The 55,185-nt window shown below is 47.9% G+C and overlaps 2 protein-coding genes and 1 long non-coding RNA gene across 4 annotated transcripts; 1 reads left to right on the forward strand and 2 right to left on the reverse strand.

Annotated features, from left to right (window-relative positions):
- The first annotated feature begins 9,498 nt into the window (after window positions 1-9,498).
- LOC119959772 (zinc finger protein 420-like) lies at window positions 9,499-38,291 on the forward strand. The gene is made up of 3 exons (XM_038787858.1): window positions 9,499-9,924; window positions 14,023-15,059; window positions 37,207-38,291. The coding sequence occupies exons 2-3, from the start codon at window positions 14,133-14,135 to the stop codon at window positions 37,933-37,935; spliced, it is 1,656 nt and encodes a 551-aa protein (XP_038643786.1). The 5' UTR covers window positions 9,499-9,924; window positions 14,023-14,132; the 3' UTR covers window positions 37,936-38,291.
- On the reverse strand, window positions 22,503-28,500 carry LOC119959775. Of its 2 annotated transcripts, none has more exons than XR_005459277.1 (3): window positions 28,444-28,500; window positions 26,040-26,984; window positions 22,503-22,674 (listed from the first exon to the last, which is right to left on the reverse strand). It is a non-coding gene; the product is annotated as an uncharacterized LOC119959775 (long non-coding RNA). The 2 variants fall into 2 exon arrangements; XR_005459278.1 differs by having other exon boundaries at window positions 22,503-22,702.
- Window positions 38,292-49,392: 11,101 nt separating the features above from the next.
- Window positions 49,393-53,245, reverse strand: LOC119959773 (zinc finger protein 135-like). The gene is made up of 2 exons (XM_038787859.1): window positions 53,180-53,245; window positions 49,393-50,840 (listed from the first exon to the last, which is right to left on the reverse strand). Exon 2 carries the CDS (start codon window positions 50,738-50,740, stop codon window positions 49,535-49,537), a length of 1,206 nt encoding a protein of 401 aa, XP_038643787.1. The 5' UTR covers window positions 50,741-50,840; window positions 53,180-53,245; the 3' UTR covers window positions 49,393-49,534.
- Window positions 53,246-55,185: the final 1,940 nt, after the last annotated feature.

Below are 55,185 nucleotides of genomic sequence, written 5' to 3' on the forward strand. Positions count from 1 at the left end.
CCTGGCGCTGTGAAGCAACTGTGCTAACCACTGTGCTACCGTGTCCACAGCATTTTCTAATTGAAGATGTTAATCAGAGGAAGCGTTCAGACACTGAATTGTAGCGTTTATATAAAAGACCAATATAGGAGTGGAGGAAAAATTTATAATTTTATTGTCCACGGGTTCCTTTGGAAGTTCTTGAATTGAGGGATAAGATCACAGACGATGCTTTTAAAATGGACACTGTTATTACAAAAAGCAGCGATATATCTGGAATATTAAACACCAGTCAGTTCACATTAGAAGGAAGAAAGTAAATATTGTCAGACTGTCAATCCTGGACGTGATTAACAGCAGAACCCCAACACCGCAGTCACTTATTTACCTGCTGGTGTGTTACCAGGTGTTGTGACCGAGTGAATCCATTCCCACACACTGGGCAGGTGAACGGCCTCTCCCCAGTGTGAATTCGCTGGTGTGTCAACAGGTTACACGAGTGACTGAATCCATTCCGACAGACTGAGCATATGAATGCCTTCTCGCTAGTGACTTTGCTGATGTCTCTGCATGCTGTTTAACTGAGTGAATCTCTTCCCACGCACGGAGCAGTTTATCGGTCACTCCCCAGTGTGAACTCACTGATACATCAGCAGAGTAGTTGACTGAGTGAATCCCTTCCCAGACACGGAGCAGGTTAACGGTCTCTCCCCAGTATGAATTCGCTGGTGTGTAGTGAGGTTAGATGAACACCTGAACCTCTTTTCACAGGAAATTCAGCTGAAAGATCTCCTCAGTGTGAGCTCACTGATGTGACTGGAGGAGAATGACTGTGAAACACGGAACACATGAACGGCCTTTTACTGGTGTGACTGTGTCGATGGTTTTCCAGCTGGAGTCTCGGTGCTTTTCCAGTCACACTGATGTTTCAAATCTTTTCCCACAGACAGAACAGACAAACATTTCTCCTTCCACATTGCAAGGTCGATGATATCTAAGACCTGATGAGAAGCATGATTCTTAAAGATCTTAAAATCCCCCCTTTCTGATACCCTGTAAAAGGAGTTTACAGAAGTTCCCACTGTCAGTAAAGGGCAGAAATTCTCGTTTCTGTTGGGTATTTTTTTCCCCTCTCTTGGTTCCCCAAAGGTTTAACTCTGTCTCCCAAACTCTCCTTCAATCATTTTCTCCGCTGGTCACTGGGTTGTTGAAGTTCCACCCAGTCTGTTCCCTCACCAAGATGGTCACACACTTGCCCTGCTCTCTGAACAGTGCCAGCTTTATAAGGTCATATGAAACGGCAACAGCATGGGCCATTCAGCCCCTCATGGCTGATCTGATTCTGCCCTTCATTCCACTTCTCTCCCCGTCCCCATAACCTATGACTGCCCAGTGGATCAAATCTCAGAGCTACTAACTCAGCCGGTGACCCAGTCTTCCCTCCTCTCTGGGGAAGTGAATTCTGTTTTAAAATGCTGCTCAGACCAGTGTGTTCCTGAAGCCCCGCCCACTCCCTCTTTCCTCACAAAGCCCCGCCCACTCCCTCTTTCCTCACAAAGGTGTGGCCACTCCCTCTTTCCTCACAAAGGTGTGGCCACTCCCTCTTTCCTCACAAAGGTGTGGCCACTCCCTCTTTCCTCACAAAGGTGTGGCCACTCCCTCTTTCCTCACAAAGGTGTGGCCACTCCCTCTTTCCTCACAAAGGTGTGGCCACTCATGCAAACTACTTCCTGCCAAGATGGCCGCTGGTTGGCTGGGTAACCTGGGCCTGTCACCGGGGAGGAAGCCCTGCCTCATGATCAGTCCTGACTCCCATCACAGGATGGTGGCCGGTGAACCCTGTTGCCCCGGGCCTGTCATCATCGGCAGGCAGGATAAACATGGGGCTTGAGGACTCCATGGAGGCAGCCACTCTCTCCATGACACGGTCTCTGGAAACTCCGACAGCCTCCAATTCTTCAAACATATGAAATAGGAGCAGGAATGGGCTACTCGGCCCCTCGGGTCTGCTCCGCCAGTCAATAAGATAATGACTGATCTAATTGTAACCTCAACCCCACATTCCTGCCCACACCTGGATAACCTTTCATCTCCATGTTGATCAAGAACATATCTAACTCTATCTTAAAGATATTCAAAAATTCTGCTTTAATGTCTTTTGAAGACGAGGGTTCCAGAGACTCTCAACCCACGGAGAGAAATAAAATCTCCTCAGCTCCGTCTTTAATGAGAGACTCCTTTGTTTTAAATAGTGACAGCGAGTTCTAGATTCTCCGACAAGAAACATCCTCTCCACACCCACCTTGTAAAACCCCTCAGAATCTGAAAGGATCGCCCAATTCACCATTTACTCTTCTAAACACCAGTAGATATAAACCTAACTTCTCCAACCTTTCCTCAGAAGGCAACCAGAAGGGACAATTTAGCGTGGCCAATCCACCTAACCTGCACATCTTTGGGTTGTGGGGGTGAGACCCACGCAGACACGGGGAGAATGTGCAAACTCCACACGAACAGTGACCCAGGGCTGGGATTCAAACCCAGCTCCTCAGTGCCATAGTCCCAGTGCAAGCCATTGCGCTACATGCCACCTGATCAAACGTTTAATAACCTGTGAACAGCTTGGGACATTTTATGATGTTAAAGTTTCAGACTATAAACTTAAAGCTGCTGTTTCACTTTCAGTCAGGAACAGGTCCTAGTTTTACACCAATCTCGGATCTGACAGCACGTTTCCATCATTCTCCAATGTCCTTCCTGACTCTGAACACAGTGGTAAAGGAGCTTCTGTTCTGTGTCTAGGAGCTCTGAACCCTAGAGAGAGCGGCTGGGACACATTTCTTACATACCTCAGGATTAACCCACACATTCAGTCCTCAATCTGGTTACAGCAGCAATAACACAAGAATCCAATCACTGCAGTCACCTGTGAACCCGTTGATGTGTCAGCAGGTTAGACGACTGAGTGAATCCCTTCCCACACACTGGGCAGGTGAACGGTCTCTCCCCAGTGTGAGAGCGTTGGTGTGTCAGCAGGTGGGATGAAGCAGTGAATCTCTTCCCACACTCGGAGCAGGTGAACGGCCTCTCCCCAGTGTGAGTGCGTTGGTGTTTCAGCAGGTGGGATGAACAAGTGAATCCCTTCCCACACACAGAGCACGAGAACGGCCTCTCTCCACTGTGAACTCGCTGGTGTGTCAGCAATGCGGCTGATCGAGTGAATTCCTTCCCACACAGGGAGCAGGTGAATGGCCTCTTTCCACTGTGAGTGCGCCGATGTCTCAGCAGATTGTCGCTGCTTTTAAAGCTCTCCTCACAATCAGGACATTTATAAGTTCTCATATCGGAGTGAATACGCTGGTGTCTCAGCAGGTTGGATGAATTAATGAAGCCCTTCCCACAAATGGAGCAGGTGAACGGCCTCTCCCCAGTGTGAATTCGCTGGTGTACAGTCAGTTCAGATGATTTCCTGAACCCAGTCCCGCAGTGAGAGCACTTGAATGGTCTCTCGTCAGTGTGAACACGTTGATGGGACATCAGGTCCCCAGAACTTTTATAGCACTTCCCGCAGCCTGGGCATTTAAAAGGTTTCAGGTCAGTGTGAACTCACTGGTGTTGCAGCAGGTTGGATGACTCTCTGAATCCCTTCCCACACATGGAACAGGTGAACGGCCTTATCCCAGTGTGACTGCGTCGATGAATTTCCAGCTGGGATGGCCAATTGAATCCCCTCCCACAGTCCGCACATTTCCATCGTTTCTCCATGGTGCCAGAGTCCTTGTGTCTCTCCAGGTTGAAAGATCAGTTAAATCGTTGTCCACACAAAATACATGTTTCTCCCGCTGTGAATATTTTTCAAGCTGGGCAACTGGTTAAAACTCTTTCCACAGTCCACCTACTGGAACACTCTCACTCGGGTGTGTGTGTCTCGGGGCTTTTCCAGTCACACTGATGTTTGAAATCTTTTCCCAGACAGCGCTGTTTAGCACAACGCTAAATTGCTGGCTTTGAAAGCAGACCAAGCAGGCCAGCAGCACGGTTCGATTCCCGTAACAGCCTCCCCGGACAGGCGCCGGAATGTGGCGACTAGGGGCTTTTCACAGTGACTTCATTTGAAGCCTACTCGTGACAATAAGCGATTTTCATTTTTTCATTTCAACAAACATTTCTCCTTCCATATAAAAAACGTGATGCATCAAATAGCTCTGTCAGATCTTGAATCCTCTTCTAATATCCTGTAAAAGGAGTTGACAAATGTCATTATTGTAAGTCCCGGATAGAAATTCAAAACAGAAATTCCAGTTTCAGTGGAACATTTCTGTTCCCCATCCCTCTTCCTAATGCAGAATGCAGTTAAGTTTATTTCCTCCACTCCCAGTTTTCCCTCTCCCACTTCTCTGACTGGGTTTACTTCTCCAGCTTCTGTTTGCAGACTGAGAATAAAATCAATGAGTCCATCATTTTCTCTCCAGGTCACTGGGGCCTGAAGCCCACCAACCCAACATCCCTTCACTAAGATGGCCACACATGTACCCTGCTGGCTGGACAAGACTTCCCAAGCTCAGGGCAGTACGGTGATGCAGTGGTTAGCACTGCTGCTCCAAGGCACCGAAGACCCGGTTTCGCTCCCGGCCCCGGGTCACTGTCCATGTGGAGTTTGAACATTCTCTCCGTGTCTGCGTGCGTCCACCCTACAACTGATGGCGGCCGGTTTCCAGGGTAAATTTCCTGCCGAGCCACCTCAGAACTTATTCACGGTCCCAAGGGATTGCCAATGAAATAGGAAGTCAGGACTGATCAGGGAGGTTTCCTTTCTTCCAATTAAGGGGTGGCACGGTAGCACAGCGGTAAGCACTGTTTCTTCACAGTGCTGAGGTCCCAGGTTCGATTCCTGGCTTGGGTTACTGTCTGTGTGGAATCTGCACGTTCTCTCCGTGTCTGTGTGGGTTTCCGCTTGGTGCTCCGGTTTCCTCCCAAAAGACAGGGCAGCACGGTAGCATAGTGGTTAGCATAAATGCTTCACAGCTCCAGGGTCCCAGGTTCGGTTCCCGGCTGGGTCACTGTCTGTGCGGAGTCTGCACGTCCTCCCCGTGTGTGCGTGGGTTTCCTCCGGGTGCTCCGGTTTCCTCCCACAGTCCAAAGATGTGCGGGTTAGGTGGATTGGCCATGCTAAATTGCCCATAGTGTCCTAAAAAGTAAGGTTAATGTGGGGGGGGGGGTTACGGGTATAGGGTGGATACGTGGATTTGAGTAGGGTGATCATTGCTCGGCACAACATCGAGGGCCGAAGGGCCTGTTCTGTGCTGTACTGTTCTATGTTCTATGTACGTGCTGTTAGGTGAATTGGACATTCTGAATTCTCTTTCTGTGTACCCGAACAGGCACCGGAATGTGGTGACTAGGGGCTTTTCACAGTAACTTCATTGCAATGCAAATGTAAGACTACTTGTGACAATAAAGATTATTAAAAGAAAACCAGAATCAGTCCAACCACAGACATTAAGCTACAGCGTGCAGATGTCTGACGTGTCTGTTCAGCCCACCCAGCTACCTTCATTTAATAACCCTTAATAATCTCGTCTCACAAACTTAAATCAATCTCAGTTTTAAAACTTTCTACTGACAATCTGAATAGAATTCCAGGTTTCACAATATTTTCTATGAAGTGATTTCTGACATTGCTCCTGAACAGCCCAGTCTCAGGTAAACAACTAAATCTCACTGACTTGGACATTTAAATAATGACAATTATTTTACTCTGAACAGGTTATGTAACAAAATTTCAAAAACATAATAATTTGAGTAAAACCCTGCGGAAGCTGGAAATGTGAAGTGAAAACAGAAAGTTGTGGAAATGTGAAGTGAAAACAGAAAGTTGTGGAATTTCTCAGCAGGTTTGGCAGCTTCTGTGAAGAGAGAGAAAGAGAGTTAACATTTCCAATGCAATCTGATTCTTCTTCAGAAATGAGAGTTTGCAGCATTGTGATTCCATTTGACAAACATAATGAATGTGAACTTTGTGGTTCTTACAGATACCTGGCTGTAAATCTGATTCCAGACCTTCCTCTGAACACTTTGCAACCTCAGCTCCAGCTCATTGTCCTTCACTGAAGACCCGGATAGAAAATCCTGCCATAAGATGGCGGCGCCCGCTGGGTGACCCGGGGCCTGTCACCGGGGAGAAAGTCCCGCCCACTCCGTCTTCCTGTACTAAGATGGCCGCCCCAGCGCTCCGCTCCCCGAACAAAAGACCTGTCTTCCATTCCAAAGATGGCGGCGGTCGCCGGTTGCCCCGCGGCCTGTCACCGGGCACTCCCTCTTCCCATACTAAGATGGCCGCCCCAGCGCTCCGCTCCAGGAAAATAAGAACCGCCTCCCTTTCCCAAGATGGCGGCCGGTAAAGCCAGTCCTGGACTGCACTCTTCCTTATTGGTCAGTAGCCACCGTCAATCACTCCCCAGCCATTGTGAGTTGGAGCATGCGTAGTCTGGATATGAAGCTGGATTTAGGCGGGTGAGTGGAGGCCCCAAACCCCCCAATAAGACCCATCGGTTTTATTGTCAGTCTGCAAACAGGAGCTGGAGAACTGAACCCAGGCAGAGGAGGGGAGGGGGAGGGGAGGGGAGGGGGAGGGGGAGGGGGAGGGGGAAAACTGGGAGTGGAGGAAAGAAATGGTGCAGATGGTGAGATGGGTTTGAATTTCAGTCCAGGGAGGAGGGAGAGTGTGTGGGACGGGGATTTACAGCTTTGGGGGAACAAGAGAGGAAAAAATGTTCCAGAAAAACTAGAATTGTCTGTTCAGAATTTCTATCCTGGACTGACAGTGATGGCTTTTATAAACTACTTTTACAGGGGGTTCGAAGCGGAAGATTGGCTGTCAGAAAACTCAAACCAAATATCAAGATCTGACAGAGTCACTCAATTCTTTCGAATCTGAATATCACAGTCTTTGAATGTGGAAGGAGTAATGTTTGTCTGTTCAGTTTGTGGGAAAAGATTTTAAACATCAGTGTGATTGGAAAAGCACAGAGACGCACATACACAGTAAGTGTTCCATGAACTGACCGTGGAAAGAGCTTTAACCAGTTACATAGACAGAAAAACCATCACACCATTGACTGTGGGGAGAAACCGTCCATGTGTTGTGTGTCTGGACAAGAGTTCAACTTGTCATTCAACCTGGAGAGACACAAGGACCGGCACCATGGAGAAACCGTGGAAATGTGGGGACTGTTGGAAGGGATTCAGTTACCCTTCTGAACTGGAAATGCATCGACGCAGTCACACTGGGGAGAGGCCGTTCACCTGCTCCACCTGTGGGAAGGGATTCACTCAGTCATCCAGCCTGCTGACACACCAGTATGTTCACACAGAACAGACACCTTTCAAATGTTCTGAATGTAAGAAGAGATTTAAAAGCAAAAAGTATCTGTTGAGACACCAACACATTCACAGTGAGGAGAAGCCATTCACCTGCTCCTTGTGTGGAAAGGGATTCACTGCTACATCTAACCTTCAGAAACACCAGCGAGTTCACACTGATAAAAGACCTTTTAAATGTCCAGACTGTGGGAAGTGCTTTAAAACTTCCGGGGAAGTGACCTGTCATCAACGTGTTCACACTGACGAGAGACCATTCAGGTGCTCTCACTGCGGGACTGGCTTCAGGCGATCATCTGAACTTACTGTACATCAGCGAATTCACACTGGGGAGAGACCGTTTACCTGCTCTGTGTGTGGGAAGGGATTCATTCAGTCATATCACCTACTGAAACACCAACAAATTCACTCTGATCTAAAACCTTTTAAATGTTTTGTCTGTAAGCAGAGCTTTAAAAGCAGCAATGGTCTAGTAATGCATCAGCGGATTCACAGTGGGGAGAGACCATTCACCTGCTCTGTGTGTGGGAAGGGCTTCACTCAGTCATATAACCTGCTGAAACACCAACAAATTCACTCTGATATAAAACCTCTTCAATGTTTTGCCTGTGAGCAGAGCTTTAGAAGCAGCAGTAGTCTAATGAAACACCAGCAAATTCACACTGGAGAGAGATTGTTCATCTGCCCCGAGTGTGGGAATGGATTCACTGATTTACAGCTTATGCTGAAACACCAGCGACTTGATAAGTGTCTGCAGGGATTGGATTCGGCTGTTTTTGCTGCTGTCAATCAGATCCAGGACTGAATGTGTGGGTTAATACTGAGGTGTGTAAGAAACGCGCCACAGTCACTCTCTTCCATGGTTCAGAGCTCGTAGATACAGACAGAAGGCCCCTTTACAATTGTGTTTAGAGGCAACAAGATTAATGATGAATGCTGGAAACTTCAGATTTTAGTCCGGGAGTCAAGAGTTTACCCAAAAAGGGGGTCCATGTCATTGATAATTTTGAAGAGTTTATAAAGAAACAACAGGTTAGATATGGTACACCACCTAAATTGGCAGAAAATACATGTGACCCATAACAGTTGTAAGGCTCCTTCCTGTTTATTCCCTTATTTTCACTATCTCTTATTTTGTCGTTATTATTTTTGATCCATGGATGATTAATGGACACGTATCTTTAAATCAAGTAGGATTAATGGACACGCATCTTTAAATTAAGCAGAATTAATGGACACATATGTTTACATCAAGCAGGATTAATGGACATGTATCTTTACATCAAGCAGGATTAATGGACGTGTATCTTTACGTCAAGCAGGATTAATGGACATGTATCTTTACGTCAAGCAGGATTAATGGACATGTATCTTTACGTCAAGCAGGATTAATGGACATGTATCTTTACATCAAGCAGGATTAATGGACGTGTATCTTTACGTCAAGCAGGATTAATGGACATGTATCTTTACGTCAAGCAGGATTAATGGACACATATCTTTACATCAAGCAGGATTAATGGACGTGTATCTTTACGTCAAGCAGGATTAATGGACATGTATCTTTACGTCAAGCAGGATTAATGGACATGTATCTTTACGTCAAGCAGGATTAATGGACATGTATCTTTACGTCAAGCAGGATTTAAAAAAAAAATAATTTTTATTCAAGTTTTTCAATAACAAATTTTCTCCCCACAATTTAAAACAAACAAGGCGTGTTTCCACACCAACTCAAGAAAAGAACTCACCCCCCCCAAAATAAATAATAACAAAAAACCAACAGCAATACAAGAAAGAAGAAAATAACAACATAGTAAACCCACCGCCGCAAAAACAAACCCCCTAACCATCCCCAAACCCCCCCCCCCCCCCCCAAAGTTGCTGCTGAGACCGACCACTCTCTACCCCTTCACCAGGAAATCGAGAAAGGGCTGCCACCGCCGAAAGGACCCCTGTACCGACCCCCTCGGGGCAAACTTCATCCTCTCCAACTTGATGAACCCGGCCATGTCGTTGATCCAGGCCTCCGAACTCAGGGGCCGCATATCCCTCCACTGTAACAGAATCTTGCGCCGGGCTACTAGAGACGCAAAGGCCAGAATGCCGGCCTCTCTCGCCTCCTGCACTCCCGGCTCCGAAGCTACCCCAAAGATTACGTCAAGCAGGATTAATGGACATGCATCTTTAAATCAAGCAGGATTAATGGACAAGTGTCTTTAAGTTAAGCGGTAGAATTCAGAAGTTACTGGAGAGAATACTAGTTCCTGCTGGTTTGAATGCTGATCTCCGGGGCTGGAAGTGACAGTCTCCTTGGAATGGATTACTGATCCCGGATCAGGAGGATGGTGATATCCGGAGCTGGAGGTGACGATCTCCTCGGAATGGATTACTGATCCCGGATCAGGAGGATGGTGATATCCGGAGCTGGAAGTGACCGTCTCCTCGGAATGGATTACTGATCCCGGATCAGGAGGATGGTGATATCCGGAGCTGGAGGTGACGATCTCCTCGGAATGGATTACTGATCCCGGATCAGGAGGATGGTGATATCCAGGGCTGGAGGTGACAGTGTCCTCGGGATAATTTACTGATAAAAATTAGAGTGCCTATTTTTTTTTACAATTAAGGGGCTATTTAGCCTGCCCAAACTACCTATCCTGCACGTCTTTGAGTTGTGGGGGTCAAACCAACACAGACATGGGGAGAATGTGCAAACTCCACATGGACAGTGACCCAGAACCAGGATTTATTTATCTATTTATTAGAAAGGAACAGATATTCAATGTAATCCTTCCTATTTCCATCAGAAGCCATGAAGTTATGGAATGAAGAACCTCTTATATGAGGAGCGGTTGAGGTCTCTGGGTCTGTGCTCGATGGAGTTCAGAAGGATGATGGGGGATAGAATTCTAATAGTGCAGAAGGAGGCCATTCAGCCCATTGAGTCTTTATGGACCCTCTGAAAGAGCACCCTATCTTGGCCCATGCCTCCATCCCATCCCCCGAACCCTACTTCACCTAACATTTCACAGTAACTTAATTGAAGCCTACTTGTGACAATAAGCGATTATTATTATTATTATTATTATTATTAAGTGCCAATTTAGCAGGGCCAATCTACCTAACCTACACCTCTTTGGACTATGGAAGGACACAGGAGCACCCGGAGGAAACCCACGCAGACACTGGGACAAAGTGCAAACGTCACAGACAGCCACCCAAAACTGGAATTGAACCTGTGTCGCTTTGAGGCAACAGTGCTAACCCCTCTGCCACCATGCCATTCTCATTGAAACTTACAGAATAGTGAGAGGCCTGGATAGAGTGGACATGGAGAGGATGTTGCCACTAGTAGGAGAAACTAGAACCCGAGGGCACAGCCTCTGGCTGAAGGGATGAACCTATCAAACTGAGATTAGGGGAATTTCTTCAGCCAGAGGGTGGTGAATATTCTCACTCTCTCTTTCTCACTCTCTCTCTTTCTCACTCTCTCTCTCTCTCTTTCTCACCCTCTCAGGGTAGCACAATAGTTAGCACTGTTGTTTCACAGCGCTAGGGACCCGGGATTGATTCCCGGCTTGGGTCACTGACTGTGTGGAGTCTACTCGTTCTCCCTGTGTCTGCGTGGGTTTCTTCCGGTTGCTTCGATTTCCTTCCACAAGTCCCTAAAGACATGTTTGTTAGGTGAAGTGGACATTCTTAATTCTCCCTCAGTGTACCCGAACAGGCGCCGGAGTGTGGCGACTAGGGGATTTTCACAGTAACTTTACTGCAATGTTAATGTAAGCCTACTTGTACCACTAATAAATATTATTATTATGTGGTACTCTTTGCCACAGAAGGCTGTGGAGGCTAAATCACTGGGTGTCTTTAAGACAGAGATAGACAGGTTCTTGTTCATAAGGGGATTGGGGGTTTTGGGGAGGAGGCAGGAGAATGGGGATGAGAAAAATGTAAGCCATGACTGAATGGCAGAGCAGACTTGATGGGCTGAATGGCCTAATTCTGCTCCTATATCTTGTGGTCATTTTGTGGCTCATTGCTTGCTCGGGTCTATGTTTAACCTTTACTCAGCTGCAGGTTTACATATGGGTCCTCAGATCCTCCCCACCCTCCTCACATTTATCTTGTTCCAGGCTCTGTGCTCGAGCCAAGTCCTTGGCAGAGAAAACAGGCCGACACTGTCCTGTGTTTGTCAACCCAGGAAGCTTTCTTCACGAGAGAGAGAGAGAGAGAGGGAGCTATTCCGAACAGAGGCAATATATTTAAGATTTTATAAGGTTCTTGGACAAGGACGTCTTACAGATCTCCCAACCTGGAGAAGGGAATATCCTTATTGACTGTTCACAACTGATTTCTGACTAATCCAGCTATTTCTAAGCTGTGAGCTTGTTTTCCTAATTTCTTGATTATAAACTGTAGATAACAAACTAAAGCCACCAGAATGATCACAATCAGCAACACAAACCCTTGAGCTGTCATCACAAATAAAAGTAAAACATTTCCAGTAAAATGTGACAACCATTGACTCAGATTCATCCTCCCCACCTGCAGATTATCCCTCACAATTCTAAATTATTGACATGCTGCAAATATATCATAAAATGTATTGTAAATATCAATTGAACAACATTTCATGCACGGACTTAAAAAATTTCTCCAGCTTGTCTGAATCTAGATTGGGCAGCACGGTAGCACAGTGGGTAGCACTGTAGCTTCACAGCGCCAGGGTCCCAGATTTTCTCAGTGACCCTCAGTCACCATCATTGAGACTAACTTTAAATTCCAGATTTTATTAATTGAATGGATTGGAGCCGATGTCCCCAGAACATTTTCCTGTCTCTCTGGGTGACTAATGCAGTGACATTGTCACTGGGTCAGTGTCTCCCCCCTGGTCTCTATGAGGTTGTTTGGGGAGAGAAGCCAGAAGTGACGGATAGTCACTGACCTCTCACCTGGTACCTCACAATGTCCAGGGAATGATTGACAGCATCTCTGGGCCAATAGCGAAGGGGGAGGCGGGTCCTCCAACCAATCCGAGTGAACGAGGGCCGGGCTGGGCTCGGTCGTGTGAGGCATGCGCAGTGATTAGAGCCATGCGCAGTGTGATTAATGGCGGCGCAGAGACGGTGCTTTGTCGGTTCGATAATCCACAGAGGTGGGTTCGATAATCCGCAGAGGTGGGTGTGGCGGAACCGGGGGGAGCTATGGATCAGGCGGGGGGTAGGAGAAGCTTTGTAAACATGTTATATGAACCACAAACCTATGAAAAACAACTTACTGATATCCAGGATGCTCCCCCGCCCTTTGCACAGAGCAGACCGCAGCTTTCCTCAGTTACGCACCCGGGTTAATGTCAGCCATCTTTGTCGGGGGGGGGGCCCACTGGTCGCATGGCGGCGCATGCGCAGTGTAGAATCGCCATCTTTGTTAGGGGCACTATTTTAAAAATTTACCCAGTAACAAAGAGAACAAATTGATCATTAAAGTGCTTCACTCTTTCACCTCCAATTTCTTATCGATGACGCCGAACAACGATTTCAGGCCAATGACAATCATTTGTATTCATATTCTGTCTTTAACAGAATAAATCTGTCTATAAAATCAAAAGGAAAGGATGATGGTTTCTCTAGCAGATAAAGTAAAGACTAAAGTGAAGCTGGGCTCTGTAACTGAGGGGGAAATAGGTGGTCTTGGTGATTATGTGGATATGTGGTCAAAAGCTGACCTTCAGCCTCAGACAGTTAACAAGTAGAGGGATGGAGTAGGTGGTTAGAGAGTGAAGTTTGTGGTGGTGACTGGAGAGAATGGCTTCAGCCTTCCCAATGTTTAAAGGCTGGAAATTTCTGCTCCTGCAGCACTTGATGTCAGACAAGCCAGGACAGTGTGTGTGAGTTGGAGATTACATAGAATTTACAGTGCAGAAGGAGGCCATTCGGCCCATCGAGTCTGCACCGGCTCCTGGAAAGAGCACCCTACCCAAGGTTAACAACTCCACCCTATCCCCATAACCCAGTAACCCCACCCAACACTCAGGGCAATTTTGGACACTAAGGGCAATTTATCATGGCCAATCCACCTAACCTGCACATCTTTGGACTGTGGGAGGAAACCGGAGCACCCGGAGGAAACTCACGTACACACGGGGAGGATGTGCAGACTCCACACACACAGTGACCCAAGCCGGAATCGAACCTGGGACCCTGGAGCTGTGAAGCGATTGTGCTATCCACAATGCTACCGTGCTGCCCCAATGAACTAGGTGGTGATGATTTTCACTTGCACCTACTTTTCGAGTCCATCCAGACAGTGGAGGTTGATGGGTTAAAAAATTCTCTCAGAGTTCTGGTCAAGCTGTAGTTGTAGAAAATTTGTCTCTTTTACCATCTGTTTCTTGCACCCCTCTCTCTCTCTGTCTCCCTCTCATCCCCTCCCATCGATGCTAGATTATGTGTAATCCCAGATTGGGTGGCAGGATTCATTCCGTGAACAACATTAGTAGATCAGCCTGATTTTTATGACAATCCAGTAATTTTCAGTCACTTTCCTCGTGCCGACCTCACAAATTACCAGATTTATTCAGCAGAATTTTACAGCTTGCCTTTGTGTTTCGGTGGGATCTCTCTCACTTCCTTTTTCTTTTTGAAATCTATATCACAGAATATTAGAAAGGGGAGGATTTGCAGTCGGGAAACTGAAACTAAAGATCACATCAGGATCTCATGGACGCGCCCAATCTATTGTAACCTGAATATCATCGGATTTTGAAGATGGAAGAAAATAGCACCATTCACAGTGAGGAGAAACCGTACACGTGTTCTGTGTGTGGACGAGGGTTCAATCGATCATCTGGCCTGTCAAAACATAAATGTAGTCATGATGGGGCGAAGCCGTGGAAATGTGGGGACTGTGGGAAAGGATTCAGTTACCCATCAGAGCTGGAAATTCATCAGCGTGGTCACACCGGGGAGAGGCCATTCACCTGCTCGGACTGTGGGAGGCGATTTACTAAGTCATCCATCCTGCTGACACACCAGCGCACACACAGTGGGGAGAAGCCATTCACCTGCTCTGACTGCGGGAAGAGATTCACTCAGTCATCCACTCTGCTGAAACATCAGCGAATACACACTGGGGAGAAACCATTCACCTGTTCTGTGTGTGGCATGGGATTCACTCAGTCATCCACCCTGCTGACACACCAGCGAATACACACCAGGGAGAAGCCATTTACCTGCTCTGATTGTGGGAAGAGATTCGCTCACCAATCCACCCTGCTGACGCACCAGCAGGTTCACACTAAACAGAGACCATTCATCTGCTTCGAGTGTGGGAAGGGATTCATTAATTCATCGCACCTGATGATGCACCAAAGAGTTCACACTGACGAGAGACCTTTTAAATGTCTGGACTGCGGGAAGTGTTTTAAAACTTCGCAGGAACTGGTCTCCCATCAACAGGTTCACACTGATGAGAAACCGTTCAGGTGCTCTCACTGCGGGACTGGGTTCAGACGATCATCTCACCTCACTGTACACCAGCGCACTCACACAGGAGAGACACCGTACGCCTGCTCCAAGTGTGGGAAGAGGTTCACTCAGTCATCCGCTCTGCTAAGACACCAGCGAATTCACACGGAGAGAGACCGTTCATCTGCTCTGATTGTGGGAAGAGATTCATTCAATCATCCAACCTACTGACACACCAACACGTTCACACTGCAGAGAGACAGTTTACCTATTCCTAGTGTGGGAAGGGATTTACTCGTCATCTGCACTGCTGAGACACCAGTGAGTTCACTGGTAACTACAATGATTGGATTTCGTTGTTACTCACATTGAGAATGAGCCCTGTTCATTGAGGTCTGTTTCTGCAGATGTTAATACACTTCAGACCAGTCATAAAGACTAATATTCTGGACAAAAATAAATTATGCCATCTTTGTGTTAAACATGCTGTATGGTGTATTTTTAATATCTGAAGGGTTCTCCGTTTGAACGGCTCTAACCCTCCGATCTCCTCCATCCCCACCAACAACAAGTGTGAGGAGCTGATGGAGCTTCTTTCTCACTGAGATTGAGACAATCTGATCAGCTGCCTCTGCTGCTTCCTCCCTCTCACAAACCCACCGGACCAAACTGTCAGTGAAGCTCCCCCTTGTCCAAGATCTGAACTCACATCTTTCTCCAGTTTCTCTCCTGTCCCCCATCAAACCCTCTCATTGCCCATCCTGTCCATGAGACCTGCCCAAACCCTCTCATTGCCCATCCTGTCCATGAGACCTGCCCAAACCCTCTCATTGCCCATCCTGTCCATGAGACCTGCCGCTATCAAACCCTCTCATTGCCCATCCTGTCCCATGAGACCTGCCCAAACCCTCTCATTGTCCATCCTGTCCATGAGACCTGCCGGTATCAAGCCCTGTCATTGCTCATCCTGTCCATGAGACCTGCCACTATCAAACCCTGTCATTGCCCATCCTGTCCATGAGACCTGCCGCTATCAAACCCTCTCATTGCCCATCCTGTCCATGAGACCTGCCCAAACCCTCTCATTGCCCATCCTGTCCATGAGACCTGCCCAAACCCTCCCATTGTCCATCCTGTCCATGAGACCTGCCGCTATCAAACCCTCTCATTGCTCATCCTGTCCATGAGACCTGGCGCTATCAAACCCTCTCATTGCCCATCCTGTCCATGAGACCTGCCCAAACCCTCTCATTGCTCATCCTGTCCATGAGACCTGCCCAAACCCTCTCATTGCCCATCCTGTCCATGAGACCTGCCCAAACCCTCCCATTGTCCATCCTGTCCATGAGACCTGCCCAAACCCTCTCATTGCTCATCCTGTCCATGAGACCTGCCTCTATCAAACCCTCTCATTGCTCATCCTGTCCATGAGACCTCCCGCTATTTCCCTTTGCCCTGATCACCTGACTCCCCACGTTATCTGATATCGTTAATGGTTCTGTCCCTTCCAGCGTTAAATTCACTCGCATCATCCAACCTAAAAACAAAACCCTTGATCCGATCATCCTGGCAACCTACTGCTCCATCTCCAATCTCCCTTTCCTTTCCCAAAGTCCGTGCACTCGGTGTTCCCCAAGGATCTATCCTCGGCCCTTCCTATTTCCCATCTACCCGCTGCCACTGGGTGACATCATCCAAAAGCACCGTGTTAGTTTTCACATGGACACTGACAACACCCAGCTCTACCTCACCCCATCCCTCTCCATTCCGCCACCGTCACTAAATTATCAAACTGCAGCCAGTTTGCGCACAATAAGATTCCGCAAACAGCAATCAGATCAGTGACCCATTAATCCAGTTGTTCGGAAACAAAAAGTAATTTTATGAGATATATATTTGTATTAGAAATAAGGAATTGTATTAGAAATAAGGTATAATTTTAGGTGGGTTGAATTTCATGTTTCTGTGCCTGGAACGAACCTAAAGTTAAACTCATGCTGGAAAAGGGTGTTTGTGTGAATGGGGGTTGGTTAAGTTCCAATTATGTTTCTATTGTGAAAGAGAGAGCTACGGGATGAAGAATAAATACAGTTGCTCAGCAACTAGAGGCCCTGGTAAGGAAAAAAGTTTTCCTTTGTTCTTTAGTTTCAGTTGAAAGCAAAAACAGTTTGATAGGAAGATAGAGAGGGAACATCTCTCTCAGCTTTGCTGTCTTTCATTGTCTGAAAGTCACACAATAGAGTAATGGTTAAGAAAGCCAGTGCCAGAAATCTCAAGGACAGTTACTTAAGGAAACCAGAGAAATGAAAACGTATTTCCAGGGAGCCTGAAGTTATCGGAACTGTTGAAGAAAATAATAGTCAGCACTTCGAGTTTTTGCGAAAGGTCCTTTATTTAACACGAAGTTCGTGGGGGGATTAGATAGACCAAAGTCATTCCGAATGTCCCCCCTCTACAGAGGTAAGGTAAGCAATTTATATGTTACAGTAAGGAATATCTCGGACAAAATGCATTCTTTAGATAAGCAGAAGGACAGAAAAAACGAGCAGGCCTTGAGTTCCTCGCCTAAGAAAAATAATAATTGTCTTCTGTCAGCAAAACAGTGTGCAGCTGTGTGCTTATTTACATTGTATGTCCTTCTGACTGTTTCATACAGAACCTCTTGACTAAAAAATAAGGCAAAAGATCCATCATGCTTTGCCAAGTGCCTATTTCCATGAAATATAGTCAAGCAGCTGGTTAAAATGATACAGAGTATTAAGGCAGCTAATCTGCCAACTAAAGTCCCTTCTACAGGAACAAAAAGGAACTGGGAGCAGAACAGAAGTCACAGAACTGTAAAGGAACTGGCTACTGCAATGTCAGAAAGACACGTTAAATGGTTCTAAGGGTTGTGATATCTTACTGCAGTTTGTGAGACATTAATTGAAATAATTGTGGAGTAATTAGTGACTGGATGTCGAGGTTGTATGTGTGTAAAAGCAGACAAGACAAATAAATCCAAAAAGGGTTTGGTGTAAAACCTAGAATTGAGTCACTGATTTAGTGGAGCGGAGGCCCTGTTCAAAAGAGTCCGATGGACAATATGGAGTGGATTTGAGAATGTAAATTGCTAACAGAAAGAATGATAATGACTGAATATTTTAAAAAGAGTGTTTTGGGGATTAGAGTTTGGAAATGTTTACATGACAATCAGCTGGGGAGATTTGAGGAGACATCCACTGACATTCACTTGGGATTTCTGGGTGGGGGTGTGTATTTGACCACAGGCATCTTGTGTGTGTCAAAGAGACTTTGATGTGTCGATGAGACCATTGTAGCTTCAAATGTACTTTGTCACCCGATTTAATTTTAAAACCTGTGTATACTTGTAAGGAATGGGGGGAGGATAAAGGGGGGAGGATATTATAATCCATGTTTTCAAGTTTAATAAATGGCTTTTTAAACTAATTAGCGGTCATCTGACTCTTCTTCCACGTTGGTTTTTTTTTTAAAAAGTAAAAGTTACGGTCTTTTGAGCTAGGGTTCCATTCTGGGATCTTACCGCCCAGTTCCACCATCAACTGAGATTGGAACACTTGTGTTTTGGTAATGTCAGTTAAAACACGAATCTTGGTCCCATTGGACCAGGAGATCTCCCCTGTGGACAGTGTGTGGAGCTGCTGAGCTCTCCTGAGCTGAGAGTGGAGCTGATTGAGCCGTCGGGCCTGCAGTGAACCTGGGAGACCCGCTGTCTGGGATCTTTCCTCTTCATTCAGACTCCCAGCTGAAGCTGTAACTGAAAATGAAAATCGCTTATTGTCACGAGTAGGCTTCAATGAAGTTACTGTGAAAAGCCCCTAGTCGCCACATTCCGGCGCCTGTCCGGGGAGGCTGATACGGGAATCGAACCATCTGCTTTAAAAGCCAGCGATTTAGCCCAGTGAGCTAAATCAGCCCCTGCAGTAAAATAGTTAACTTTGGATATCAATCCCAATTAGCACAGGGCTAAATCGCTGGCTTTGAAAGCAAACCAAGTCAGGTCAACAGCACGGTTCAATTCCCGTACCAGCCTCCCCGAACAGGCGCGGGAATGTGGCGACTCGGGGCTTTCCCCAGTTACTTCATTTGAAGCCTACTTGTGACAATAAGCATTTTTCATTTCAATTTAATCTTTGGTTCAAACGCTGCAGATTTAAATCAGCTATAAAAGAGAAAGAAAGTTATTGTGTTAATTTCACACCCTCAGAACATCCCAAAGTGATTGACAGTCAATGATGAATTTTGGAGGGAGGAATGAGGAGAGACAGTAAAAACTAAACGGTGCAATTTTAAACAGAGTGTGGGTGGGGGGGGGGGGGGGGGGGGGTGATAAATGTACACAATTGGTTGATTAAGCTGTTTAAAAATAAGCTAATGGGGTTCTCCTGTTTATTAATGTAGACATGGTGTACAAATGCAAGGAAGCTAGCGTGAATCTTTGTAAATTACTGATTACCCAGCAGTGTGGGAAATTACCCAGGTATGTCCTGTATAAAAGAGCAGGTCAAACCCAGCCCATTACTGACCCATCAGTCTTCTCCCAATCATCAGTAAAGTGACGGAGGGGTCATCAACAGTGCTATCAAGTGGAACTTGCTCAGCAACAACCTGCTCTTGGGTCACTGTTTGTGAGGAGTCTACACGTTGAGTCTCTGTTTCAAGTTATTTGATTTGATTTGTTGTCACATGTACCGAATTACAGTGAAAAGTATTTTTCTGCGGCTGAGGGAATGTAGACAGTAGGTAAAAAAAGAATAATCAACAGAGAACATTGACAAATGGTACAGCGACAGTGATTGGTTATACTGCGGAATAAGGCCCAAACAGAGCAAATATATGAGCAAGAGCAGCATAGGGCATCGTGAATAGTGTTCTTACAGGGAACAGATTAGTCTGAGGGAGAGTCATTGAGGAGACTTGTCGCTGTGAGGAAGAAGCTTCCTCACACAAGTCCCGAAATTTGGACATTCTGAGTGGTTTCTGGGAGATTTGAGAGGCTGCTTTCTGCTAAGGGGTCAAGTGCAGAGTGAAAGGGCCCTGGAAAACCGTGCAATGGAAAGTTTTGGGTTGGTGTTCACATCCCCGGGTCAGTGTGCGGTGCCCTCCCCACGGGAGAGGCAGGCTGGCCCACCCTGCACCCCCTACTCGAGCCCCAGGCTCCAGCGCGGCCTCTGCACCTGCTGCTGAGGTTGAGCTTGTGGGTCCAGCGCGCGTGGCTAGTGAGCGCCGCCCCCGCAGCCATGACAACGCCAGCGACCCCTCAAATCTGATCCGGGGAATAATCTGCGCGCTTCTGTCAACAAACCACACCCGCTGCAATGAGCATGCGCTGCAGTCCGGACATCCTCGGCGAAATGCATGCTCCGCCGTCATCCATCTTTGTTAGGGGCAACTCGGCTCCGATTCACCCTCTGGCCTAATGGAGCAGCTCTGCCCCGCACAAAGATGGACGTCACTCAATATCAGAGACATTTATAATATTGCTTCCTTTTCCCCTCACTCCGTTTTACAATAAAATCTAATTGATCAGATTACACTTATCATTCTGCAACCAAAACCATAAGAACTAAATGTTAATGGGTTTCTCCAGAGATGCTGCCAGACCTGCTTAGTTTATCCAGCATTTTGTGTTTTTATCACAGATTTCCAGCATCCACAGTATTTTACTTCTATTCCCTTCCAATTTCTGCCTTGCATGTAATTGGGTATCATGAGTGAAGCTACCACCAGGTTCAGGGCTAAACCTTACAGCTAAGCTGCAATGGGCAATGTGATATTGAGGCTTCCTACAGATGTTGATTAGATTCACAATATCACTGATGTAACCGAGTGATTCCAATGAAATGATGACAGCGATCTCATTGACCTGAGAGACAGTTTGATCTTTAATTAATTTAAGAGAAAGAATACAGGTGTTGAATATAGATGAAGATGTCCAACTTATTTCGCTCATTGTCATTAATTAGACTGAGCTTGGTGACGGGGTGGATTCTGATTAAACTTCCACTGAGGATACAAAAAGGGGAAGATTTGTTCTTGTTATTCTCCATCAGTGGCACATCAAACAGAGCAGAAAAATATAAGGGCAGTGAATGAAATCTGACTTCTCTCTTCAGAGCTGATGAGAGCTGTCTGTGGACACATTGTTTAGATGGTATTGTCTGTTAAATTCTAGAACTCCACATAACTCCCTCCACAGCCCACTGCTGTGTTCACCTTGTCACACTGCGGCAGTGTTCTTGTCTAAGGTTCCCTCTGGTTCCTGTCACTGTGTCTCTCAGCCTGCAGTAATACACCGCGCTGTCAGACAGCCGCACCTCACTGATTGTTCCTCACTCTTCCCCCACACATATCAAACTGTCGATTGATGCAGAAAATCGAGTCCCCACACCCTCTGCTCTGAAATTAGGGATGTAAAACAAGAAGTTGGGGGCTTTATCCTAGACCTGATGGTACAGCTATTAGGAATATATGAGTTAGCTGTGGTCAAAAAGCTGTAATTACTGGTCACCAAATCTCCTTCACACTGTGTCATGTAACCGGCTCCTGTGAGACACAGGCATTAAAACTGATCTATTTTCATGTTCTGCTGTATCTGGACCATTAACTGGAAATTTTTACTGAACCTTGGGGAAGTGTCCAGGTCACTCTCCCCCTCCCTGATGCCTCACAATGTCAGCAGCTCAGACTCCAGCTCAATACCCCTGAGCCCAGGTTCTGCAAGTTGCAGACACTCCCGAAGATATGATTGTCGAGGATTGTAACGTTCTCCAAAACCTCCCACATGCTGCAATCCCGACACATCACCTGTCCTGTGATCAAAATCTAGCCCTAATAAAGGATGCGATTACCAACAACACCCAACTCCTGCAGTCACACATGAACCTGCTGGTGTCTCAGCGGGTTGGATGATCGATTGAATCCCTTCCCACACTCGGGGCAGGTGAACGGCTTCTCCCCACTGTGAGTGCGTTGGTGTGTCTGGAGATTGGATGATTGAGTGAATTGTTTCCCACACACAGAGCAGGTGAATATCCTTTCCCCAGTGTGAATTCGCTGGTGTTGAATAAGGTGAGACGATTGTCTGAATCTCTTCTCACAATGAGAGCAACTGAATGGTCCCTTGTCAGTGTGAACAAGCTGGTGTTTAATTAGATCTGAAGAGGTTTTAAAGCAATCCCCACAGTAAAAGCATTTAAAAGGTCTCTCATCACTGTGAACTCTCTGATGTGACGCCAGGCTGGATGACTTTGTGAATCCCTTCCCACACATGGAGCAGGTGAACGGTCTCTCCCCAGTGTGACAGCGCCAATGGCTCTCCAGCTGGGATGGGTAATTGAATCCTTTCCCACAGTCCCCACATTTATAAGGTTTCGCCATGGTGCCAGTGTCATTGTGTCTCTCCAGGTTGGATGGTCAGTTGCAATCTTGCTCAGACATAGAACATGTGCACTGTCTCTCCTCACTGTGAATGGTGTGATGTTTCTTCAGGCTGTGTAACTGGTAAAAGCTCTTTCCACAGTCAGTTCACTGGAACACTCACTCGGGTGTGTGTTGTGTGGGTCTCGGAGCTTTTCCAGTCACACTGATGTTTCCACAGTCAGTTCACTGGAACACTCTCACTCGGGTGTATGTTGTGTGGGTCTCAGTGCTTTTCCAGTCACACTGATATTTGAAATCTTTTCCCACAGACAGAACAGACAAACATTTCTCCTTCCACATTCAAAGGCTGATGATATTCAGGTCCTGATGAATCAAGTGACTGTCAGATCTTGACATGATGTTTAGTTTGCGTTACTCATCTGCAAATCCTCTTCATGCTCTGTAAAAGGAGATTATCAAAGTCATCACTGTAAGTAGAGGATAAAAATGCAGAACAGTTAATCATCGTTTCTATGGAACATGTTTTTCCTCTTATTCTACAACAGCTATACAGATTCCCGTCCAACACACTCCCCCCCCCCCCCACTGGGCTGAAATCCAAATAAAGTGTTGGATATTGTTTTCTGTATCCTTTGTACAAATTTAGACAAATAGAGATAGAAACATGTTGGATAATTCATTTCATCCATGAATGCTGATAAAATATTATACAATCAATCGGCTGGATATATGTTCCCAGCAAGTTGCAAAACTGTGTTTGGATTTCACTGGAAAACTCTTGAACCTTCGTCCCCGCTGCCACTATCTCTTGTCACAACCACACAAAAATAAATGTTATTTGGAATTCAAGACAAAGGACTCTACTCCACAAATAAGATATAGAACAAATAGACGGCAAGACCTACTTTATAAATGACCTACTTTATGAAACTCATAGACAGTATGTAAATGATTGAGAATTTAATGAACTCAAGTTGACAACATATGATCTGTGGGCTTAATACAAAAGTCAGATTGCAAAGGTTTGGAGGGTTTGCAGTCGGGCAAGGCCCCGGGACTGGACGGATATCCTGTAGAATTTTATAGCAAATTCTCAGAGCTGTTGAGCCCGCTATTGCTGAGAACCTTCAACGAGGCTAAGGAAAGGGGAACCCTTCCCCCGACGATGTTCCGGGCCTTGATCTCGCTCATCCTTAACCGAGATAAGGACCCATTGCAGTGTGGCTCCTGCAGGCCGATATCGCTCCTTAATGTAGACACCAAACTGTTGGCCAACACCCTGGCCACTAGAATTGAGGACTGTGTCCCGGGGGTGATTAATGAGGACCAGACGGGGTTTGTCAAGGGCAGGCAGCTGATCACGAATGTGCGGAGGCTCTTGAATGTGATCCTGATGCCAGCGGAAGGAGGGGATGCAGAAGTGGTGGCTGCAATGGATGCGGGAAAAGCCGTTGATCGGTGGAGTGGGAGTACCTGTGGGAAGTGTTTGGCAGATTTGGATTTGGTGAGGAATTCATAGGGTGGGTCAGATTACTGTATCATGCCCCTGTAGCGAGTGTGTCCAGGAACTGGCTGCGGTCGGAATACTATAGGCTGCATCGTGGAACGAGGCAGGGGTGCCCCCTGTCCCTCCTGCTGTTTGCCCTGGCAATCGAGCCATTGGCCATGACACTGAGGATGTCTAGAAACTGGAGGGTGCTGGTTCGGGGAGGGGAGGAGCATCATGTTTCACTGTACCCGGATGACCTGCTCCTGTATATTTCAGATCCGGTAGAGGGGTAGGGGAGGTCATGCAGATACTAAAAGATTTCGGGGATTTCTCGCGGTATAAATTAAATGTCGGGAAAAGCGAGCTTTTTGTGATCCATGCGACAGGCCAGGAAAAGAGACTGGGAGAGCTCCCGCTCAAGATAGTGGAGAGGAGCTTTCGCTACTTGGGCATACAGATGGCTAAGAGTTGGGATGCCCTGCACAAGCTCAACCTAACGTGGCTTGTGGATCAGATGGAGGGGGGCTTTAAGAGGTGGGACATGTTGCCACTTTCCCTGGCAGGCAGCGTGCAGTCCATGAAGATGACGGTCCTCCCCAGGTTCTTGTTCGTCTTCCAGTGCCTTCCCATCCTCAAATCCTTCTTCAAGCGGGTGAACAGGATTATCACGGGATTGGTGTGGGGAAACAAAACCCCGCGAGTTAAAAGAATGTTCTTCGAGCACAGTCGGGGGGGCTGGGGGGGGGTCAAAAGAGGCTGGAATCCTGACCTTTGCCTCCTTGGTAGCCCGGAGAAGGCTGTTATTAATGTGGAGGGACACAAAACCCCCAAGTGTTGAGACTTGGGTTAGTGACATGGTGGGGTTTCTAGGTTTGGAGAGGATAACGTTTGCCTTGCGAGGGTCTCTGCAGGGTTTCTCCGGGCGGTGGCAACCGTTCCTTGACTTTCTCACGGAACGTTAGATGGAGGTCAGCAGCAGCAGAAAACCAGAGGGGGAGGTGGGGAACTGTATGGGTTGTGGATAGATTTTTGTTAAGTTGTTCATTCTTTTTTTGTTTTTTGTTGCCTTCTTTTAGTAGTGGCTTTGTTAAAATTCTGAATAAAAACAAGTTTTTTAAAAATGCGCTTTGCTGAGAATCTTTAATTTATATTCTGCTGGTTAAGGAGTCCTGCTCTTTGTAACCTATTGTAATTATTTGTCTGATGAAATAATGTGCAATCCCGTCATTATTTTATACTTTTATTTAATGGCTATTTATAACTATGTGATGAATTCTAATTACTTATTATATTTGTATCGTCATCACAATTCAGACATTAACCTTTCTCTCTCTCTCTCTCGTTTTGATTTCTGGTTCTCGTCCTGTCCAATGTGACCCTGAGCTGATGTTTCACAGGGAGACATTTGTTAATAGTTTCCCAGAGATCAGAGTCCTCATTGATTTGAGTGCAAAGTGTCAGCTCTTATTTATTATCCCCCCTCCCCCATCCTGTGATGTGAACCACCCTCCAGTGTGTGAAGCAGGATGGTGCCCATTAACCTGGGTCTGTTCCCGGGAGGGAGGGAGAAGCTCCGCAGCTGCAAACCAGGGAGCTGACAATTATCCTGATGAGTTTGTGGATCCACAAAGTGTTTCCAAATCCTCCCCATCCATCCGCCAACTCCAGCACACCTTCGACCAGCTGCAGATGTGACAAATAAACACCTGTCCATGGTCATGACCGACACAGCACATGCTTCAAAAACTGGGCGACACTGCACCTGTGCACTCGTCTCCTGTGGTGTAGATAGGGGACATCCACCATGTGGGGAATGCTGGGTAAAAACCCCACCATTGTGATTCACAATTCAGTTTCTTGTGATTACTCAGCAGTAAGGCAGTGGCGAGTGACCTTAGAACAAATCATTACAGTGAGGTATTTGACATGTAACAACCTACAAGGTTACAGACTAACAGCTAGAAAGTGGGGTTGGGCTGGTACCGATATGATGGGCCAACTCGCCTCCTTTGGTCCTAGAAATTAAATTTTCTGTTTCCATTGTCCAACAAATTGAAGACTGAAATAGACTGAATTTTGGTCTCTCAGAGAATCAAGGGTGCTGGTGAACAGACAGGAGGGAGGAATTGAGGCTCATTCAGCCATGATTGTATTGAATAACAGAGTAGGTGAGACAGGTTGTCTGGCCTGATCCTGCTCCTAACCCTTGTCTGCTTACAACAGCGCTGTCTGATTTCATGATCACCAATTTAGTTACAGGAGTTACTAACAGCAACAGAAACAAACAAATTATGTGATTAACAGCAGAATCTAACCTCCACAGTCAGTTGTGAACTCGCTGGTGTGTCAACAAGTGAGATGATCGAGCAAATCTCTTCTCACATACAGAGCAGGTGAACGGCGTCCCCCCAGTGTGAACTTGCTGGTGTCTCAGCAGGTTAGAAGACTGAGTAAAGCCCTTCCCACACACAGAGCAGGTGAATATCTTCTCCCTTGTGTGAACCTGTTGGTGCCTCATCAGGTTGGATGATGAAATGAATCCCTTCCCACACACAGAGCAGGTGTATGGCCTCTCCCCGCTGTGAACTCGCTGGTGTTGAATGAGGTGAGGCGACTGTCTGAATCTCTTCTCACACTGAGAACAACCGAATGGTCTCTCGTCCATGTGAATAAACTGGTGTTTAATCAGATCCGGTGAGATTTTAAAGCATTTTTCACAATCAGAACATTTAAAAGGTCTCTCATCAGTGTGAACTCGCAGGTGTAACTGAAGGCTGGACATCAGAGTGAATCCATTCCCACACACGGAGCAGGTGAACGGTCTCTCCCCAGTGTGACTGCGTCGATGAGCTTCCAGCTGGGATGGGCAAAGGAATCCCTTCCCACAGTCCCCACATTTCCACGGTTTCTTTGTAGTGCGAATGAGTTTGTGTCTCTCCAGATTGGATGATCAGTTGAAGCCTCGTCCACACACAGAATATATGTACGGTTTATTCCCGCTGTGAATGGTGTGATTTTCGTTCAGGCTGTGTCACTGCTTAAAGGTCAACTGGAACACACTCACTCGGGTATGTGTATGTCTCAGTGCTTTTCCAGTCACACTGATGTCTGAAATCATTTCCCGCAGACAAAACAGATAAATATTTCTGCTTTGACATTTAAAGCTTGATGATATTCAGCTCCGAGTGAATTAAGTGATGATCAGATCTTAATGTGATGCTTGGTTTGAGTTCCCCATCCACACGTTATCTCCTAATATCCTATAAACAGAGTTTACAAAAGTCATTGCTGTCAGTGCAGGATAGAAATTTACAACAGACAATTCTAGTTTCTATGCAACATTCATTCTTTTCTTGTTTTCTCAAACATGTTGTTCAATCAAAATAAAATAAACCAAAATCAGAAACAAAGTCCCAACAAGAGCAAAAGAATCTTCCTGAATAAACCAGAATGTTATTACCAATGTCTCTGAGACATTCTGTACTCCGAGGAACCCACTGATTGTGGAAGGTGTCAATTGTACTGGTGGACACCGCATGCTCCCTCACCAGAGCCACCCAGACACAGGCAGGCCCATGGAAGAGAGGCCGGCAGCCTCTTATGGGGGGCGGCAGTAGAGTGACCTTATTCAATGGTGGAGCAGGCTCAATGGACTGATTTTTATTTTATTTAGAACATAGAACATAGAACAGTACAGCACAGAACAGGCCCTTCGGCCCTCAATGTTGTGCCGAGCAATGATCACCCTACTCAAACCCATGTATCCACCCTATACCTGTAACCCAACAACCATGCTACCGTGCTGCCCCATACTTATTGCCCATCCCTAATTGCCCTGGAGGAGGCAGTTAAGAGTCAACTACATTGCTGTGGCTCTGGAGTCACATGTAGGCCAGACCGGGTAAGGACGGCAGATTTCCTTCCCTCAAGGACATTAGTGAATGAGTTGAGTTTTTAATGACAATCATGGTCATCATTAGACTATTAATTCCAGATGCTTATTGAATTCAAATTTCAACATCTGCAGTGGCAGGATTCAAACCTGGGTTTCACCAGAAGCATTACTCTGGATTTTTGGTTTAGGAGTCCAGTGACAATACCACTATGTGGTACTGGTGTAGTGGTGTTGCCGTAGTGGCTGACTCCTGCTCCTATTTCTTATATTTAACCAGTGTAATCCCCCTCACCAAATGGGACCTGATCATCCAAATTCTATAAATTGCTGTTTTAACCAGGCCCAAGAGCAAGTCCAGGGAAAGATCCTCTGACTTACCCAGTCCCTCCACACTGGGCAGCCAAAGATTAGGAGCCTGGGGCTGAAATGTATCTAAAACTTGAGAAGTAGCTTTTGCAGGTAACTAACTATCGAGACTGCAACCTTCCACACTGAATGTATACATGGCCCATGGAATTCTCTGGGCTGCAAGCAGCACCTGCAGCCTGATGCACTGCCGGACACTAGGACCCGGTTGGAAACAGAGGCGCTGAAGCCCCGCCCACAATCTTTCGATGGCCCAGATAACAGAAGCGCATGCGCACTCTCCACCTGAAACAAGATGGCGGCCGTTAGTCTGGGTCGTCTCCGGGGAAAAGACCCGGAGCTGCAAATGTGGGACACGCAGGTTCGGATTCGGGGCTTTATGCCTTCACGAGGTGTTTAGAAACCCTCCCCGTCCACCCGCCGGCTTCATCGCCCCCTACGCGTTTCCGCATCCTCACCGGTTTGGAGATCCGATAAACAATAGGCTTCTCTTCGCTATCACTGCGCATGCTCCAATACAGGGCGGTCTTGCGCTTGCGCTTGCGCTTGCGCATTGCTCACCTGTGTTCAGGATAGAGGACATTCACCACCGCGGGGGGTGCCGGGTAATGTTCCCGCCATGGCAGCTACTAACCAAGCAGGGAATTGTTAATTATTTCGCTATGATTTGGCGATTGCAGCGGAAATCAGTAATGTTAGGAACTCAGGTAGCATGGTGGACAGTGGTGAGCATGGTAGCACTGCTGCCGCGCAGTGCGTGCGACCTAGGTTTGATTCCAGGAATTTGGTGAATTGTGGAGTTTGCACTTTCTCCCCGGGTCTGCATGGGTTTCCTCTGGGTGCTCTCATTTCCTCTCACAATCTAAGGATGTATAGGTTAAGCGGGGATGGAGAGGTAGGGTGCTCTTTCAGAGGACTGTGAGCATTGCTTTTTCCTTCCATGGTCCAAATTCACCAATATTTAGGTTACGATCAGTTCGATGACGTTGTCTGATCCTGATAAGATGTTTGATCTGAGTTTCCTGACTGCAAATCCTCCCCTTCTAACTCTGAAATTGATTTAAAACAGAAAAAAGGGAGTGAGAGAGATCCCACAAAAACACAAAGGCAGGTTGTGAAATTCAGCTGAATGAATCTGGTAACTTGTGGGGCCGACACTGGGAAAAAGTGACCACGAAAACTGTTGGAACCTTTTGTCAAAAGTGAACTAGTTTGTTAATGTCCTTCAGGGAAGGGAACCTGCCACCGGCCTGAGCCCACACAAAACTCGGGCCTCTGCAAGAAAGAAATAGAAGTATACCATTCGGCCCGTCGACCCTGCTCTGCCATTGAACACGACTGTAGCTGATCTCAGTCTTCAATTCCACTTTCCCGTTAGCTCTCTATGTCCTTTGACTTCCTGAGAGACCAGAAATTGCACATCTCAGCCTCAAATATCATCCACAACCCTCTGGGCTAGAGAATTCTCTGCAAGAAACCAAGAGAGATAGTAAAAAAGAATGAGGGAAAGGGAGAGGGAGGGAGAACACTGGGGTGGGGGGGGGGGGCAACAGGTGACATCAGAGAGGCATTTTCTCGAATGACGACGAATCACAATTTGACAGAATCTCCTAAATATTTAAACTCCACCACCTTGATGAACAGGACAGCAGATGTATGTGAACATCATCACCTGTAAGTTCCTTTCCAAGACACACTGTCTAAACTTGCCTGACATCCACTTTCCTCTATTTAAATATTGACAAGACTGAACCTATTCCTGTCCACTGGGCCCACATGACGGTGGCCCGGATGAGTACATTTTTTGGGGTGGAGGAAAAATGCGCTAGGTCTGCAGAGGGCCAGCGAATGACGTCCACATGTTCTGGGCATGCCCAAAACTTTGGAGATACTGGGAGGGATTTGCGAACGTCATGTCCCAGATACTGAAAACCAGGGTGGTGATGAGTCCAGTGGTGGCAGTTTTTGGGGTCTCGGAAGCCCCGGGGGTCCAGGAGGAGAGGGAGGCTGACATCTTAGCCTTTGCTTCCTTGGTAGCCCGGCAACGTATACTGCTGGCATGGAGGGACGCAAAGCCCCCAAAGACTGAAGCATGGCTCTAGGACATTTCGACCATTTTAGGGCTGGAAAAAATTAAGTTCGCCTTGAGAGGATCTGTATTAGGGTTCGCCCGAAGGTGGTAACCATTCATCGACTTCTTCGCGGGGAATTCATTGTTAACCGGGGGGGGGTAAATTAGAGTAGAATAGGAGGGATCAATAGGCGGGTACTGTTTATGAGAGAGGAGTGGTCTTTATCATAGAATTTACAGTGCAGAAGGAGGCCATTGAGCCCATCGAGTCTGCACCGGCTCTTGGAAAGAGCACCCTACCCAAGGTCAACACCTCCACCCTATCCCCATAACCCAGTAATCGCACTAAGGGAAATTTCTGACACTAAGGGGAATTTATCATGGCCAATCCACCTAACCTGCACATCTTTGGACTGTGGGAGGAAACCGGAGCACCCTGGAGGAAGCCCACGCACACGGGGAGGATGTGCAGACTCCGCACAGACAGTGACCCAAGCCGGAATCGAACCTGGGAACCTGGAGCTGTGAAGCAATTATGCTATCCACAATGCTACAGTGCTGCATTTGCACTATGTTTCTGCTTTGTGTTGATACTTGCATATTACTGTCTGTAACTGTAACTGTTTACAATGCCAAAAACACCTCAATAAAATTGTTTATTTAAAAAAAAGACTGAACCCATTCCCTTCCTGTCCCGGCTACAAACTCCACTCCCTTGCCACCAATTGCATTCCTGTGGCTGAAGCAGACTGTTCAGAACCCTGGTGAAATATTTCACCCCGAGATGAGCTCTTGACCAGATCCACATCATCACCAAGATTGCTGATTTCCACCTCAGGAACATAGCTCGACTCCACCTTAGTCACTGTTCATCTGCTGCAGAAACCATCATCTATTCTTCTGTTCCCTCTCAAATAAATTATTCCAATGCACTTGCAGCCAGACTCCAACATTAAACAACCCCCCCCCCATCCCATCCCAAACTCTGCTACCCATGTGCTTACTCACACCAGCCGCTGTCCCACTGATCCACTGAAATGCTTCCTTTTAAAAGGCACAAAAAGTTTAAATTTCTCATTCTTCTTTTCATCCATGGTAGTGATCATCCTGATCACTGTAATCTCCTCCACATACATCCCTTTGAGATCTCTGCACTCATTTAATTCCAGCCATTTGAGTATTCTTGATTTGAATCTCTCCACCATTACTGAGTTGCCAAGACCTCAATTTCTGGAATTTCCTCCTTAAAACTCCGACTCTCAAACTTACTTTCCTCAGTTAACATTCTCCTTACAATCTAATATCTCCTCATGCGGCTCAGTGTCAATTGTTGTTTTGTAATGTTTCTCTGAACTTTTCTCTGAAAAGTTATATTCTGTTCAAGTCATAATATAAATTCGAATTATTGTCACAGCCCTCGGCAGATATTCTGCCCTATAAATAGGAATTTGTAACTCAGAGTGAAGCAGTTTGATGGACAGTCTGTCATGAAGAAACGTTTCAAAAATGTTGCCCCTGACAATGATGGCGACTGAGCATGCGCTCTCTGCTCATGCCCCAATAAAGATGGTGGGTGCGCATGCGCACCACTGCCAGTACCAAATAAAGATGGCGGCCCCGCATAGTCTCGTCTGTAACAAAGCTGCGGCCTCCGTTCAGATCCCCAGGCACCGGTAGGTTATTTTCCGGATTTTCAGTGCAAATAACAAGTTCACGAAGCGCACCTAATCGAGCTCTCCCTCCGTCCCGTCATTCCCACCTTCACGGATTGTGGATCCGAGAACGAACGTTTTTCTGCGTCGCCATTAATCACACTGCGCATGCTTCACTCAGCTCAGTCCCGCTCCCTCGTTCACGCTGATTGGTTGGAGGACCAGTCACTCCCGACCGGTCCTCCGGTCCCGCCCAGTCTTTGCCTATTGGTCAGTGCTGCCGTCAAGCACTCCGCGCATTGTGAGGTGTCAGGTGAGAGGTCAGCGTCGGGGGGCGGGGTTTACAAACTCCAGTGGGGCCCCAGAGCCGAATGTGAAACAATGAACATTCTTCACTGTCCGTCACTTCCGGCTTCTAGCCACAAACAACCTCATGGAAACCAGGGGGAGACACTGACCCAGTGACAATGTCACTGCATTAGTCACCCAGAGAGACAGGAAAATGATCTAGGGACATCGACTCCGATCCATTAAATTAATAAAATCTGGAATTTAAAGTTAGTCTCAATGATGGTGACTGAGGGTCACTGAGAAAATCTTCAATGTCACTGGATTAGGTGAGAAAGTAGGAAACTAGTTAGTTTAACGCCTGTTGTTGGGAAACTGTTGGAATCCATTATTGAAGAAATAGTAACTGGACATTTGGAAAGTCAAACTGCAATCCATCTGCAGTCTGCGTGGTTTTGTGAAGGGTAGATCCGGTTTGACTCATTTTGTGCAGTTCTTGGAAGATGTAACAAGCCAAGTGGATAATGGGGGTCCTGTAGATGTATTTGGACTCCCAGAATACATTTGATAAGGTGTCACACAAAAGGTAATAACGTAAAATCCCACGGGGTTGAGAGATAATACATTAGATAGAGGATTGGCTAACCAGCAGACAGCAGAGAGTGGGGATTAGATGTATTTACACATGTACTGAAGAAAAATGTTTTTACCCAGAGGGTGGTGACGGTCTGCACTGCACTGCCTGGGTGGGTGATAGAGACGGGTTGCCTCACATCCTCTAAAAAAAGTATCTGGATGAAGACTGGCATGTCATAACATTGAAGGCTATGAGCCAAGTGCTGGCAAATGGGGTCAGGTCGGTGGGTCAGGTTTATCATGAGTCGGTGCTAACTTGGACTAAAGGGCCTCTTCTGCAGTGTGAAAATAATGAAAGGAAAATGAAATGAAAATCGCTTATTGTCACAAGCAGGCTTCAAATGAAGTTACTGTGAAAAGCCCCTAGTCGCCACATTCCAGCACCTGTTTGGGGAGGTTGGTACAGGAATTGAACCGTGCTGCTGGCCTGCCTGGGTCTGCTTTAAAAGCTAGCGATTTAGCCCAGTCTGCTTAACCAGCCCCTCTGAGTTGCTGATGATACAAAGTTTGGTGGCATCATAGACAGCATAGATGATTGCATTAAATTGCAAGAAGATATTGACAGACAAGGTGAATGGGCAAGATTGTGGCAATATAAACAAGTGGTAGGTTATCTGTTTTGAACCAAAAAAGGATCGAAGTGAGCACTTTCTAAATGGAAACAGGTTCAGTACAGTCGGTGTCCAAAGAGACTTGGGGTTCATAGAATCTACAGCACGGAGACAGGCCCTTCGGCCCAAACTGGTCCATGCCAACCAAAAAGCTCATCTAAGCCAATCCCATCGGCCTGTACTTGGGCCAGATCCCTCTGAACCTTTCCTATCCATGTATCTGTCCAAATGCCTTTTCAGTGTTGTCAATGTTCCTGCCTCAACTCCTTCCTCAGCGAGCTCATTCCGTACTATCCTCTGTGTAAAACCATTGTTCCTTGGGTTCCCATTAATTCTTTCCCCTCTTAACATACACCTGTGCCCTTTAGTTCCCGACTCCCCAACCCTGAGAAAAAGACTGAGTGCATTCACCCTGTCCATGCCTCTCATGATCTTATACACCTCTATAAGATCACCGCTCAGTCCCCTACGCTCCAAAGATAAAGGTCCTGGTCTGTCCAATCTCTCCCTTTCACTCCGTCTCTTGAGTCCTGGCAACAGCCTTGTAAATCTCTTCTGTGCTCTCTCCAGTTTAATAACATATTTCCTATAGCAAGGCGACCAAAACTGAACACGATACTCCAGGTGCGACCTCACCAACGTCCTGTACAACTGCAACATAACTTCCCAACTTCTATACTCAATGCCCTGACTGATGAAGGCCAGCATGCCAAAAACCTTCTTCAGAGAATTTACAGAGCAGAAGGAGGCTATTCGGCCCATCGAGTCCGCCAGAACTGCATAGCCCTTACAAAGAGCACCCTACTCAAACCCACTTATCTACCCTATCCCCGTAACCCAGTAACCCCCACTTAACCTTTCTTTTGGGACACTCAGGGCAATTTAGCATGCCCAGCCCACCTAACCCACATATCTTTAGACTGTGGGAGGAAACAAGAGGAAACAAGAGAACACACGCAGACTCCGCACAGACAGTGACCCAGCTGGGAATCGAACCTGGGACCCTGTAGCTGTGAAGCAACTGTGGTAACCACTATGCTACCGTGCTGCCCTATCTACCTGTGACTCCACCTTTAAAGAACCGTGCACATGAACTCCAAGATCCCTCTGTTCCATGATACACACAAAGGCCCTACCATTCACTGAAAGTCCATCCTTGCATTTGATTTTCTGACATGCAACACCTCACATTTATCTGTATTCAACTCCATTTGCCATTTCTCGGCCCACTTCCCCAGCTGATCAAGATCCTGCTGCAATTTTTGATAACCTTCCTCACTGCCGACAATACCACCTATTTTAGTGTCATCTGCAAACTTACTGATCATGCCTTGTACATTCTCATCCAAATTGTTGATATAGATACAAACAGCAATCTCCTAGTTACTGGTCTCCGAGTTACTCCCTACTTAGTTAATTACTCCAGTTTCTCAAATTTAGAACAGATTCCCAACCAGCCAATCAGCTTTGCTCTGAGGTAAGTTATTTATAGTTACTGTTTCGAAGCTGCTCCTCCCTGGATTTGTGCCAACTCCTCTCCCTGCTGTCTAGGACGTGAATCCCTGAGGTAAGTTATTTATATTTACTGTTCCGAAGCTCCTCCTGCCCGAGTTCACACCAACTCAGCTCCCAGTGTTGGTGAGATTCAAACCTGGGTGTCTGGAAAATCGTTAGGACAGTAACTGTCCTGTAAGGTAATGAGTCCTTTTCCCAATTGGCCGAGGAAGGGAGTGTGTCACAAGGATGGATGTGTTGACCGATTAATGGCTGGAGGATGGGGGCAGGTCATGTGATCAAACCTCGAGGAATACATTTAATCAAAGTTGGCGAGGAGAGAATGTTGTGAATTCCTAAACTGACAGTGAGGTTTCTGTAAATTTACAGGATACTGGAAGTGGAGGTGTAACAGACGGGAAACACAAACCAAACGTCACATCGCGATCTGACAGAGTCACTCGATTCATCAGAACCTGAATTTCAGCAGCATCTGGGTGTGGAAGGTAAAAGGTTTGTCTGTCCTGTCTGTGAGGGAAGATTTCAGGTCTCAGTGTGACTGGAAAAGCCCCGAGATTCACAAACCCTGGTTAGACCAAACCTGGAGAACTGTGTTCAGTTCTGGGCAACAAACCTGAGGAAGGATAGAATGGCCTCGGAGGGAGTGTAGCACAGATTTACCTGAGTGATATCTGAACCCCCCGGGGTTAAATTACAAAACTAGATTACACAAACGAGTCAGAGACATGATGGCGCAGAGAATGGCATTCGGCCCATTGAATCCATGCTAGCTCTCTGGAGCAATCCAGTCAGTCCCATTCTCCTGCTCCATCCCTGTATCCTCGCAGGTTTATTTCCCTCAGATGTCTGTCCAATTTCCTTTTGAAATCAAATCATTCATTGTCTCTATTTTCAAACTCCCTCATAGGCAGCAAGTTTCAAGTCATTGCTGCTCGCTGTGTAAAAACATATCTCATATCACCTCATATCTCCTGTACCTTTTACATACAAACTAGGAACAGGCCACTCGGTCCCTCGAGCCTGCTCAGCATTCAATAAGATTGCGGCTGATCTCATTCTAACCTCAACTCCACATTCCTGCCTCCCCCTGATGACCTTTCACCCCCTTGCTCATCAAGAATCTATCCAGCTCTACCTTAAAAATATTCAAGGACTCTGCTCCCACTGCCTTTTAAGGACGTGATTTCCAAAGTCTGACAACCCTCGAGAATAAAAAATCCTCATCTCCATCTGAAATGGGTGACTCCTTATTTTGCAACAGTGACACACTCGTTTTCGATTCTCCCTCAAGAGGAAACATCCTCTCCGCATCATCATCTTATATAGTTCAATCCAGGTTTTACCCAAAACTTTAAATCTGTGTCCCGACTGCTTGTACGATCAGTGAATGGAAACAGTTTCTTTGCCCACCTGATCAAAACTTGGCATAACCTTGTGCAACTGAATCAAATTTCCCCTCAACCTCCTTTGCTGGAACCATTCTGGTAAATCTCCTCTGCACCTTCTCCAAGAACCTTCACATCCTTCCTGAAGAGTGGTGACCAGAGCTTTATAACGATTCATCGAAAAGAATTAGAACCATAGAATTCCTACAGTGCAGAAGGAGGCCATTCGGCCCATCAAGTCTGCACCGATTCTCTGAAAGGGCACCCTGCCTAGGCCCACACCCCTATCTTGTCCCTGTAACCCCATAGCCCCACCTAACCTGCACATCCCTGGACACTAAGGGCAATTTATCAAAGCCAATCCACCTAACTTTCCCTTCTTTGGATTGTTGGAGGAAACCTGAGCACCGGGTGGAAATCCACACAGACATGGGGAGAAAGTGCAAACTCCACACAGACAGTCACCAAGGTCGGAATTGAACCCAGGTCCTTGGTGCTGTGAGGCAGCAGTGCTAATCACTGTGACACCAGAAGCATAGTTTCAGTATCAGTATTACTGTTTATGAAACTCAAGGTCGAATTTGCTTTGCCATTTATTCTCTTTAGTATGACTTGTAGATATAGAAAATCCCTCTTCACCTCTCTCCTCCCAAAGAGGCCAGTTGGGTTTTATAATAATCCAGCAGTTTTCATGGTCACTTTTTACCAGTGTCGACCCCACAAATGACCAGATTCATTCAGCTCAATTTCACAACCTGTTTTTGTGGGTTCTCTCTCACTCCCTATTTTCTGTTTTAAATCATTTTCACAGGGTGTTCGAAGGGGAGGCTTCAAAGTCCGGAAACTCAAGCCAAGCATCAGAACAGGATCTGACCGAGTCCTCAATTTATCATACCCTGAATATCATCGTACTTTGAACATGGAAGGAAAAAGCATTGTTCACAGTGGGGAGAAACCGGACACATGTGTGTGTGGACAAGGATTCGCTCGATCATCAGGCCTCACAAGCCACAAATGCAGTCACAATGAGGAGAAACCGTGGAAATGTGCGGACTGTGGGAAAGGATTCACTTACCCATCCAAGCTGGAAACTCATCGACGCAGTCACACTGGGGAGAGACCATTCACCTGTTCCAAGTGTGGGAAGGGATTCACCCAGTCATCCGACCTGGAGAAACACCACCGAGTTCACACTGGGGAGAGACCGTTTCAATGTTCAGACTGTGGGAAATGCTATAAAAGTTCTGGGAGTCTGATGCGCCATCAACATGTTCGCACTGATGTGAAACCGTTCAGGTGCTCTCAGTGTGGGACTGGGTTCAGACAATCATCTCACCTCGCTGTACATCAGCGAGTTCACACTGGGGAGAGGCCATTCACCTGCTCAGAGTGTGGGAAGGGATTCACTCAGTCATCTGATCTGCTGAATCATCAGCGAGTTCACACTGATGAGAGACCGTTTCAATGTCCAGACTGTGGGAAGAGCTATAAAAGTTCTGGGGATCTGATGAGCCATCAACGTGTTCACACTGACAATAAACCATTTCACTGCTCTCACTGCGGGACTGGATTCAGACGATCATCTCACCTCACTGTACATCAGCGAGTTCACACTGGGGAGAGGCCATTCACCTGCGGCAAGTGTGGGAAGGGATTCACTCAGTCATCCAACCTGCTGACACACCAGCGAATTCACACTGGGGAGAGGCCATTCACCTGCGCCAAGTGTGGGAAGGGATTCACTCAGTCATCCAACCTGCTGACACACCAGCGAGTCCACACTGGAGAGTGATCGTTCACCTGCGAGGAGGAATTTACCGCTTCATCCCACCTGCTGACACACCGAGGCCACAGAGCAGATACATTAACGGCGTTCAAAAAGCATCTTGGCAAACACATGGATAAGATGGATATAGAGGGATATGGCACAAGGGTTTTGGCCAAGGTAGCTATCATGACCGCTACAAGCTTGGAGGGCCGAAGGGCCTGTTCCTGTTCTGTATTGTTCTTTGATTGCTGTGCATGATTGAATTTTGCTGTTCTTCACATTCAGGACTGAACCATGTTAATTTGGGTCTCTTTCTGCTGATAACAAAATCCAGCCCATTTACAGGGGCTAATATTCTGGCTAAAAGTCAAATAAATAGATTTGTGATAAATACGCAGTGCATTGAAACTTTTTAATATCTCTGACATAAGTCAGTTCCTTTTGAAGTCCTCTCGCTCTCCCCTGTCTGTTCCATCCTCACCTCCAACAAGAAGTGTGAGGAGCTTGTGGAGCTTCTTTGTGACTGAGATTGAGTCAATCCGATCAGCTGCCTCTGCTGCTTCCCTCCCTTCCACGAGCCCACCGGACCAAACTGTCTCTAAATTTCATCCTTTCCCGAGCCCTGAACCCACATCTTTCTCTAGTTTCTCTCCCATCTCCCCTCATGCCCTCTGAGCTCATCTTGTCCACGAGACCCAGCTCCTGCTCCATCGACCTTATTCCCACTGAGCTACTGATCAGCCAACTACCCTGTGTCCATGGATATTGTCAACATTTCTCTCTCTTCAGGTACTGTCCCGCTGTCCTTCAAATCTGCCATCATCACCCCCTCCTCAATAAAACAAACCCTTGACCCTGCCATCCTTACAAATTACTACCCCATCTTCAACCTCCCTCTCCTCTCCAAACTCTTTGACTTGTCACCTCCCAAATCCTTCCCCATCTTTCCCAGAACTCCCATGTTTGAATCCCTTCAATCAGGTCTCTGCCCTGTCACAGTGAAATACAAGAGACAAACAGAATCTCACCCGGAGAGAAAGACAGACAATCCGGGAGCTTGGACCCAACACTGATATGTCCAGAAGACAAGGGTAGCAGCACAGTCATTATCGAGAGACAACAATAGCTGCTGGAGACAGACAGACAGACAACCAAACAACACAAATCACAAGACCAAGCTACCTAGACCCATATACCCCAGACAGGAAGGAGAATTGGAGACAGATTGGAAGAACTCACTGCAGATACGTTAACCAAACAGATGAAATATCTGAGGGGACAACAGGACGAACTAAGGAAGTTCTACATGTTCCTTAAAATACACAAACACATGATGATAATCTTTATTTTCACAAGTAGGCTTACATTAACACTGCAATCAAGTTGCTGTGACAAACTGCTAGTCGCCACTCCAGCACCTGTTCGGGTACACCGAGGGAGAATCCAGAATGTCCAATTCAACAAGTACGTCTTTCAGGACCTGTGGGAGGAAACCGGAGCACCCGGAGGAAACCCAAGCAGACACAGAGATAACGCGCAGAACCGGCACAGAGTGACCTAAGTGGGAATTGAACTCGGAACCCTGGCGCTGTGAAGCAACAGTGCCAACCACTCTGCTCCCATCAGAGAAATACCACCAGACAGACCCATTGGATGAGACCGAGAATCCTGCAGAATCACAGAATTTACAGTGCAGAAGGCCATTTGGCCCATCTCGCCTGCACCGCCCCTTGGAAACGGCATCCTACTTAAGTCCATGCCTCCACTCTATCCCCGTACCCAGTAACCCCACCTAACCTTTGTACGTGCACTAAGGGGCAATTTAGTGTGGCCAGTCCCCCTAACTTGTACATCTTTGGACTGTGGGTGAAAACTGGAGCACCCGGAGGAAACCCACGCAGACACGGGGAGATTGTGCAAACGCCACCCAGTCACCCAAGGTCGAAATAGCTCAAACATCAAGACACTGCTCCTGGTAGTTGATGGTATGGTGGTTCAATAAATATAAGGATTAAAAGTGTGTGTAATATAGAGTTAAAACTGAAAATGCCAGATTAACTGAACAAATCTGGCAGCATCACAGAATCCCTACAGTCCAGAAGGAGGCCATTCGGCCCATCGAGTTTACACCAACTCTACAAAAGAGCACCCCACCCAGGTGCACTTTCCCTTCCCTCTGCCCGAAACCCCATATCACCTTTGGACACTAAGGGGCAATTTATAGCGTGTTTGCACTGGGGAGAGACCATTCACCTACCTTGAGTGTGGGAAAGGATTCACTCGAGTCTACCCACCAACGTGTTCACTCTGACACGAGACCTTTTAAATGTTCCGCCTGTGAGAAGAGCTTCAACAGCAAAATGGATCTGCTGATTCACCAGCGCAGTCACACTGGAGAGAGGCCGTTCACCTGCTCCGTGTGTGGGAAGGGATTTACTCAGCAGTCCCTCCGGCTGAAACACCAGCGCATTCACACCGGGGAGGGAGCGTTCATCTGTTCCCTGTGTGGGAAGGGATTCATTCGGTCATCCACCCTGCAGACACATCAGCGAGTTCACATGTGCCTCCAAGACTCTGCTGTTATTGATGTTAATCACATCCAGGACTGAGCCTAAATCACATCCAGGACAGAACCATGTTCATTCTGACAGCTGGAGTTGTTTGAGTTGATGTTAATAATCCCTGAAACTGAGATTAAAATAGATTGGTGCTTGATAGCCGGCACAGACATAATGGGACAAAGGGCCTTGTTTTGTGCTGTAAAACTCTATAACTCGAACCCATCTCACTTCACACCAACATGTTGACTCTGACACAAGACATTTTATGTGTTCCGACTGCGAGAAGCAAAATGGATCTGCTGACTCACCAATGTGCTCACATTAGAGAGAGACCGTTCACTGCTCCGAGAGTGGGAAGGGATTGTTTTCCTGTTGTGATTCCGGTCTCCCCGGCACCCACTCCTTCCTCCCCCCCAGCTCACTGTTGTGTTCAACCCAGCTCTTCCTCACTCTCTCACCATGACTGACACTGAGCATGCTCAGAGCACACACCCACACTGCACACTGGCCTCGTACACTCACAGATAGGGGACTTTCTGCAGCCCAGGGGATTCTGGGTAACACAGCCGCCATAGAACAATTAGTAAACAGGAAGATTCTATTTCCCAGTTAGCAAAATAGAAGATTCACAGTTAGGCAAGATGCTGGGAATGAAGCACAATGAGAGGTTTGGGTACTTTATTTAATACAGAAGCACATTATTCTGATATCACTTAGACATGGGCAGCAAGCAGACTAAACTACAGTATTTACAACACCTGGGATGTGGTAAATCATCCCATCAAATCAGTGATAGGTTTGTTTACTGTTTATAATTGTGACTGGATCACACTCACGATTCATGCAAAATGCAACTGCCCAGGTTTCCTGACCCACTTCCCTCCAGACCAGTTTTCAGCTCCAAGGGTCTTGACATCTGCCTCAGTCTTTATCCAGCCATGTATGTTCAGCTCACACTGCCCAACAACCAGCCTCTCCTGCACTGGGGCACAGGGTTTCCATCACCAAAAATCTGTCCTGATCCACCCACATCGACGCTACCGCCGAGAAAGCACAACAGCGCCTATACTTCCTCAGAAAACTAAGGAAACTTGGCGTGTCCACACTGACTCTTAACTTTTACAGATGCACCATAGAAAGCATCGTATCTGGCTGCATCACAGCCTGGTATGGCAACTGCTCGGCCCAAGACCGCAAAAAATTTCAGAGAGTAGTGAACACAGCCCAGTCCATCACACAAACCTGCCTCCCATCCATTGACTCTATCCACACCTCCCGCTGCCTTGGGAAAGCGGGCAGCATAATCAAAGACCCCTCCCACCCAGCTTACTCACTCTTCCAACTGTTTCCATCGGGCAGGAGATACAAAAGTCTGAGAACACACACGAACAGATTGGAAACAGCTTCTTCCCCGCTATTACCAGAGTCCTAAACGACCCTCTTCTGGACTGACCTGATTAATACTACACTCCTGTATGCTTCACCCAATGCCTTTGTCTATATATTTACATTGTGTACCTTGTGCTGAACTATTATGCATTTTCTTTTTAATTTACTTTCTTTTCATGTTCAAAATGATCTGAGCTGCTCGCAGAATAATAATTTTCACTGTACCTCGGTGCACGTGACAATAAACAAATCCAATCCATATCGAGGGAGCAATCTGCCTCTCTTGCATTGGTGCACTGCATTTCCCTCATAACACAGTGGCATAGAAAGGTGACAGCACAAAATAAAGGCACTCAACAAATTGTATCTGTGCCAACTTTCTGCAACAGTCACAATCACCTGTCATTGGCCCTGAACTCTGCAGATATTTTCTCCTCAAAGGATACAAACAGATGAGCAAGGAGCTAGAGTTGGTTATTCAGCCCAGTCTGCTCCACCATTTAATAAGGTCATGGCTGATCTGATAGTAACAGATAGTTGTCCAATTCTCTTTTCAAGGCATCAATTAAATCTGCCTCCACCACATTTTCGAGCAGTGCATTCATGATCCCACATGCAGCACAGAATGTTTTTCTTCACATCATAAGACATAGGAGCAGAATTAGGCCACTCGGCCCATCGAATCTGCTCCGCCATTCAATCATGGCTGATATTTTTCTCATCTCCATTCTCCTGCCTTCTCCCCATAACCCCTGATCCCCTTATTAATCAAGAAGCTATCTATCTCTAACTTAAAAGACACTCAGTGATTTGGCCTCCACGGCATTCTGTGGCAAAAACTTCCACTGATTCACCACCCTCCGGCTGAAGAAATTCCTCCTCACCTGTGTTTTTTTTAAAAAATAATTTTTATTGAAAAATGTTGAATTTATACAACAACATCAAACCATACTAAAATACCAACAATAACAATAATGACAACAATTATGAACCTTCGCCCCTCCTCAATGAACCCAACAAATTAACAACTTAAATTAACACAATGTTAAGTTACATAACCGTAGCGAGAAAAAAAATAGAAACTATAATAAGGAACACCCCCGTCCTCTCTGTCTCCCCCCCCCCCCCCCCCCCGGGTTGCTGCTGCTATTGACCAAGATACCTATCTTTGAGCCAGGAAGTCCAGAAAAGGCTGCCACCGTTGATAGAACCCTTGTACTGATCCTCTCAGGGCAAATTTGACCCTTTCCAACTTTATAAATCCCGCCATGTCATTGACCCAGGTCTCCACACTTGGGGGCCTCGCATCCTTCCACTGCAGCAAGATCCTCCGCCGGGCTACTAGGGACGCAAAGGCCAGGACACCGGCCTCTTTCGCCTCCTGCACTCCCGGCTCCACCGCAACTCCGAAAATCGTTAGTCCCCACCCTGGATCCAACCACCCTCGACACCGTCCCCGCCACCCCCTTCCAGAATTCTTCCAGTGCTGGGCATGCCCAGAACATATGGGCATGATTCGCTGGACTCCCCGAACATCTGGTGCACCTGTCCTCACCCCCAAAGAACCTACTCATCCTAGTCCCGGACATGTGGGCCCGGTGCAGCACCTTAAATTGGATGAGACTAAGCCTCGCACATGAAGAGGAAGAGATGACTCTCGCCAAGGCATCCGCCCAAGTCCCGTCCTCTATCTGCTCCCCAAGTTCCCCTCCCATTTAGCCTTCAGCTCCTCCATTGACGACTCCTACACCTCCTGCATTACCTTACAGATGTCAGACACCTTCCCCTCTCCGACCCACACCCCCGAAAGCACTCTGTCCATCGTCCCCCGCGAGGGCAGCAAAGGGAATCCCTCTACCTGTCACCCAGCAAACACCTTTACCTGCAAGTATCTGAACAAAGGGCAGCACGGTAGCATTGTGGATAGCACAATCGCTTCACAGCTCCAGGGTCCCAGGTTCAATTCCGGCTTGGGTCACAGTCTGTGCGGAGTCTGCACATCCTCCCCGTGTGTGCGTGGGTTTCCTCTAGGTGCTCCGGTTTCCTCCCACAGTCCAAAGATGTGCAGGTTAGGTGGATTGGCCATGATAAATTGCCCTTAGTGTCCAAAAATTGCCCTTAGTGTTGGGTGGGGTTACAGGGTTATGGGGATAGGGTGGAGTTGTTGACCTTGGGTAGGGTGCTCTGTCCATGAGCCGGTGCAGACTCGATGGGCTGAATGGCCTCCTTCTGCACTGTAACTTCTATGATTTCTATGTTCCCTTGGGGAAGCCCAAATTTATCTTCCAGTTCCCCCAGGCCCGCAAACCTCCCGCCAATAAACAGGTCCCTCAATTTACTGATGCCCACCCTTTGCCACCCCCTAAATCCCCTATCCTTGTTCCCGGGATGAACCGATGATTGCCACCCAATGGAGCCTCCATCGAGCCCCCTGTTTCCCCCCGATGCCGTCTCCACTGTCCCCAGATTCTTAGGGTCGCCGCCAGCACCGGGCTCGTGGCAAACCTCTTAGGGGAGAGCGGTAACGGCGCCGTTACCATGGCACCCAGGCTCGTACCTCTACATGACGCCATCTCCATTCTTTTCCACGCCGCCCCTCTCCCCTCCATCACCCATTGACACATTGGCCGCCCAATAGTACCCTAGAAGGTTGGGCAGCGCCAGTCCGCCTCTATCCCTCCCTCGCTCCAGGAATACCCTCTTCACTCTCAGAGTCCCATGTGCCCACACAAAGCTCAAAATACTGCTTAGTCACTCTCCTAAAGAAGGCCCTGGAGATAAAGATGGGCAGGCACTGAAAGAGGAACAAGAACCTCGGAAGCACCGTCATTTTGACGGACTGTACCCTCCTCGCCAACGATAATGGCAGCATGTCCCGCCTCTTGAACTCCTCCTCCATCTGATCTACAAGTCTGGTGAAATTATGCTTGTGAAGAGTCCCCCAGGTACCTAAAGATCTCCCCTGCCCGCCTAAGCGGGAGCCTACCAATTCCTTCCCCCTGGTCTCCAGGGTGCACCACAAACACCTCACTCTTGCCTAAATTTAATTTATAACCTGAAAAGGTCCCAAACTCAACTAGCAACTCCATCACCCCCGGCATCCCTCCCACCGGATCCGCCACATACAGTAACAGGTCATCGGCATACAACGACACCCTATGTTCCTCTCCACCTCGCACCAAGCCTCTCCACCTCTCTGAATCCCGCAACGCCATCGCCAGCGGCTCGATTGCCAGTGCAAACAAGGGGGACAGGGGGCAACCCTGCCTGGTCCCTCGGTAAAGCCGGAAGTACTCCGACCTCCTCCTATTCGTGGCCATGCACGCCATCGGGGCCTCATATAGCAGCCTTACCCATCTGATGAACCCTTCACCAAATCCAAACCTCCCCAACACCTCCCATAGGTACCCCCACTCCACTCTATCGAAGGCCTTCTCCGCATCCAGCGCCACCACTATCTCCGCCTCCCCCTCAATCGCCGGCATCATGATGACATTCAACAATCTCCGCACATTCGTGTTCAGCTGCCTTCCCTTCACAAAACCTGTCTGGTCCTCGTGCACAACCCCTGACACACAGTCCTCTGTCCTGGTGGCCAGGATTTTTGCCAGAACCTTAGCATCCACGTTGAGGAGAGATATGGGCCTGTATGAACCACACTGCTGGGGGTCCTTGTCCCTCTTTAAAATTAACGAGATCAGCGCCCGCGACATCGTCGGGGGCAGAGTCCCCCCTTCCCACGCTTCACTGAGTGTTCGCACCAGCAAGGGGCCCACTAGGTCCACAAACTTTTTATAAAATTCCACCGGGAACCCATCCGGCCCCGGTGCCTTCCCTGACTGCATCTGCCCGATCCCCTTAACTAGCTCCTCCAGCTCAATCGGCGCACCCAACCCCTCCACCTTCTCCTCCTGCACCTTCAGGAAAGAAAGCCCGTCGAGAAACCTCTCCATTCCCCTCCTCTCCACCGTTGGCTCCGACCGGTACAGTTCCCCGTAAAAGTCCTTGAAGACCTCATTCACCTCTACCCCCTTCCGCATCACATTCCCACTCTTGTCTCTCACTCCAGCAATTTCCTTAGCCGCATCCCGCTTGCGGAGCTGATGAGCCAGCATCCTACTCGCCTTTTCACCATGTTCGTACACTGCCCCTTGTGCCTTCCTCCACTGTGCCTCCGCGTTTCTAGTGGTCAGCAAATCAAATTTAGCCTGTAGGGTGCGCCTCTCCCCCAACAGTCCATCCTCTGGTGCCTCTGCGTACCTCCTGTCTACCTCCAGCATCTTTCCCACCAGTCTATCCCTCTCACTCCTCACCAAGAAAGCACAACAGTGCCTATACTTCCTCAGGAAACTAAGGAAATTCGGCATGTCCACATTAACCCTTACCAACTTTTACAGATGCACTATCGAGAGCATCCTATCAGGCTGCATCACAGCCTGGTATGGCAACTGCTCGGCCCAGGACCGCAAGGAACTTCAGAGAGTCGTGAATACCGCCCAGTCCATCACACGAACCTGCCTCCCATCCATTGATTCCATCTACACCTCCCGCTGCCGGGGGAAAGCAGGCAGCATAATCAAGGATCCCTCCCACCCGGCTTACTCACTTTTCCAACTTCTTCCATCGGGCAGGAGATTCAGAAGTCTGAGAACACGCACGAACAGACTCAAAAACAGCTTCTTCCCCACTGTCACCAGACTCCTAAATGACCCTCTTATTGACTGACCTCATTAACACTACACCCATGTATGCTTCATCCGATGCCAATGCTTATGTAGTTACATTGTATATATTGTGTTGCCCTATTATGTATTCTCATGTATTTTCTTGAATTCTGTTTAATTCTCTTTTCTTCCCATGTACTGAATGATCTGTTGAGCTGCTTGCAGAAAAATACTTTTCACTGTACCTCGGTACACGTGACAATAAACAAATCCAATCCAATCCAATCCTCTCACTGTGTGCCCGGATGGATATCAGCTCCCCACGAATCACTGCCTTCAGGGCTTCCCAGACCATCCCCACCTGTACCTCCCCATATCGTTCACCTCGAGGTCCCCCCCCATAATCAGACCTCCCGCCTCTAGATCCGGGACCCGTCCCAGCATACGCCTCATAAAGCCCGCATCGTCCCAATTTGGGGCATACACACTAGCAAGTACCACCTTCTCTCCTTGTACCCTGCCCCTAACCATAACATACCTACTCCCCTTATCCGCCACCACCTCAGATGCCTCAAACGACACATTTTCCCCCACCAGAATCGCCACTCCCCGGTTCTTCACATCCAACCCAGAGTGGAAAACCTGCCCCACCCACCCCTTCCTGGTTCGCCACCTTCAGGTGGGTCTCCTGAAGCATTTAGCCCCCTCAGATGAGCCAGTACCCTCAACCGCTTCACCGGCCCATTCAATCCTCTCGCATTCCAGGTGACCAACCGGATCAGAGGGCGTCCCGCCCCCCTCCCCCGTCGACTAGCCATAGCCCGTCGACTGCCCGCCCCAGGCCAGCACCCACCGCCCGACCCAGTCCCCACAGCAACAACACCTCACCTCTATCCCCCCCCGGCCCACACCAGCTCCTTCCTGACCCTGCCAGCAGCAACCCGGTATTCCCCTTCCCCCCCCCCTCTCCCCCCCCCCCCTCCCCCCTCTCCCCCCCCCCCCCCCGGCTAGGAACCCTCCTAGCCGCGGACCGTCCTCCATTGTACTTCCGTGGGTCAGCTAACTTCTGCTGACCCCGGAAACTCCCGCCAAAAACCCGACCCCTCCCAAAGTGGGATCACCCCCCATCCTGTCACTCCTCCAGGCATCGCTCCAGCGTGGGGCGGAACCAGTTAAGGCCCCGCCTCCCCCCATCATCGTCTCCATCCCCCAGCCCCGCAGCGTGGGAAACCAGAGGAAAGCCTGCACTTTCGCACTGCCCCACCACACCCTTCTGACGCAGCTCCCAAATACCAGCCCCACTCCATACCCCCAACCCGATATAGAATACAACAAACCCCCCAACCCTCCCCGCAAGATACAAAACTCAAACAATGCCCCCCAACAAAAAACAGAACAACACCCCAATAAATAACCATATCAAAATTACAAAAGTACAGAAAAAGAAAAAGAGAACACAGCAACAGCAGAAACCAGCAATAAAGTATTACAACCGACCCCGCAACCCCCAACCCCTAGTTCGAGTCCAGTTTCTCCGTCCGCACGAAGGCCCACGCCTCCTCTGGGGAATCAAAATAATGATGCCGGTCCGAATAAGTTACCCACAGGCGCACAGGCTGCAACATTCCAAACTATATCCTGTTCTTGTATAGCACCTCTTTCGTCTGATTAAACCCAGACCGCCGCTTAGCCACCTCCGCACTCCAATCCTGGTAGATCCGTACTACCCCATTCTCCCAATTGCTGCTCTTCACCTTCTTGGCCCAGCGCAGCACACACTCCCGATCACTGAACCGGTGGAACCTCACCAGCACCGCACGCGGGGGTTCATTCTCCTTAGGCCTCCTGGCCAGTACCCTGTGGGCCCCCTCCAGCTCCAGGGGCAGATGGAAAGATCCTGCCCCCACTAGCGAGTTCAGCATCGTCGCCACGTAGGTTGTCAGATCCGACCCCTCCAGCCCCTCTGCAAGGCCCAAGATCCTCAGATTTTTCCGCCTCATGCGGTGATCAAGCTCCTCAAAGCGTTCCTGCCACTTCTTGTGGAGTGCCTCGTGCCCCTCCACCTTACTCACGAGGACCACGGCCTCCTCCTCTCGTTCAGTGGCCTGCGCCTGAAACGCCTGGATGGCAGCTCCCTGGGTCGTCTGAATCTCCGAGAGCTTTTTATTTGTTTCCTGCAGAGAGTTCAGTACCTCAGCCTTGAAATCTGCAAAACAGCGCAGGAGAGCAGCTTGTTGCTCCTGCGCCCACAGCCTTCCACTCCTCTGGTGCTCCGCCGGCCGCCATCTTGTAATCCTTCCCCCGTTTTTTTCTGGGGAGCTGCTGCCGTTTTTTCCCCCTTTCCACTCCGAGTTCAAGTCATGAACTGCGGAGAAAGCCGATCAGCACACCTTCTCCCATCGGGAGACGTCGAAAAAAATTCTGTTTTGGGCTCTAAAAAGAGCCGAAAAGTCCGTTTGAATCGGGAGCTCCCAAATGTGCGGCTTCCTACGTCATCGCCGCCACCGGAAGTCCTGTGCCGAGCAAAGCTGTTGTTCCCGCAACCCTGAGTCAGCTTGAGCTCGAGAGAGAGAATCATTAACAATATCAGTTAACATGAGGAAGCTGAATGGTCAGCAGTTCTGTAGAAATAGAATCAGGGACAATACAGGAGAGAAACTGTGATGAGAGTTCAGTGTTCATAGCGAGAGAGTTTACCTGGAGGGAGGGTGAAAGCGAGGGAAGCGGCAGAGGCAGCTGATCAGATTGTCTCAATCACAGTGACAAAGAAGCTCCATGAATGGTGAGGATGGAGGAGAAGGCCAGATAGAGCCATTTAAAAGGAGCTGACTTGAGTTAGGAATGTTAAAAAATATCAACAGATTGTGTTTAACACAAACCCGATTTATTTGACTTTTATCCAGGACATTAGTACTTAGAACTGAGCTGTAATTTATTAACATCAGAAGTGAAAGACCACAATGAATGTGTTTGCGATTTATGATTAACAGAATAATCAAACTCCAGCAGTCACTTGTGAACTCGCTGGTGACTCAGCAGGTTGGATTTCTGAGTGAATCCCTTCCCACACTTGGAGCAGGTGAATGGCTTCTCCCCAGTGTGAATTCGCTGGTGTACGGTGAGTTGGGATGATCGCCTGAACCCAGTCGCACAGTGAGAGCACCTGAATGGTCTCTCGTCAGTGTGAGCACGTTGATGGGACATCAGATCACTGGAACTTTTATAGCATTTCCCACAGTCTGGACATTGAAAAGGCCTCTCCTTACTGTGAACACGTTGATGCGACACTAGATTTCTGGAACTTTTACAACACTTCCCGCAGTCCGGACATTTAAAAGGTCTCTCATTTGTGTGAACTTGCTGATGTGCCATGAGGTGGGATGATCGAGTGAATCCCTTCCCACACTGAGAGCAGGTGAATGGCTTCTCCCCGGTGTGAATACGCTGGTGTTCAGTGAGTTGAGATGACCATCTGAACCCAGTCGGACAGTGAGAGCACCTGAATGGTCTTTCGTCGGTGTGAACACGTTTATGAAACATCAGTTCCCTGGAACCTTTATAGCACTTCCCACACTCTGGGCATTTAAATGGTCTCTCCTCAATGTGAACACGTTGGTGGAACATCACTTCCTTTAAACTTTTATAGCACTTCCCACAGGCTTGACATTTAAAAGGTCTCTCATCAGTGTGAACTCGCTGGTGTGTCTGCAGGGTAGATAACTGACTGAATCCCTTCCCACACTCGGAGCAGGTGAATGGCCTCTCCCCAGTGTGAACTCGCTGGTGTCTCAGCAGATTGAATGACTGAGTGAATCTCATCCCACACTTCGAGCAGGTGAATTGCCTCTGTCCAGTGTGAACCTGCTGGTGTGTCAGCAGGTTGGATGACTGAGTGAATCTCTTTCCACATTTGGAGCAGGTGAATGGTCTCTCCCCAGTATGAACCCGAAGGTGTGTCAGCAGGGTGGATGACTGCGTGAATGCCTTCCCACACTCGGAGCAGGTGAATGGCCTCTCCCCGGTGTTACTGTGTTGGTGAATTTCCAGCTCAGACAGGTCACTGAATCCTCCCTCACAATCCCCACATTTCCACAGTTCCTCCCCAGTCTGACTGTACTTGTGTCTGGATGGGACAGCTGACTGGTTGAAGTCTCGTCCACACACAGAACACGTGTACAGTTTCTCTCCAGTGTGAACGGTGCTTTTCCCCTCCATGTTCAAGATTCAATGATATTCAGGTTACGATGGACGACAGATGTGACGTTTGGTTTCAGTTAATTGGCTGCAAATCCTCCCCTTCTAACATCCTGTGAAACTGATTTAAAACAGAAAATAGGGAATGAGAGAGAACCCACAAAAACACAAAGGCAGGTTGTGAAATTGAGCTGAATGAATCTGGTCATTTTGTGGGGCCGACACAAGGAAACAGTGACCATGAAAACGGCTGGATTGTCACAACAACCCAACTGGTTCAGTAATTTTTTTTTTAAAATTTAGATTAGCCAATTATTTTTTCCAATTAAGGGGCAATTTAGCGTGGCCAATCCACCTACTCTGCACATTTTTGGGTTGTGGGGGCGAAACCCACGCAGACACGGGGAGAATGTGCAAACTCCACACGGACAGTGACCCAGAGCCGGGATCGAACCTGGGACCTCAGCGCCGTGAGGCGGTTGTGCTAACCACTAGGCCACCGTGCTGCCCTAACAGGTTCAGTAATGTCCTTCAGGGATGGGAACCTACCACCCAGTCTGGATCTACACAGGACTTTGGCCTCTATGGATGAAGAGCGAGGTGAAAGGGACAGGGGGAAAGGAGAGAGATTTTATTATTTACAACTTGACCAGAGGTTTGAACCCGAAAACCCTCAACTTCCACGTGGAGAAGGACCAGGGTGACAGGTGTATGTGAACACATCATCTCCAAATTCCCCTCCAACTCATAAACCATCCTGACTTGTCTGCCATTCAGGACTGGATGAGTAGAAATTGCCTTCAATTAAATATTGGAAGATGAGGTGGCATGGCACAGTGGTTAGCACTGCTGCCTCAAAGCACCAGTGACCTGGGTTCAATTCCAGCCTTGGGCGACTATCTGTGTGGAATTTGCACGTTCTCCCCATGTCTGCGGGGGTTTCCTCCGGGTGCTCTGGCTTCCTCCCACAGTCCAAAGATGTGCAAATTCAGTGGATTGGCCATGATAAATTGCCCCTTAGTGTCCAGGGATGTGCAGGCTAGGTTATAGGATTAAGAGTATAGGGTGGACTGGATTGGAGCAGACACGATGGGCCAATTGGCCTCCTTCTGTACTGTAGGGATTCTATCTTCATCTCCGCAACATCCCCAGTTTAGCTCAGCTGGCTGGCCAGCTGGTTTGTGATGCAGAGTGAGGCCAACAGGAAACAGGATGTGGTTATTTCTAGAAGGCCCTGCCTGCTTAACTTTTTCACCCACCTGAGGTGTGCTGATCCTCAGGTTAAATCACCACCACTCATCTCTCCCCCCTCAAAACGGTAAGCAGCCTCTGGGACTGCGGCAACAGTATTTTAATTTGGGAATCATTCTATTACATCATGAAAAATGAGCTACACAGGAGGCATGATCCAACTCCTGCAGCTCGCAATTGGTCCATCTCTCCTTCTGTGAGAAACGTCTAAAAGAAAACAAAAGCAAAATACTGCAGTTGCTGGAAATCTGAACTAAAAAGAGCAAATGCTGGAAATACTCAGCAGGTCAGGCAGTAACTTTGTAAAGAGGAAGTGAGCTGACGTTTCAGGGTGTGCAGAATGCTCGGGGACTAAAAATGGAGCAGAATGTGATGGTCAATATAAGCTCAGGAGAGGAAGAGAAACAGACTCTAGGACATCAAAAACAATTCCTAATCATGGGAAGGTAAAGCTGGTAAATCAGCAGTCAATAGCTGGGGGATGGGCCACACCATCTGAATCATGCTAAGGGGAGGACGAGGCATCCATGGCCGATGAGAGAAGGGGTCATAGGAGGGTGAGCTGTGCGGAGGGTGCAGAGTTCCTTCGGTGTGATTTGAACAAGTTGAGACTGGGCAAATGAATGGGAGATACAGTATAATTTGGAGAAATGTGAGGTTATCCGCTTTGATAGCAAAAACGAAAAGGCAGACTATTAGCTGGAATGGCCATGAAGTAGGTGTCCTCGTACACCAGTCACTGAAGGGAAGCATGCAGCTACAGCAGGCGGTAAAAAAGGCAAATGGTATGCTAGCCTTCATCACGAGCAAATTCGAGTACAGGAGCAGGGATATCTTCCTGCAATTATACAGGGCAGAGTGACGCCGTACCTGGAATATTGTGAGCAGTTTTGGCCTCCTTCCCTGAGGAAGGATGGTCTTGCTCTAAAGGGAGTGCGGAGGAGGTTTACCAGACTGACCCTGGGATGGGACAGGCTCGAAGGGTCTGTTTCTATTCATTGCCCCAACAAAGATAGCAATCGCGCATGCGCCGTGCTGCTCATTGCCCCCTATAAAAATGGTGACCGTGAACGCGGGCCGAACATGAGGCGCTGCGGCTCCGTTAGTCGTAAATGGACCGATGTGTCCGCTTTTTGTTTACACAACATGTTTAATAAAACTCCCGCCCAGCTGCCCCATCCATCGCACCCTCCACACCGACATTCTCACCTTATCATTTGTGCACCCGCCACAACAGCATCTCTTCATCGCCATTACCCGCACTGCGCATGCTTCAGTCACGCCCTCGGCCCCGCCCCTCCTACACTCCGATTGGTTAGAGGTCCAGCAGCGCCCGTTCCGCCTTCCTGTCCAGTCCCTCTCTCCTATTGGTCCGGAGCTGACGCCAATCACGTCCCGGGCTTGAGAGCCAGAGCATGCTGGGCGGGGTACGAGTGCGCAGGCGTAGTGTCAAAGAGTCTGGGGCATGCGCAGTATGAGTGATGCCTTGGCCCTTGTTTCTCCCGGAGAAGCGGAAGTCAGCGGCAGGCGGTGGGTGGGAGGATTTGGAAACACTTTGTGGATCCGCAAACCCTTCACCATCATTGTCAGCTCCCTGGTTTGCAGCTGCGGAGCTTCTCCCTCCCTCCCGGGAACAGGCCCAGGTTAACGGGCACCATCCTGCTTCACACACTGGAGGGTGGTTCACATCACAGGATGGGGGAGGGATAATAAATAAGAGCTTACACTTTGCACTCAAATCAATGAGGACTCTGATCTCTGCCAAGGAAGGAAACCCTGGCAGGTGGGCGGGGAGGATTCACAAACACCCGCTGGAGGCCCCAAACCCCCCAATAAGACCCATTGATTTTATTGTCAGTCTGCAGACAGGACCTGGAGAACTGAACCCAGGCAGAGGAGAGGGAGGGAGTGAGGGAGAAAACTGGGAGGGGAAGAAAGAAATAGTGAGATGGGTTTGGATTTCAGCCCAGGGAGGAGGGAGAGTGTGTGGGATGGGGATTTACAGCTTAAGGAACACGGGAGGATAAAATGTTGCAGAAAAACTTGAACTGTCTGTTCAGAATTTCTATCTTGGACTGACAGTGATGACTTTTGTAAACTCCTTTACAGGATATTGGAAGTGGAGGATTTACAGACAGGAAATGCAGACTGAACTTCTCGTCATGATCTGACAGTCACTCGATTCATCAGGACCTCAATACCATTGGCTTTTGAACGTGGAAGGAGAAGTGTTTCCGCGTTCTGTGTGCAAGAAAATTTCAAACATCGGTGTGACTGGAAAAGCACCAAAGCATACACACACCCGAGTGAGAGAGTTCCAGTGAACTGACTGTGGAAAGAGCTTTAAACAGCAGCACAGCCTGAAAAAAAATCACACCATTCACAGCGGGGAGAAAGTGTGCATGTGTTCTGTGTGTGAATGAAGCTTTAACTGATTGTACAACCTGGAGAGACACAAGGACACCAGCACCATGGAGAAACCGTGGAAATGTGGGGACTGTGGGAAGGGATTTAATTATCCATCCAGGCTGGAAACACATCAACGCAGTCACATTGGGGCTAACAAAATGGAGAAACCATGGAAATGCGATGATTGTTGTAAAGGATTTAATTATCCATACCTGCTTGAATACCATCGACAGAGTCACCCTGGGAAGAAGCCCTTCATCTGTTCCGAGTGTGGGAAGGGATTCACAACCTCATCCCACCTGCTGTCACACCAGCGTATTCACACAGAGGAGAGGCCGTACAGCTGCTTTACCTGTGGAAAGAGGTTCTCGTGTTCATCCAACCTCAATGCACATCAGTGAGTTCACACTGGGGGGAAGTCGTTCACCTGCTCCTTGTGTGGCAATGAATTCACTAATTCATCCAGCCTCCAGTCACACCAGCGAATTCACATAGAGGAGAAGCCATTCATCTGCATGTACTGTGGAAAGAGTTTCAGGCAGTTATCAATCCTCATTGCTCATCAACACACTCACACTGGAGAGAGACCATTCACTTGCTCCGAGTGTGGGAAGGGATTTACTCAGTCTGGCAGCCTGCATTTACACAAGCGCACTCACACCGGGGAAAGGCCGTTCACCTGCTCTGAGTGTGGGAAGGGATACACTCGGTCATCCCACCTGCTGACACACCAGCGAGTTCACAACTGTCTGCAGGGTTTGGATTCTGCTGTTAATCATGTCCAGGATTGATATGCTGACAATATT

This window comes from Scyliorhinus canicula, unplaced genomic scaffold (assembly GCF_902713615.1).
Source record: "Scyliorhinus canicula unplaced genomic scaffold, sScyCan1.1, whole genome shotgun sequence".
NCBI classification, from domain to species: domain Eukaryota; kingdom Metazoa; phylum Chordata; class Chondrichthyes; order Carcharhiniformes; family Scyliorhinidae; genus Scyliorhinus; species Scyliorhinus canicula.

Bases quoted from the DNA above. Each gene is read 5' to 3' on its own strand.
- LOC119959772 (XM_038787858.1), top strand. From the start codon at position 14,133: ATGGAAGAAAATAGCACCATTCACAGTGAGGAGAAACCGTACACGTGT. The intron at 15,060-37,206 runs TGACACACCAAC...GACTGTGGGAAA, and splicing joins CATTCAATCATCCAACCTAC to GGATTCACTTACCCATCCAA.
- LOC119959773 (XM_038787859.1), bottom strand. From the start codon at position 50,740: ATGGAGGGGAAAAGCACCGTTCACACTGGAGAGAAACTGTACACGTGT.